The sequence below is a fragment of the Bubalus kerabau genome, chromosome 21 (genome assembly GCF_029407905.1).
Source record: "Bubalus kerabau isolate K-KA32 ecotype Philippines breed swamp buffalo chromosome 21, PCC_UOA_SB_1v2, whole genome shotgun sequence".
In the NCBI taxonomy this organism is placed as follows: Eukaryota; Metazoa; Chordata; class Mammalia; order Artiodactyla; family Bovidae; genus Bubalus; species Bubalus kerabau.
In genome coordinates, this window is record NC_073644.1 from 37394939 (window position 1) to 37467027 (window position 72089).

The 72089-nt window shown below is 45.1% G+C and overlaps 1 long non-coding RNA gene across 1 annotated transcript; it reads left to right on the forward strand.

Annotated features, from left to right (window-relative positions):
- The first annotated feature begins 4532 nt into the window (after positions 1–4532).
- LOC129636094 (uncharacterized) lies at positions 4533–39865 on the forward strand. Its single transcript, XR_008706639.1, has 3 exons — positions 4533–4620; positions 38981–39172; positions 39430–39865. It is a non-coding gene; the product is annotated as an uncharacterized LOC129636094 (long non-coding RNA).
- Positions 39866–72089: the final 32224 nt, after the last annotated feature.

Genomic DNA, 72089 nt, shown 5'->3' on the forward strand with positions numbered 1-72089 from the left:
CCCCGCCAAACTAGAGAGCTTGCAATGTCTAAGCAGGGTGCTGGGCCTTGCTGGGCTGGGAGGTAGGCTCTGAGGGAGAAAGATGTGAATGCTTGAAAGGATACTTTTTAGGTCACTGGGGAAGACACTGACTTCTCCAATGTCCTACATCGCTGTTGATGAAGAGGATCAGGAAAGAGCTGTGTCAGACTCCTGGGTTTGCTGAAAGAAAGTCCTGTAAGAATGTAGCAGGGAGCACCTCTTAGGGCAGAGCCTCAGGGTGAGCCCAGTTCCTGGAAGAAAGTGGGAGGGGATTAAGAGTGACTCAGCTATTGAGCCCTTCGAGGGCACTGGCCTGGGGTCTTCTCTGACCTGGGGCTCTACCTCTGATCTAGCTTCTCTTTACTCATTTTATAAGCCCTTTAGCCAGGTCAAAGGGCCTGAAATGCCCACAGCGTTTCTGGAGGGGGAAAACTAAAACTTCAGCAAAACAACTGCTGGAGTTTTCCAGCATGAGACAACATTGCTATGATTAAAGTGACTTTGGAGAAAGGTGGGTTTCAGGCTCATAGATCTGGCTCTCAGAGACATTTTGAAGGAACTCCTGAAACCATCCCCCCACCACCCCATTTCCCAGGGACTTGGCTCTGAGAAACTCTGCTCATCACAACTCATCACAAGAAAACCATAGGCTTCTCAATGAATCTGATGACTGAATTTTTCTCTCTGCCCCCCAGACCTAGTCAGAAACTTGTTTTCAGAGGCCCAGGAATGAGCTCACCCACCAGGGATGTAACTCGGTATCACCCCAACCAAGGAGACTCACAGGACAGCCACAAGCCTCTCGGCCGGGTGCTCCCCACACACCCAAGAGACTAACAGAGACCAGCATTGCCACGCCCTCCCCCAGGACGATCAGCGGGAGCCAGTGGCGTAAACAGACCCTCCTCTGCTCCGCTGAGCCACACAGGAGCATCTAAAGGAACGTGAACAAGGATCCTTTGTGAACCTGCTGGCTGGGCGCCACCCAGCTTCTCACTCCCCAGAGGCGGTGCGAGAACCTCACCACCCCTTGGGGAGGAGGCGTCCATGAGCTGTTTAAGCAGTTAGTTTGGGGCTGCAGGTTCACCCCAGGCCAAGGCCAGAGCCCCATATTGTAGCCTGAGTGTCCTCTCTCTCCCTTACAGCGTCTCCTTTTTTTTTTTTTTTTTTTCTGTTTTCATACACTGTCCTTTAGTAGTATTGTGTCACCTCTTGAGTGCATGTGTGCTCAATCGTGTCCGACTCTTTGCCTGGTCCGACTGAATCCCACCAGGCTCCTCAGTCCATGGGATTTCCCAGGCAAGAATACTGGAGTGGGTTGCCATTTTCTCCTCCAAGGGTCTACTTTTTAATGCAAGTGAACTTGTGTCTGATCTGATGTGAATGAAAGGAAGCAAAAATGTTAGAGTGCAGGCAGGAAGCCTGGGGGGCGGCCTCCCATGTCCCCTTCCACCTACCAGCCTTGGGCCTGACACAAAGCCCCTCCTGTAGGCAGCCAGCCTGTGCCAAGCGGGCTCTGTTTTCACACCTCTCTCTAGAGATAAGAGGCAGTGCTTGGGAATCACATAACCGAGTTGCGAAATGAAGCTGATCAGCTAAAACTGACCATTTTAGGTGCCAAAGCGGGAGCTGGCTTGGTAGGTCCTCAATGGGGCCACTGTTTTCTTTCCTTCTCACCCTCAAGGAAGCCTCCGGTTGGCCGGCCCCACTGGCTACGGCTGAGAGCAGACAGGGACTTGTTCTCGGTCAAGTGCACTGATGCTCACCCACTGCCTTCCAGGAAGCGCTGGGGGCAGCTGACACACCAGGAAGCCCGCCCTCAGCCTTCCAGCAGTGCAGGCAAGTGCTCTGTTGGCAGGCAACACCTATCAAAAGCTTGATCACCTAGACCTGGGGGATTTTAGGAGACAAAGGCAAGATGGTGAAGGGCCCTGGGATCTCGAGCCTCCTGAGTACTGTCCGCTAGGATGCCCAAAACACAGAAAAGCATTATGTGTAAGAATTTTGTGCTCAAGACCCACTCCCAACCCTTACTTGGTCCACTTCTTGAAATAGGATGGGTGGGAGCCCAAATCTGGGTATATAAGCAGAAGCTGTGGGGAGCTACACCTCTGGGAAAGACCACTATCTCAGGCAGGCCTACTCTGCCCATGACTCTTTAAACCTGATTATCCAGCCATCCCTCAGCAGCATAGTTGTCTGCCCGCCCCAGTCAGGCCCCTCTCCTCCTAGCCAATCAGGGTTAGGAAGCTTGGTGGCTCAGATGGTAAAGCGTTTGCCTACAATGCGGGAGACCTGGGTTCGATCCCTGGGTTGGGAAGATTCCCTGGAGAAGGAAATGGCAGCCCACTCCAGTACCCTTGCCTGGAAAAGCCCATGGATGGAGGAGCCTGGTAGGCTACAGTGCATGGGGTCACAAAGAGTGACTAACTACACGACTGAGTGACTTCACCTTTTCACTTTCAACCCCCGGGAGGAACACTGGTTAATTGCAGTTTGTCACTGCGGTTGCTCCAGTGTCAAGTTCCATCATCCCGTCACTGCCACTGAGCTGGTAATGCAATGCTTAGGGCATCTTCCACTTCTCATACCTTGGGCTCAGAAATGAAGGACCCCAGACCCCACAATACCTCGCACAAAGACATTTGTTGAATGACTGGATAAAATGGATGGATGAAGTCTTATCATCAAACTTCAAAGTTGAATGAGAGAGACTTCCCTGGTGGTCCAGTGGTTAAGAATCCGCCTTCCAATGCAGGGGGCATGAGTTGATCCCTGGTCAGAGAACTAAGATCCCATGTGCCTTGGGGCAACTGAGACCACGAACCACAACTAGAGAAGACCGGGCGCTGCAACGAACCAGCACAGCCAAAAAAAAAGAGAGAATAAGTATCAAATCTTGATCAGAGATAATCTGAACATGGCTGTTCTGGTCTGAGAGTGCTGTGGGAGCAGGATGGGGCAGGAGGTCTAGGCTGAGGAGTTTGTACTTGCAAACATGTGCATCGAGTGGGCAGGTTCCAACTGACACCAAATATAGAAGTGGAAGCCTGATGGAGACTCAGCACTCTTCCTAAGGTTGGTTACACATGGTGACCTCCACTCAAAGACAATCAGAAGTGTGGCAGGACACCTCTACCTTGCCTTCTTCTCTCCCAGATGCAGTGGTCTTGACTGCAACTCTTCCCTGGATAGAAGGCTCTCTGCCAGGCTTCTGCCTCTCTCCAGTGTCTTCATCCCCCATTGCTTAGCAGAACTGGATTCTCCTTCAATTATTCAACAGACTTTTTATTTTTTAATATGTATGTCTTATTAATGGTCAAAGGATGGATCCTTTTAGAGAAACAAATTGTGAATCTAGAGCATTCTCATTATAAACAGCTTTTTTTTTAAATTTTTTATTTTTTGTCTGCAACATGCGGGATCTTCACTCCCTGTCTAAGGATCGAACCAATGCTCCCTGCACTGGAATCACAGAGTCTTTACCACTGGACCACCAGAGAAGTCCCTCAATAAACTTTTAAAAATAAGGGATCCCAATCTTTGTTCAGCCACTACCTTTTACTATTATTATTATTCCATGGACTCCATGTACTAAAATCCTGCATACCAAACAAACTGCATTTACTAAGAAATACTTCTTTGCAATCAGCATAGATGGCCAGTGCCACCACCCTGGGTAGATACAGTCCCTTCTCCAGGTTATCTTCCCGACCCAGGGATTGAACCTGTGTCTCCATCTAGCCCAAAGCAAGAAGGACCTGAGCTTCTTTATAATAAGCATCATATCCCGGCTCAGAGCATTCATTTTTATGCAAATTTTGTTGCAACAAAATTTTGAGAACTTTATATTCTGCCATTTGTAATATTGAAATGATTTGGGGAATCCCCTCTCCCACCATACCCACCCAACCAGGATGGTAAGTTAAAACTGAAGACATGAAGTTAAGGTTCTTTTTAAGGACCGAAGGTTGTAGAGCTTACAAAATGGGAAAAATTCTTTTCTTCCAGTTTTCTGGAATCAAAAAAGCTAGTGGGCTGAGACAGATCTTGTCTCAACAAGCTTCTCAAGTCCCCAGCCTCAGGGTTGACCAGACCAAATTCTTTCATCTATCTGACTCTCTCCTGCTCATCCAACAAGGGCTGAGAGCTGAAAGGGGTCCCTCAGAGGTAGGCTCCTTCCACTCCTGTGTGCCCTTAAAGGGCCCTCTTTGCCCACTTCCTGTAGGAAGAATTTGTGCCTCGGGTGGGGTTAGTTACAGTAGCAGGGATGTTAGCAACATCTAAGGCCCTCTTATCTGGCCCTAACCTACCTTCCCAGGGAGCTTATCTCTCCCCCGCCCACACTACTTATTTTGCAATCAATGGTCTAGGGTTAGACAGTGGTAGGGAGGGGAGATTCTGAATTTCCGGGGAAGGGTGGGTGAAACTTGAAAAGCATAGTTTGTATGATAATTTTATGTAAGGGTGGGGTCAGGAGGAATGAAAACAAATGCCTCCACCCTTGTCCCAATAATAATTACAGAAAGAAAAACCGATAACATCTGGGTGAATGGAGATCCACAGAAGATAGCTAGGAGCCAGCCCCAATTCAGAGAGGTAAATGAACGTCTTCAGGACTGGTGTGTGGGGGTAGGGAGGGTATGAAAGTCTTCTGTTTATCCAAAGGGGGCAGAGTTGAACAAGATCACTTTCTCTAGCCATGGGGTCTCCCCCCAGTCCCTGGTCAGACCTTATGTTCTCATCCCTCCAATGTTTATTCTGTTTATTTCATCCACACTTCCCTCCAGCCCTCCAACCCTCCTACCAGCCTCAGTCTAGTTCAGTTAAGTCGCTCAGTCATCTCTGACTCTTTGCAACCTCATGGACTGCAGCACGCCAGGCTTCCCTGTCCATCACCAACTCCCAGAGCTTGCTCAAACTCATGTCCATCAAGTCGATGATCCTACCAGCCTACAGGCTACTTTCTGAGGCCCCTCCCTCCCCTGACCCTTGTATTGGTGCCCCAGCTGGACCTCAACATTCACTGGCCTACTAGTACCATGGCTTCCACAAGCCATGAGAAGGTTGGACTCTGTTACCTAGGTCTTCACGGTTGTTTTCTTCAATTTGGCATCTAAGTTTTTCAATATCTTAATCATCTCTGAAGTCCTATCAGTGAGACCCCATGATGAGTCCTGAACTTTTCAAACGAACTGGTAGCACTTTTGATACCTTTGTTGCACTAATTTTGATAATTCAACTTTTTGGTACACTGATTTGTCTAAAGTTATCTCTTCCATCCGACTGCAGGGACTTTGTTTCAATCACCAGTATATCAGAGTTAACAGTTACTGTTTACTATTAGTTAGCGTCAGTCACTCAGTCATGTCCAACTCTTTTCAACTGCCAGGGTCCTCTGTCCATGGGATTCTTAGGTCAAGAATATTAGAGTGGCTAGCCATTCCCTCATCCAGGACATCTTCCCCACCCGGAGATCAAACCCAGGTCTCCTGTATTGCAGGCAGATTCTTCACTATCTAAGCCACCAGGGAAGCCCCACTGTTTAACTATGGGCTTTCTATATAGGCTCTGGATCAAGAAATGCATGCAAGGAGCTTTGCATACATTCTTCACACACAATCCTACTAAATTAATTAGATGTCACTTAACAATTTGTAAATTAGGAAATTTAGTCCTTAGAGGGTTAACCAAAGCCCCCCAGCAAATTTGTGTGGAAGCAGGACCAGTCCCCTGGCCCCAAAGTCTTTGCACTCCCCACCCCACCCCTGCCACTGTCTCTCAACTTCTTGGCTGTGTATAATGAGTTAGGTGACTGAGTGAATGAACGAAAGAATGAGTGCTATGACGTTTAACAACTTACCATCCACATTCCCAGTGTGGACCGTGTCACTTTCAGATTGTTTCTCTTCTCTTTTTATTATTATTTTTTTAAGAATCTGATTCCAAATCCTTTCCCCTTCTTAAACCTCTAAGGATACATGTCTTTGTAAAATACATTGTGGTGTTTTGTGTACACATTTTCTTCCTAATTGTTTTTATTTTTTTGGCTGCACCATTGGTTTGTGGGATCTTGGTTATCAGACTAGGGATCAAACCCATGCCCCCACCAGTGGAAGCGCAGATGCTCACCACTGGGCCCCCAGGGAAATCCCCATATTTTTCATCTATTTTAATTAATGATGGAGGTCTCAGAGACTTTGTTCTACTTCTTACTGTTTCAACTGACAGTATGCTTTTTAAATACATGCTGGTGTATCTATACCAAATTTCTCTCTTCCGAAAGCCAGACAGAATTCCATAATATATCCACCAGTGTTGACTTACCTTGGGCTTCCCTGGTGGCTCAGATGATAAAGAATCCACCTTCTATCCCGGGTCTAGGGGACCCGGGTTTGATTCCTGGGTGGGGAAGATCCCCTGGAGAAGGGAATGACAACCTACTCCAGTATTCTTGCCTGGAGAATCCCATGGATAGAGGAGCCTGCCAGATCCATGATGTCGCAAAATGTCAGACACGACTGAGCAACTAACACTCTCTAACTTACCTTGTCCCCTAGCTTTTGACACCTTGGTTGCCTCCTATCCCCACCACCGCAGACAACACACCAGCATACTTTCAACCCTATAGGAGGCAGGCTCTGTTTTTCTGTGAGCGTGTCTAGTGGGTTGCATCTGGGGATGTGAGGCTGGGGACCAGGCTGCCCTCTGCCCTCTGACATCTTGGACTGTGACAAGCAACATAAGAAATGGCCTATCGGGGAGGGAGGTGGAAGGGGGGTTCAGGACGGAGAACACATGTACACCCATGGCTGATTCGTGTCAGTGTACGGCAAAAACCACTACGATATTGTAAAGTTATTAGTCTCCAATTTAAATTAATTAAAAAGAAAAAAGAAGTGGCCTATCAATTCCTTTTGGCTTTGAACTCAGAATCTGAGTCTCCAAGGACAACTTCGTGAAGAATTTTCCACTACATGGTTTGATTTTTTTTACCTGTCTTATGAATACAAACCTGGCCTATATACTACTAAAAAGCACTATAACTTAGTAGTTATGTGGGCAGATTCTGGAAACACATGACCTGGGTTCAAATTCCAATTTTACTGCTTACCAACTGTACTCCATTTCTTTCTTTCTTTCTTTCTTTTCCTTTTGGCCACGCTGCCCAGCAGGTGGGATCTTATTTCTCTAACCAGGGGTCAAACTTTCGCCCCCTGCATTGGTGGTGAGGAATTTTAACCACTGGACGGACAGGGAACTGAACTGTACTCAACTCCTATGTCTCATTTTTCTCATCTATAAAGTGGACACAGCAATAATAATGGTACACCACCCAGGCTATTACATTTACAATAGTCTTGGCAGGAGTAAGTGCTTAATAAATAAATGTTGGCCCTCACTATTTAAAATACACACAGGATCTGAACCTATAAATCTGTCTACATAATTTCTGATACTGTTAGCATAGAAAATCTGGGATTTAAAAAAATAAAGAAAATAAAGAGAAGCAGGGGATGTATCTGGCTACACCAAAGTGATTCTCCTTGTAATCTCTAACAGCCAGAGCTTTACAGGCTCATTTTGGTCTTCTAAGACCAAACAGCTGTAAACAACAGAATCCACCCCCTCCACCCACCAGAAATCTGTTTCTTTCTCTCAGTCTAGCTCTGAAGGGTTTACAACCAACAAGTTCTGGCTCCAGGGTGACCCTGTTCCCCCCAGTGAATAAGACCTTCTTGGTTACCATCGATTTTCTACTTCTTTGTCACTTTCCAATGCTGGAACCCTTAAGCATCGAAGCTGGAGATGGAAGAGACAGGCTCAGCCGCCGGGAGCTGCAGAGCTGCCACTGGCTGTAGAGAGGAGTTTCCCTTTCATGTCGTTTGACTGCAGAGTGACTCAGTCCTGACAGCCTTGATTTGGGCCATATTTAGGAGCCAGCTCTGGTGGGGCTCAAGCCTGAAATTTATGGCTTGTTTGTCCTGGACCCATGCAATATTTTTTCCTGCCTTGAAGATGAAAGGGTTACTATTCTCCACACTTCCCCATCTCCTGCCTTTTGTGGGACGTGGGCTTCTGTAGTGTCTCTCTTATTTATCTGCAGAATTAACTTCTAAAGGATATGCTCATCTCCCTCACCAGCCAGAGCTGAGGGCCTTGATATATATGACCCTAAATGGACAATTAGGCTTCCCAGGTGGCTCAGTGGCAAAGAATCCGCTGCTAATGCAGGAGCCTTAGGATACAAGGGTTCAATCCCTGGGTCAGGAAGATCCCCTGGAGGAGGAAACGGCACCCACTCCAGTATTCTTACCTGGTGAATTCCATGGACAGAGGAGCCTAGCAGGCTGTAGTCCATGGGGTCTCAGAGCTGGACATGACTGAGCGGCTGAGGATGCACACAAAAAAGTTATTTACAAAAGAAGTGTGCTCACAGGACCTATCTTGGAGAAGTGAAAACAGGATGGTCATGCCTTGAAGGTGCTCCAACACTTGAAGAGCTACACAAATATCTGTACTATTTTAAATCAATTAACTTCCTATCTTCTCCAAAAGCCAAAAGTAAAAAACTGGACACCATCCCCTTCAAAGTGCCTTATTTTTGTACAGGACAATGTGATCCAGAGTCTGGCTAAATGTCAGGGCAAATGTTAGTCACTCAGTCGTTTTCCACTCATTGCGACCCCATCGACTGTAGCCCGGCAGGCTCCTCTGTCCATGGAATTCTCCAGACAAGAATACTGGAGTGGGTAGCCAGGGAGGTGATTTTGACGAGATGGACATTAGATACATCAACAGCAGCCCTGGTTCATATATTTAATCTCCATAGTCCATGATGACAAAAGTCATGTGAATCATGATGGAAGGGATGAGCGTCTTAAAAGTAGGTCAGATACTAGGCAGCCAGGAATAGAGAAAATTAAATACAGGTGCAGAAGTCAGTGAATTTTTTGTGCTCTCCAACCTATTCAGTTAAAAAACAGTAAAGGAGGGAGGGAAGTGAAATCAAATGGGCTTACTAACATGCCCCCAGTCTTCTCCATTTCCTAATCCTTTTATAAATTCCACTGAGATGGGATTTGCTTTTAGACTGGTTACGTGGCTTAAAAATCAGCATAATTACAAGATATTTGTTGAAAGGAAATTCCTCATCTCGGCTGTTTGGTTTCCTTTCCAGGTCTGAGAAGTGTATGACCTGGTTGGAACTAGTTTCATCTGGGACTTCCCCAAGCATCTCAGAGGTAGAGAGGACCTTCATGATAACCTCACAATTTTTAAATAAGGAAACCAGGGCTCAAAAGAAGGCAGATGGTTTTCCCAGCCACTCACTGGCAAACCCAAGAATAGGGCTTTTTTCATTTGGTAGCTTAGTCACTCAGTGGTGTCCAACTCTTTTGAGACCCCATTGACTGAAGCCCGCCCGGCTCCTCTGTCCATGGGCTTCTCCAGGCAAGAATACTGGAGTGGGTTGCCATTTCCTTCTCCAGGGGATCTTGCCAACCCAGGGGTTGAGCCCGGATCTCCTGCATTGCAGGCAGATTCTTTACCATCTGAGTCACTTAGGAAGCCCTTAACATTATTGTTCATGTAAAGGTAGAAAATAAGATCTTGAAAAAACTAAGTTTAAATATAATATCACAGAGCCCGTATTTCAACAGTAACATGAGTCAGGTAATAAATCACCCCTTTTGATCAAGAATGGGGCTCTTAACCAAAGAATTTTTTTGGAAATGAAAAGCACAGGCTTCCTTCATATTTCCACTTCCTTTTGGCCTCAGAATGGATCTTCTGGGATGTTCCAGGCCAGAATTTTTCTTGTTCTGCCTTTGGCCCTCCAAAAAAGTTCCAGAATTTCTGGTATCAATCATCATTATATTATCAACAACCACCACTTGCTGATTATCATAAGTGACCTTTGTAGGAATGAGATAAAGTAACCACTTTCACAGAGCTTGAGTCTGGAAAGAATGATCTGAGATTAGGGCAAACATTTATAATAATAATAATAATAATAGATTTTATTAAGCCAACTATTAAAACAGTTACTTGTTTGTCTCTTCTAATGCTTTCATTAAACTCCCATCCATTTTACAGATGAGCAAACTGAGGCCAGCTCAAAAGTTAACAGAGTGTGAGTGGTACATGTATATCTCACTCCGAAGCTCTTACCCACTTAAACGTTAATGATTAGGACTTTCCTGGCAGCCCAGTGACTGAGACTCTTAGCCTCTGCTGCAGGGGATGTGGGTTCGACCCCTGGTGGGGGAACTAAGATTTCCACATGCTGCACCATGTGGCCAAAAAAAGAAAGAAAAAATGAAAACAAAACATTAATGATTATCCACAGGAGAGTGGAATACTTAAGGAAATGGAATAATATGTCCTTTTTCCTCAAGGAGAGTCCTAAAGTATTATGTATTATACATACTATTTTATAGTCATTATAATAATTATACCATCTCGTCTTATACCCCAGAAAACAGGAGTTTTTCTCGGCAGGGACACTTATTGGAAACAAAGCCTTTCTTCACAACACCCCTTCACATTGATCAGATATTTTATTTATTTTTTATTTTTGTGTATGTGTGAAATTTTGTTGCTTATATATATAATTTTGTGCAATGTGAGTGGGAATGAGTTCTAAGTTGTATTCTAGGCCTTTTGAGACAACAATCCTTATTTGGAAAATGATACATTTGTGAAGTTTGGCTTATTCATGATGTCAACTTTTCAGGGAAATTTAACACTGTACTAGAACAGCCCATGGACGGAGGAGCCTGGTAGGCTGCAGTCCATGGGGTCGCTAGGAGTCGGACACGACTGAGTGACTTCACGTTCACTTTTCACTTTCATGCATTGGAGAAGGCAATGGCACCCACTCCAGTACTCTTGCCTGGAAAATCCCATGGACGGAGGAGCCTGGTAGGCTGCAGTCCATGGGGTCGCGAAGAGTCGGACATGACTGAGTGACTTCACTTTCACTTTTCACTTTCATGCACTGGAGAAGGAAATGGCAACCCACTCCAGTGTTCTTGCCTGGAGAATCCCAGGGACGGGGGAACCTGGTGGGCTGCCGTCTCTGGAGTCGCACAGAGTCGGACGCGACTGAAGCGACTTAGCAGCAGCAATAGCAGAAAAACGAAATTCTTTTTTTTTTTTTTGCTCCAAAGTGAATGTTTTTATTCTGGATTTGAAGATGTCAGTGGACCTGGCATTAACATTAGGGTCAGCTTTAGATATATACACAAAAAATGTGGGGAGACCTACAAGACACAAGCACCGCCAACCCCACCAATCTGCGTAAAGGAGCTTGACAATCTATCCGCCTCCCCAGATATTCACTTCTTTGAGTTTTGTAACTCTCTGGTTTTGAATATCTTTTTTTTTTTTCACTTTCAACTTACTTTTTTTAATATAAATTTATTTATTTTAATTGGAGGTTAATTACTTTACAATATTGTATTGGTTTTGCCATATATCAACATGAATCTGCCATGGGTGTACACATGTTCCCCATCCCAAACCCCCTTCCCTCCTCCCTCCCCATACCATCCCTCTGGGTCGTCCCAGTGCACCAGCCCTAAGCATCCTGTATCCTGCATCGAACCTGGACTGGCGATTTGTTTTATATATGTTATTGTACTGTTGGTGGGAATGCAAACTAGTACAGCCACTATGGACACTGATTATAATAGCCAGGACATGGAAGCAACCTAGATGTCCATCAGCAGATGAATGGATAAGAAAGCTGTGGTACATACACACAATGGAGTATTATTCAGCTGTTAAAAAGAATACATTTGAATCAGTTCTAATGAGGTGGATGAAACTGGAGCCTATTATACAGAGTGAAGTAAGCCAGAAAGAAAACCACCAATATAGTATAATAACGCATATATATGGAATTTAGAAAGATGGTAACGATAACCCTGTATGTGAGACAGCAAAAGAGACACACATGTATAGAACAGTCTTTTGATAGGATATTTTAATGTATTCATGTTCCCTTTGGATGCATAGATTCATCAAAGAGATGTTTAAAATTTCCTCTCATTCTGAAATAATTTATTGAATACATACAACATTTCTGAGGACCAGGCAAGCTTCAAATCACATCAGCCTCACAATTACAGTCAGGGAGGTACTATTCTTACGGCTATTGTACAGATGAAGAAACTGAGAGGTGGAGAGGTGGGACAACTTGTCCAAAGTTACACAGCTTCACTGTGATCCCAGATTCAAAGCCAGGCACTCAGGCTCCTGAGTCCAGATTTGAACTATGATGCCCTGACACCTCATCCATATGGTACAACTGCCTGAGAAAGATTAAGAAGCTAATTCAAGTTGATGGGGGACATGTCCCAGGTTTTACAGAGTTGACTTCCCTGGTGGCTCAGACAGTAAAGCATCTACATATAATGCGGGAGACCTGGGTTCAATCCCTGTGTCGGGAAGATCTCCTGGAGAAGGAAATGGCAACCCACTCCAGTATTCTTGCCTGGAAAATCCCATGGACGGAGGAGCCTGGTAGGCTACAGTCCAAGGGGTCGCAAAGAGTTGGACACGACTAAGTGACTTCACTTCACTTTACAGAGTTGTGTAGAGTTGTGAGAGATGCTTGTAAAAGTGCACAAGGGCTGGGCTTCCCTGGTGGCCCAGTGGTGGTGGTGGTTGTTCAGTCGCTAAGTCATGTCCAACTCTTTGCAACCCCATGGACTGAAGCACATCAGGCTTCCGTGTCCTTCACTGTTTCCTGGGGTTTGCTCAAATGTATGTCCATTGAGTCGGTGATGTCCAACCATCTCGTCCTCTGACGTCCCCTTCTCCTCCTGCCCTCAATCTTTCTCAGCATCAGGGTCTTTTCCAGTGAGCTGGCTCTTCACATCAGGTGGCCAAAGTATTGGAGCTTCAGCTTCAGCATCAGTCCTTCCAATGAATATTCAGGGTTGATTTCCTTTAGGATTGATTGGTTTGATCCCCTTGCTGTCCAAGGGACTCTCAGAATCTTTTCCAGCACCACAATTCAAAAGCATCAACTCTTTGGCATTCAGCCTTCTTTATGGTCCAACTCTCACATCCATACATGACTACTGGAAAAACCATAGATTTGACTGTACAGACCTTTGTCGGCAAAGTGAAGTCTCTGCTTTTAATATGCTGTCTAGGTTTGTCATAGCTTTTCTTTCAAGGATGAAGTCACCATCCACAGTGATTTTGGAACCCAAGAAAATGTCACTATTTCCACTTGTCCCCCATCTATTTGCCAGAAGTGATGGAACCAGATGCCATGATATTAGTTTTTTGGATGTTGAGTTTCAAGCCAGCTTTTTCACTCTCTTCTTTCACACTCATCAAGAGGCTCTTTAGTTCCTCTTTGCTTTTTGCCATGAGTGTGGCCCAGTAATGAAGACCCTGCTTCCACTGCACAGGGCATGGATTCATCTGAGGTCCCTCATGCCACACAGTGAGGCAAAAAAATTTTTTTTTAATTTTTTTAATAAAATATATTTTTTAAAGTGTACAAGAGCTATTGTTCTCACTCTTGTGGCCTCCCCCAAACTCCTTCAGAGTTTGGGTGTCTGGTTGGTTCTTAAGTAGCTGAGCTGAATGTGCCAAAATGTTGTGAAGGTCAGTGTTGAAAGAGGTGCCCTTGAGTGTTTCCTTTTACATGTTTCTTCTGGAAGTAAACAGATTTTCGGGTCACAAAAATCAGCTGGGAATGTGGACCAAGGACAGTCAGGGTTCAGAGAAAAACTCAGAAATGTTGAGGCTGTTTTGGGTGGAAAGCCTTTGGGGGTTTTCTTCCTTTTTTGGAGGAAAATTGCAAAATAACTTAATATACAAATGGGCCTTTTTCATTTTTCCCTTGTAATGCTCCAAATTTCCCAGTTGATTTCTGGTCACTTCTAAAGGTTTGAAATAATTTCATCTTTATGGAAGAGGACTTTCTTATACATATTTTTAATCATCGCAACTAATGTATTTTTACACCTTAAGAAAACAACTTCACAGCTTCTAACAATTGGTAGACTGAAAAACTTTAAGATGATCAGAATATCCATGAACTGTTGAAGCAACATTTGAATACAATATTTTATGCACATTCTAACTCAAGTAGGAGAGGCCATGGGGACTTGGGAATGGCTAGTTTTCTTTCCATCTAAGCCAGAGACTGGGAGGAATGTGAGAGAGAGTCATTTTCACCTATCCCCCCAACTTTATTCTCAGGACTCTTGGAAGTGACTAAGACATCAGAAAGTAAAATATACTACCTGGGAAGTTAAACAGTGACTTGTGTGTGTGGACTCTTACGAAAAATAGACAGGAGCACCCGAGGGGGAATTTGCTACTGCCCTGCCTCACCTTTTTATTGGCTTTTCAAGAGAAAGGTGTGGAATAGGGAGCGACGCAGAGGAGTTCCAGCTTTAAGTGGATGCCTGACCATTTTCTCCCAGGGGAGAGTTGAGTGGTGGAAGCAGCTCAGGACATGATGTACAGGTTAACAAATATGGGGAGGGATGATTTTTTTTTATGTGATATATAGAATTGGGAGGGGAAAGAGAAACACTATGTTGAAGACTAAGGTTGGGATAGGTTTTGGCAAAAATGGCTGAGATAATTCCCCCATCACCATCTTACACGCCTTTGCTTGGTTTGTATTTTCGTTGTTTGTTTTGACTGCACTGGGTATTCATTACAGCTCGAAGTCTTCTCTAGTTGTGACTCTCTGGCTTAGTTGCCCCAGGCATGTGGGATCTTAGTTCCCTGACCAGGGATCAAACCCATGTCCCCTGCATTGGAAGGCAGATTCTTAGCCACTGGATCATCAGGGAAGTCCCAAGAAGTGTTTTCTCTGGAAGAGGGATGTACTTGACTATGGCCAAAGTTGGAGTTTGGTATATAAATCATAGGCCAAAAGTGGGCACAATAATTTCTCCCCCTCCTGCATGCACATCCCTTCTCAGAGGGGCTTGGCTGTGTTTCAGCATCAAGAGTTAAAGCCTGTTTACCTAGAGTCTGAATCTGATTCAGTTGGTTGTGGCAGAAGGGCAATGTTCCAGTCTAGGCTTCAAAATGTATTGCAGCTTCTTCTATTGCCTTCTGATAATGCTGCCTCCTTGGGAAGAGCCTGAGCTTGCCTTCTAGAGGGTGACAGACCACAGGAAGACAGCCCTCACCCCACTGACCCATCAGCAGACCCAGACAAGACCAGGAGAACTGTCCAGCTGAGCCCAACCCAAATTACTGACCCACAGAGTCATGAGTAAATAAAAATGGTTATTGTTTGAGGCCATTTGGAATTGACTTGTTACACAGTAATAGATAACTGATACAAGGGAAGTGTCTATCTCAACACTAAAAGAAAACATTTTTTGGTAATTGAATTTTTAAAGCTAATTCTCTATTTATTTTTTGGCCACACCACCCAGCATGCGGGACCTCAGTTCACCAACCAGGAATTAAACCCCTACCCCCCTGGAGTGGACGTGTAAAGTCTTAACCACTGGACCACCAGGGAAGTTCCAAAAAACTTTTTTTTTTAAGTCTCCCCTCAACATAGTTTTTGGCTCACCATGAAGAGGGCAAAACCAGCCTGGGCTCCAGCTTGGGGTGGAGCTTGGATTCCTCTGACTCTCCCTGAAGGAGGGAGGAAGAGTAAGTCCTCTTGAGACCCAGGACTTCCTCAATAGTGGGTAATAATAATGATTACAATCTGAGCACCTATTATGGTCAGATGCAGCACCCAGCATTTACTTCGGATCATCTACTTTAACAACAGGCCCTATTGTACCTATTTGTGGTCGAGGTAAGTGAGCCTTGGAGAGGTTATCTTGCTGGAATTCAGACCTAGTCTCAGCCTTGAGCCCTGACTACTGTGCTGAAGCCCAGACTTTGCTGGCAGGAGAACATGAATGTAGAGACAAATAGGAAATAGCAACTAGGGGTTAGGAGCTGCTGAACACTGAAAATGGAAAATGCTTTCAGACAGTCCTTAGCTTAGATCATCTCTGTTCTCCAGACTCCCATACCCGCAGCTTGATTATTTTACCAGTTTTATGCAACTGTGACATCTTACTTTGCACAAATTACTTTTAAAGCTTCCCTTCACATTCGTAAAACTCTGGGGATCCCCACTGTAACCATCAGGTAAAGAGAATTCAAATCAGCCTGAACTGGCTCCAACACAACTTTCTCACCAAATCCATATCACCCACTTGGCACTTTTGCTCCTATCCAGCTCACCACCTGCTAGAAAGATTGGCCATCATGCAAGCCTGCAAAGTTGCTTCAGTCATATCCAACTCTGTTCAATCGCACTGACTGTAGCCCACGAGGCTCCTCTGTCCACAGGATTCTCCAAGCAAGAATACTGGAGCAGGTTGCCACTCTACTCCAGGGGATCTTCCTGACCCAGGACCTCTCCAGCATTGGCAGGCAAGTTTTTTATCACTAGTGCCACCTGGGAAGCCCAGATAGAAAGTTAGAAAAAGATAGCCACCTCCATTTAATGAGCAGCTCTTAAAATCACGAGGTCAGCTCAGAATTTAGAACACAAGTGGAGCCTGGGCACTCCACCAATCTCTCATGGTGGCAGTCTTTATTTTAGAGAAACATGATATCAGTATAACTGATGCTTCTGGCTCTGCTCTAGGTAAAGATCAAGTTCTTCAACTTCCAGCTTCCAGGGAGAGTAGAAAGAGACAAAAAGATAAGAAGGAGCAAGAAAGTGTACTAGTAGGATGAAGAGAAATAGGGGGAAAATAAAAAAGTAAAAAATAGAGAAGAAGGAGATGATGATAAGAAAATTAAAGAAGATGGGAGCAGAAAGGAGCCATTTAGAGAAAATAGTGAAATGAAGAAATGAGAGAAAATGTGGAACACTGGAAGGTGCGGGAAGGGAGCAGAAAGAAAACTTGTATTTAGGTAATATGATAACTTAAAAAAAAATTTTAATGAGTCATGGAGATGTAATGTACACTGTGGTTATTATAATCAATAATAGTACTGATTATACTGAATATACTCAGTATTGATTATAATCAATAATAGTCAATACTCAGTAGTATATTTGACAGATGCTGTGAAGGCAGATCTTAAAAGTTCTTATCACAAGAAAAACAGATTTGTAGCTATGTGTGGTGATGGACGTAGTGATCATTTCCCAATACACACAAATATCAAATCATTATGTTGTACACCTCATATTAATATAATGTTATATGTCACTTATATCTCAATAAAAATATTTTTATTCTATTTATTTAAATTTTGGCCACACCATACAGCATGCAGGCTCTTAGTTTCCCAACCTGGGATTGAACCTGTGCCTCCCGCATTAGGAGAGCAGAGTCTTAACCACTGGATTGCCAGGGAAGTCTCCAAATAATATTTTTTAAAATTCTGTTGTCCACATGTCTCCCGTCCTACCACAAGGCACAAGGCTCGATGAAAATATCGATCTCTACAGAATCAGCATCTTCCACTATCAACACCCACACACACTACAAACACTCTACCCCACCCACCCACCCGCCCACACTGGTGCAGTGACAGGAAGCCGCCAGGAGCCAGATTCCGCAGGCGCGTTTTGTGGTCTGTCCTTGCCTGAATTCTCTCCAAGAGACCTATCGCCTCCCAGGTCTGCTTAGCAAAGGGCAGACACACTGGCCTCTGCTGAGCCTCTTCCCCAAACATCTTCATAAGATAGCAAGCAAGGGACTAGTGTGTTCAAAGGGAGGATTTAGTTTATTTACAGATTTGTATCAGTGGGTGGCCAACTGAGTTTGAATCTTGTAAAGGGACAGGAAAACAAGAAAGCCAGCTTGCCTAATCAAAGGTTTCCAAATATCCATTTGGAAAATATGGAGAGTTTTGAGGAAAATCCCAAACCTATTTTCAGCCGAGTCTGCCCCTCCGCAGTAAATTCCACGTGACCCGCAATCCACCCCATGTCTCCTTCAGATTTGACTTTTCTGAGGCTTAGAACAAGTGAGAGAAGATTTTGCAACAGTTATGAAGGACATTTTAACAATTATTTTTTGGTAATTTAAGGAACCATTTTTGCCCTTTGTCCTTAAAAAAAAAATATTTTCCAAAAAAGAAATATAAGGACTTCCCTGACAGTCCAGTGGTTAAGACTCCTCACTTCCAGTGAAGGGTGTGTGGGTTCAATCCCTGTTGGGAGAACAAAGATCCCACCTGCCTCAAGGTGTGGCCAAAAAATAAAACAATCAAAAAAAAAAAAAAAGAAGAAATACAAAGATTTACATACTAAATTACAGAGCTAAATACCAGCACCATCTTCTGACTTTTACCATTGGCTAAGTTTAGACACTTTTCATCAAAGAACAAGCTGTCAGATACCCCACTTACATTTTTTCTTTTTTAAACTTTCCAAAAGTCTTGAGGGGCCTCCCAGGTGGCGCTAGTGGTAAAGAATCTGCCTGCCAATGTAGGAGATGTAAGAGACCTGGGTTTGATCCCTGGGTTGGGAAGATCTCCTGGAGGAGGAAATAGCAACCCACTCCAGTATTCTTGCCTGAAAAAAATCCCATGGACAGAGGAGGCTGGCGGGCTACAGTCCATGGGGTTGCTAAGAGTCAGACACAAATGAGCACACACACAGGCCCGGGAAACACAGCAAACAAAATAAGAAACACTAACAAAAGAGCAATAAACAGTCTAGATGTCTTTATTCCACTGGCTTCCTCCCCCTGCCTCCATCCCCATCCAGGCTTCCCAGTAACAGACAGAGCAGGTCTGGCTGCTGAGAGGCTGCCTTTATAATGCAGCCAACAGGGAAGCGCTTCCACCATCGGATTCTACCCAGCGTGGTAACTCTGCTGCTTGCGTCATGTCCGGGTTCCCACTGGCCTTCAGCAAACCCCCTTGCTCATTCGAGCAAAGGCAGCAGAACTAGGTCTTCCTTTGCACAGGTGGAAAAACAAAACAAAACCATCAGGGTTAAAGGTCACACACGCAATTGGAGCCCAAACTAGCGGCAGTGGCACCGAGAGCTCTGGGGCCGGAACCCGGGGGTCCCTGGCGCTGAAATGACCACTGTCTAGCGGCACTGAGCTCTCCTGCTGCCTTACAATCCACACCCTGTGCCTCACTGCCAGCTCCGTTTCCACAGTCTCAGGGCGGTGCAACTTCAGAGCGTCTGGTAACTGAAAAGTAGGAGCAGAAAGAAAGGGAGGGAGGGAGGCGCTGGCATCCCTCTGCAAGGCTTTTACATTTTCCCATGCCATATGAAACAAACGTTTTGTGTAATTTTCCAGTGGCCTTGATTAAAGATGTTATGTAACTCACTATAACTAAAGCTTGAAGAAACGAAAGGCCATGCCAGGCTTATCATTTGTTTGGACCCGGCCAGAGATCCAGATACATTAAGCCCTCCAAACGTGGCCAGCTTATTTCTGTGGAATCTCGTCCTTCAGGAACTCGCCTCCTTTGCCTGGTACTCAAGGCCTTTTATAATCTATCCCAGATCTCCCTTCTGCCCTGTCCCAGCCCCTGCCAACCCACACATGCCCTTCTCTCCAGCCAGGAGGCTGCCACGAACACCCAACAAGGGTCCTATGCAGCCTTCCCACTGCATTTCCTCCTCTTTCTCATGCTCCCCACTGATCTGAATCTGGTTCCTTCTGGGGAATCCATCCACTCTTTCTGGGAGAAGACTTCCTTCACCACCCCATCCTCTGAACTCCAAACGCTTGCACTGACCCACGTCAGTCTCTTGGTGAGTGCATGCATGCTAAGTAAGTCACTTCAGCCACTTCTCAATCTTTGAGACCCCATGGACTGTAGCCCCACCAGGCTCCTCTGTCCATGGGATTCTCCAGGCAAGAATACTGGAGTGGGTTGCCTTGCCCTCCTCCAGGGGATCCTCCCATCCCAGGGATCAAACTCACATCTATAAGGTCTCCTGCATTGGCAGGTGGGTTCTTTACCACTAGTGCCACCCGGGAAGTCCCCAGTCCCTTGGTTAGGGAGTAGATTCAGGCAGTGCCCCCTACCAACCCAGAACTTGGGCGTGACCTTGACCTCTCTGACCCACTTGTTCCTTAACATGAGCAACATGAGATTCTCCTGCAGGAAGTATCGTGTGAAGATGATGTGAGACTGTTCACTTAAAGGGCCTAGCACAGCGCCTGGGATGTTGGGGGGGCCCCTATGAACATGTTTTCCTGTCCCCCATGCTCACCACGGCACCAGGCACAGGAAGACAGCAGCTGTCTGTGTCTGACGTTACAAAAGCAAGTTTTCCATCTCCCTGTGCCTCACTTTCCTTAAAATCTTAAAAACGGGGCTATTGGGACTTGCCTGGCTGTCCAGTGGTTAGGACTCCGTGCTTCTACTGCCAGCGACACAGATTCCATCTCTGGTCCAGGAACTATTACTAAGATCCTGCAAGCCTCATGGCACAGCCGGAAAAAAAAAAGGCAGGGGGCAGGGGGGCAGCTGTTGATGTATCTCCATTATAGTCTGTATTATAAGCTTAGAGGAGTTAATACCTAGAAAGGGCAAAGGTGCCTGGATGACAGTAAATGCTCAGTAAGTCTTAGCGATAATGCAGACGTGGGCAGAGGGGACCTCGTGGTGAACAAGACAGATGTGGTTTCTGTTTTCATGAAGTGAGTGGAAGATAAGACACAAGTTCATTTGTCTACAATACAACTCTTCTGGCATTTGACATATGTTATCTTGAGTTGTTGGTTATCTATTTACATGTATGTCTTGTCCCCTATCAAGATGGTAAATTTATTGAGGGAGGAGGGCCTGGATCAATTCTGCCACGTCCCCTGCACTGCCCAGCATGTCATATATATAGCAGACATTCAATAATATTTATTGCTAATCACTGAAGAGGTGGTTCATTCCTCTGCCATAAAAATGTTATTATGGAGCTCCTATTCATCCATGAGGCTCTATAGCTCTTTCTCAGTGGTTCAAAGCAACGCATGAAAAATTAACATATAAACACCATTCCCTGAGTACAAGTGCCTCCTAGTTTCTTCCACCTGGAAATTCAGCATCATTTTGGTTCACACACCTGGAGCACAGCCACTATCACTCTACACCTAAGTTGACCATTCATGCCCCAAACAAATCGTGCATTTTTCCAAGCAGTAGCAATCCCATGTGATCTCATTTCTCCCTGGCAACTATGAGGCAGGGACAAGTACCATCCACATTTTATAGGTGGGAAAACAGGCTTAGGGAGCTGAAGTTACCTGCTCAAGGCCACAAGTGAATGTTGGAGTTGAGACTTGAACCCAGACTGCCTGGCATGAGGCGGGGAGTGGGCAACCCTAAGCCAGACTGCCTGGTGCCTAGCTGGACCACCTCTAACCGGAAGGCGATGGCATAGACAAGCCAGCAACAGGGCACAGCCCTCTCTGCAAGCCTCTGAAGGAAGATCTTTATGGCAGAGACATCTTTGCTCAGAGTCACGTGAGAAAGACAACCCGTGGGGCAGGTGACCATTTTCTCATGGAGCCCGTGACAACTGGGCTGAGTCAGCTCACCTGGAGAACACCGGTCAGCCTCTCGCCCCAGGCATTCCAAGGGACACCACCCCCAACTCTTCACCAAGGGGCTACCCACAACCCCCAATAGCCCCCATCCATGGCCCCCTTCCAGAGGCCTCCTACGCAAAGCCACCCACCCAAGACTCTCACTCAGGCCCCACCATGGCCCCCCTCTACAGCCCTTCTATCCAAAGTCCCCCTAGCCAGGGCCCTCACGAGCAAAGACACTGACCCACTTCTTCCCTCCTTCCTCTTACGCTGCCTTTTGTCGGTGATTTTTTTTTTAATTTATGATTTTCAGGCCAGCCGGTTGTTAGCCTGCTGTGTTTGGAAATGGTAGATGATTAAACCTCCTGGCCAGGTGTAAATGCAACCTTTGTCATCTGGAGGCTGGGAGAATCACCTCACTGGGCCACAGCCTGCCTCTGGCTCCGAACTTTCTGCTCCAAGCGGACCCTCTTCCAGGCCAAGGTCAGCAGGCCTCAGCCCTCCCCACTGATTTCCTTGCTCGGAGCCCAGCCCAGAAGCCAGAGGTTTCAGAGGGACAAAGACGGCCACAAAAGCACTAGACAGAGCCTTAAATTCAGGGGAAGCATCAAACCTCCTGTCCGTCTCTCTCTCTCTCTCTCTTTTTTTTTAAGGGAATTTTTACCAGGTAAATAATAAAAACATGTAATCATTGACTAGGTCTTTCAATGTGAACCGAAGATATGTGTTCATTTCTGTTGCCAGGGTTTCCCTGGTGGCTCAATGGTAAAGACTCTGTTTGCTAATGCAGGAGACATGGGTTCAATCCCTGGGGCAGGAAGATTCCCTGCAGGAGGAAATGGCAACCCATGCCAGTATTCTTGTCTGGGAAATCCCATGGACAGAGGAGCCTGGGGATGCTACAGTCCATGGGGTCACAAAGAGTCAGACACGACTGAGCACTATTGCCAGTCAATTCTCCCATGACCCTTCCTTTGCCTCAGTACCACCCCCTGGCCCTCAGCATCCACTGTCCACATATCCACTCAGATGTGGCTTCTGGTTTGAGCATCCAAGGAGCTTCAGCCAGGTGGGGAGGGGCAGCAGTTGGAGGAGCCACTTCTAGAAACAGGTTCCCAAGCCGCCTCCCTCAAGGAAGCCCCAACCACAGGCCCATGAGAAGGGGAAGCCGAGCCAGGATTCCCTTTGCAATTACTAAACGGAGGACAGGAAGTCCCGGATGTGCGTTATGGGCATCAGTAGCCTGACGCTCCTGGGGAAGCAGCCAGAAGCCGTCTGTTGACTTTTTCAGGCCGAGTTCTCACCAACAGACATGTGCTTCAGGAGGGTTATTGCTGAGCAAACAGCACGTGGCAAGTGCACTTTCCACACCACACGTCCCAGCCCTTGCAGCCGGGAGCAGCTCGAGGGGAGCTGGAGGCAGCCAGACCTGCTCTCCATCCGGCTGCTTCTGTTTGCCCAAGTTCCCTTTCAGGCAGGCACTGGAGATTTCAGTGCAGTTTGGGCAGAGAAGTAAGAGTCTACTTGGGAGTTCTCTGCAGGCAGTAAATAAATGTTTGTTGAAGGCAGAATGAAGAAATCAATAAATCAATTAAGATGTGTTTAGTGAGTGGTCCCCTGAGCCCCGCCCCGAGTCACACTCCGCCCCAAGTCACACTCTGTGGGAGATCTGACGCCCCTCCGGCAGCTGCAGACAGATGGGGAGGACAAAACTAACAACCGTGGGATCACGTGAAACAAATCTGACGCTAAACTACCATCCCTGCCCTTAGAAATCTGGCTTTAGTTCGCTCCATTTGGGTCTTTACAATTGATGTTACAGACCACAAGGCTCTGTGAATTTTGCAAAGGCTTTTGGTTGAAAGTGATGTTCTAACCAGTAGTAGGATGGTCACAGTCCACAGCTGGGGTAGGCATGTTCCATGTGCAAGCAAAGCAGGAGATGAGAAGATGTGCTGGAGAGGATGGTCCGTGGATGGTAGGTAGGATGCAGGCAGGAGGACAGGAGAAAGGACCATCTCAGGTAGTGGAGGGGGTGGCTACATGCGACATGAACCCTCTGGAAGCTGCAGTGAAGGGTTTCTTTCAGGGGAGTGAGAACCCAGTGTGCAGAGTGGTAAGGAAGCACATCCCTGTCCCTCCCTCCCCTGCCCCCCGCTGGCGTGGGCTGACATTTCTTTAACCCAGGATGGGGCACCATTAGAGGGGTGTATTTGGAGGATTGCTGGTGATTAGAGGCAGAACCGATGCAGAGGAGCAAGATCAGCCTCAGTGATGGAAAGAGATGGGATGGAAAAGAAACGGCTAATCTTAGAGACTTTTTTTAAAACAGGTGAGGCAGAGGTTAATGACTCCAGCACTGTGGGTGGCCCCATGTTCTCTCTGCCTTCCCTCTTTTTTCTGGCCTTTGGCATATGGGCTCTTATTTCCCAGACTGGGGATCCAACCCGTGCCCCCCTGCAGTGGCAAACCAGTCTCAACCACTGAACCACCAAGGAAGTCCCTTAGAGACATTTGGAAGAAGTAAGACAGAATGGTGACAGACGGGTGACAGGCAGTATGTGGAAGGTAGTGGCAAGGGGGAAGGGGGTGGTGCTGACCCCCTGAGAGATGGGCTGGGGGTGAACAAGATCAGGAGGGACGGGAAGGTCACCAGCGATCTGCTGAAATCTCCGACCCCTGGGTTCCTCTGAGAGACTCCCATTCCTGTCTCCTCAGGATTTCTTTTTCTCCAGGTCCTCAAATTAGCCTCTTTTTGCTGCAGATTTCCCTCCTACTCAGTCTTTCTCGCTCCTCAAATGACGGGTTGTTCATTTTTGAGAAAGAGATGAAACTGTTGGGGAAAAAAAAAGATGTGCCTATGAAACCATTCTCCACATGGAAACCTGACCCTTGGACACGGTGGGGAGGTTTGTCTGTGGAAGTTTCAGTGGTCTGTTTCTGGAAGGCCAGACTTCAGAGCACATTGGGATTTTATACAGGGGAGTTCCTAAAGGAGAGAGAGGGTATTCTTTCTTAAAAAGACATAATTTAATTTATTTATGGCTATGCTGGGCCTCCATTGGTGCTCGAGGGCTTTCTCTAGTTTGGGAGAGTGGGGGCTGCTCTATGTCATGGACCCTATAGAGCACGCAGATTTCAGTAGTTGTGGGACATGGGCTTAGTTGCTCCATAGCATGTGGAATCTTCCCGGACCAGGGATCGAACCCATGTCCTCTGAGTTGGCAGGTGGATTCTTACCCACTGCGCCACCTGGGAAGTCCGAGAGAGTTTATTCTAAAGAAGGAAGGAAGAGGAAGGAAACAACCCAAGGAGGTGTTCAGGAAGGAAGTCAGGCATTGATGGCAAGCAAGGCAGTGAGCTAAGACTTTACACTTGGCCCAGCCCCCAAGGATGGCTTCTGTCTGCGAAGTCCCTGTACTGGGTGGGAGACATTAGAAAAAACAGAGACCAGCCTTATAGCAAATGAATGAATGGAGGGAGGGAGGGGGCAGCTTTAAACTGTGCTGCATGGGAGCATCTACCCAGAAAAAGAAGACAAAGAGACTTCCCTGATGCTCCATTGGTTGAGAATCCACCTCCAAGTGCAGAGCACAAAGGTCCAACCCACGGTCCAGGAACTTAGATCCCACGTGCCAAGGGGGCAGCTAAGCTAGCGTGCCACACCTACTGGGCTTGATTGCCACAACTAGAGAAGACCAAGCACTGCAATGAAGATTTGTGCACGTGTGTGCAATAAGTTGCTTCATTTGTGTCAGACTCTGTGTGACTCTGTGAACTGTAGCCTGCCAGACTCCTTTATCCATGGGATTCTCAAGGCAAGAATACTGGAGTAGATTGCCTATTCCTTCTCTAGGGGATCTTTCTGACTCAAGGATCAGAAAGATCCTTGTCTCCTGTCCTGTGTCTCCTGCATTGCAGGTGGATTCTTCTACCACTGAGCCACTGTGGTAAGCCTATGGGGTGGAGAGATGGTGGCAAAATAAAGAATTCTGTTTGGAACAGACCTGTCTTTCATCACCAGCACTTCATCCTCCTCCCAAAGCAGCCTGAAAGACCCCCAAAGCCTTGTTGCTTGATTTATCATATTTTCCACACAGAAAAATGATCAACTAAGCACAAAACAGGATTATTCTCACTGATAGCATTTTCATTGACAACCATTCTTCACTGCAGAAAATAACTCCAAGGTAGTCAGGATTCAGACCATCCTAAAACTCAGCTCTCCTGATCTTCAGTTTAAAATTATTAAGAGGCAAAGGGACAACAGGACATCCTAATATTGCTATAAATCTGACATGTGATGGTGGACATTAAACAAGTGTTTATCGAGTGGATGACTGGACCGCAGTGAGCTCATGCCAGATCCTGGGCAATGTTCTTCTATAGGGAAAATACAGGCCCTGCCCTCAAGCATGTCGCAGTCTAGCAAGGAAGACTGAGATTGCTGTCAGACAGGAAAAGAAGCAGACATACAATACAAGCCTTTTATTGTTAAAGTACAAGGGGCGACGGGGTGTGTAGCCCAAGCCTGTGTCAGAACCAAGTGCCAAGCTAGAATTGTTGCTGTTTACTCACTCAGTCGTGTCCGACTCTTTGCAACCCTATGGACTCTAGCCCACCAGCCACCTCTGTCCATGGAATTTTCCAGGCAAGAATACTGGAGTGAGTAGCCATTCCCTTCTCCAGGGAATCTTCCAGACCCAGGGATTGAACCAGGGATCTTCATTGCAGGCAGATGCTTTATTGTCTGAGCCTGCCAAGCTAGAGAGTCTGATCTTTATCAAGGAGATGACACAGAGCCACAAGCGTTTGAAGCTGAGAAGGGATGTTATCAAGACTGCAAGCTGGAAAGATCAATTGGCGATGGTGCAGGCGATAGAGGGGAGACTGGGGAGAAGGGGAGCCACCTGGAAGGACATGTCCAATGTCCAGATGCCAGATGGTGTCTTTTTGAACCAAGGGTGTACCGGGAGGGGGTGAAAAGGAAGACATACCATTAAGAGGGGCTGGGAAGGAGGATGCAGTTCAGCTTTGTGCTAAGCTGGTGTGGGAGGAAAGGGAGGGCATGTCTAGGGGCTTCCTGGTTTCTTGTTTGGGCAGCTGGGTGGTTGGTTGTTATTCAGTTGCTAAGTCGTGTCCAACTCTTCGTGACCCGGTAAACTGCAACACACTAGGCTTCCCTGTCCTTCACTATCTCCTGGAGTTTGCTCAACTTTATGTCCATTGAGTCCTGATTCTATCTAACCATCTCATCCTCTACCACCCTCTTCTCCTTCTGCCTTCAGTTTTTCCCAGCTCTTCACTGGGTGGTTGGTAAAGCATTACTAACAGAAGATTCGAGATGGAGAGCATTTGGGGACTTCCCTGGCAGTCTGGTGGTTAAAACTCCATCTTCCAATGCAGGGGGTGCAGGTTCGATCCCTGGCTGGGGAACTAAGGTCCCATGTGCCATGGAGTGTGGCCAAAAATTAAAAGAAACCAAAGAGCTAGAAGGGGTAGGGGGAAGTGAAGGGTGGGAGGGAGAAGAAGGAATTCTGACTTGGACACAGTGACTTTGAGAAGCTAAGAGTCCCGTCAGTGGACAATTTGGGAGGCAACTGGATATTCAATCAGCAAAACACAGAATCAGGGTCTGTGGGACTCACTGGCCACATGACCGTGAAGAAGTACCTTGGCCTCTCTCAATCTTGGAGTCTCCATCTGAACAAGGAAGGAGCAGAGTCATCTGTGATTCTGGGGGCACAGAAATGCATCCATGGCGTGCCAAGGGTGACTGCAAACAGGCTTTCCTCACCTCCCACACGGGCCTCCAGAACGCCTTCAATCTCAGGTGACATCTTTTTTGTTGTTTTTTAATCTTTTAAATTATTATTTTTTTAAATTTTGGAGCCATGCTGCATGGCATGTGGGATCTTAGTTACCTGACCAGGGATCGAACGCACACCCCTGTATTGGGAGCTCAGCGTCTTAACCACTGAACCACCAGGGAAGTCCCTCAGGTACCACCTTTACTGAGCCCCTGAAAGGTGTTCCAGGTGGGAATCCTCCTTCTCAGCATCCTTCACTTCACATCTGAAGGTTGAGCAGGAGGAAGGAGGTTAGGCTCAGCATGACTTCCACAGAACTAGAGACTTCCAGCAGCTGCCTCCAGGTCTCATTCCTGCTGCTCTCCAGCAGAAATAATTCACATTCCTTACTGATTTATTACGTATCAGAAATCATAAGACGCCCATGCTTCAACAAATAGAGCTGAAATCACTGAATATTCATAAGCGCCCCCCCAAAAAAGAATTTCAACCTATTCCTTGCATCATATACAAAAATTAACTCTAAACAGACCACAACCCTAAAGCTAAAACTATAAAATTTCTAAAAGGAAACAGGAGAAAATATTTATGGCCTTGGGTTAAGCAAAATTTTGTAGGTAGGACACAAAAGCACAAACTGTTATTTTTTTTTAAGTTCACAAACTGGACTTTATCAAAGTTTTAATGTCTTCTCTTCTAAAGATATAGTTGAGAAAATTTAAAAAACAAGTCACAAACTGAGAGAAAAAGACAGAGCCGATAGAGGATTGGTATCCAAAATGTGTGAATAACTCTCACAACTCAATAATAAGAAAACAAACAACCTAATTGAAAAATGGGCAAAACATCTGAACATATACTTCACCAAAGAAGACATGCGAATGGCAAATGAACACCTTGAAAGATATTCACTGCTGGTGGGAATGTAAATTGGTGCTGCCTGTGTGGAAAATAGTATGGAGGTTCCTTTTAAGGAACTAAAAATAAGAACTACCATATGACCCAGCAGTCCCACTCCTAGTCATATACAGAGAAAACTGCAATTCGAAAAGGCACATCACAGCAGTATTTACAATAGCCAGGACAGGGAAGCAACCAAAATGCCCATTAACAGAGGACTGGATAAAGTATATGTACATATATACAATGGAATATTACTCAGCCATAAAAGAAAGAATGCCATTTGCAACAGACCTAGAGATTATCATACTAAGTGAAGTAAGTCAAAAAGAGAAAGACAAATAGTATATGCCATCACTTACATGTATAATCTAAAAATCAGATCAGATCAGATCAGTCACTCAGTTGTGTCTGACTCTTTGCAACCCCATGAATCGCAGCACGCCAGGCCTCCCTGTCCATCACCAACTCCCAGAGTTCACTCAGACTCACATCCATCGAGTCAGTGATGCCATCCAGCCATCTCACCCTCTGTCGTCCCCTTCTCCTCCTGCCCCCAATCCCTCCCAGCATCAGAGTCTTTTCCAAAGAGTCAACTCTTCGCATGAGCTGGCCAAAGTATTGGAGTTTCAGCCTCAGCATCATTCCTTCCAAAGAAATCCCAGGGCTGATCTCCTTCAGAATGGACTCGTTGGATCTCCTTGCAGTCCAAGGGACGCTCAAGAGTCTTCTCCAACACCACAGTTCAAAAGCATCAATTCTTTGGCGCTCAGCCTTCTTCACAGTCCAACTCTCACATCCATACATGACCACAGGAAAAACCATAGCCTTGACTAGATGAACCTTTGTTGGCAAAGTAATGTCTCTGCTTTTGAATATGCTATCTAGGTTGGTCATAACTTTCTTTCCAAGGAGTAAGCGTCTTTTAATTTCATGGCTGCAGTCACCATCTGTAGTGATTTTGGAGCCCAGAGAAACAAAGTCTGACACTGTTTCCACTGTTTGCCCATCTATTTCCCATGAAGTGGTGGGACTGGATACCATGATCTTCGTTTTCTGAATGTTGAATAATGGTACAAATGAACTTATTTACAAACCAGAAATACCTATTCAAATGGCTAAACCAAAAAGAAAGGGGTAGGGGAGTGAGAGAAAGAAAGGAAAGGAAATTTGCCCATGTCAAGTTCTGATGAGAAAGCAAAGAAACTGGAATTCTCACACATGGGGGATGGGAATGCAAGATGACACAGTCACTTCAGAAAGGAGTTTGGCAGTTTCTTATAAATTAAGCATACTCTTACCACATGCCTTAGCAATTCCACTTCTAGGTATACACCCAAGATTAATGAAAACACGTTCACACAAAAACATGTGCAGGAATGTTTACAGCGGCTTTTATTCACAATAGTAAAAAGCTGGAAAGTATCTGCTCAGCTGGTGGATGGATAAAATAAATAACCTGTGGTATATCCAGGCTTACTGCCATGCTACTCCATCCACACTGCCCAGTGGTAAGAGGATGCACACAGCAAGGCGGTGAATCTCAGGTGCTTTGAGCTAAGCGAAAAAATGTGCCCAGTCATGTCTGACTCTGCGACCCTATAGACTATAACCAGCCAGGCTCCCCTGTCCTTGGAATTCTCCAGGCAAGAATACTGAAGTGGGTTGTCATTTCCTCCTCCAGGGGATCTTCCTGACCCAGGGATCGAACCTGAGTCTCCTGTGTCTCCTGAATTGGCAGGCAGGTCCTTTACCACTAGAGCTACTTGGGAAGTCCAAGTGAAGTGAAAGAAACCAGATTTCAAAGGCCACACAGTGTAAGATCCCACTTATGAAACATCCCAGAAAAGGCAAATCCATGAGACAGAGCACAGATCAGTAGTTGCCAGGGAATGGGGATGGAGCTTCATGACAGAAGAGCACAAAAGAACTTGGTTTTTTTGGCTGTGCCACAGAGCCCTAAGGGCACCGAACCCTTAGTTCCCCAACCGGGGATCAAACCCACGTCCCCTGCCCTGGAAGCGCAGAGTCTTAACCTCTGGACCACCAAGGAAGTCCCCACAAAGAAACTTTTGATAGAAATGTCCTATGTCTTGATGTGGCAGTAGTTATACGACTGCATGTATGTATCAAAATTCAGAGAACCATATCTAAAACTGTGGCTTGGCCTCTCAGCTTCTGAGATGGCCCACACTCTGCAGAGTGTGTTTCACTCTAAATAAATCCACCTCTCATCTATCACTTTGTCTCTCACTTATTGTTTCTGCAATGAGACATCAAGAACCTGAGCGTCACCTGAAGCGGCCACAACATTGTTCGTTAATTGGCTACACTCCAATATAGTAAAAAAAAAAAAAAAAAAAAGGAAGTTAAAAAAATAAATAAATTGAAACAGGTGAATTTTACTGTCTGTAAAATGTACCTCAATAAACCCTACTTAAGTGGAAAAAATACACCAAAAATCTTTTCTATGGGATTTCTCTTTTCACTTCCAAGATAAAATTTATGTTGCACATCATTCATCAAACTGCCCACTTCATTTGTAACTGTTTTGTATTCTTCTTTGCACAACAGGATGGACAAACTAAGAATGAAGATCTAAGAGACGAACTTCACAGAGCCTGATCATGGCTCGTTTTTCCTAGGTCTGCGCCTGTCTTCAGTTTTATGAAGGCTCAGATGTGAATGCACACAGACACATGATCCCGCACCAGTGATTTGGACCCAACCACCAAGAGTTGTCTTGCAGCCCCTCTCATACACTGCCATTGGAAATGTAAATGGAACTCATGTTGCGGGAGGCAATTTTGTGTTTAAAGTACTAAAGTGCTAGGGACCTCCCTGATGGTCCAGTGTCTAAGACTCTGCATTCCCAGTGCAAGGGGCCCAAGTTAGATCCCTGGTCAGGGAGGGAACTAGATTCCTTATGCTGGATTCTTAAGAATTCACATGCCACAGTAAAAATAGCTTGCATGCTGCAACTACTATTTATTGGAGCAGTCAATAAATGAATAAAATATATATTTTTTAAATGTTTAAAATACTCATACATGTTCACCCTGAAATGTTATCCTAAGGAATCAATTAAGTATAGAGGAAATAATAGTAGAGTTGTAACTTACAAGGTTAATTACAACGGTATCAAAATGCCTAAAAGCACAGACTCAAGCTGAACTGGCTGGTTTGAATGCAACTCCATTGCTTATTAGCTGTGTGACCTTGAGGTTAGTTCCTGAACCTCTCTGTGCCACGGTGTCACCATCTGTGAAATGGAGTTAGTAATAGTACCTACATCTTAGGGTTATTAAGGGATTAAATGAGGTGACTTATGTGAAGTGCTCAGCACAGTTCCTGGCCCATGGGAAGCCTTCTAAAAATGGGCGGAGGATGTCCCTCACAATTTGCATATTGAAGTCCTAACCTTCAGTATCTCAGAATGTGACTGTATTTGGAGACAGGGCTTGTTTTTTTTTAACTTTTTATTTTGTATTGGAGTATAGCCAATTGACAATGCTGTGGTAGTTTCAGGTGAACAGTGAAGGGACTCAGCCATACATACACATGTTTCCATTCTCCCCCAAACCCACTCCCATCCAAGCTGCCAAATAACACCAAGTAAGTTCCCTGTGCAATAGAGTAGGTCCTTCTTGGTTATCCATTTTAAATACAGCAGTGTACATGACCATCCCAAACTCCCTAACTATCCCTTGCCCCTGTCAGCCATAAGTTCCTTTTCTAAGTCTATGAGTCTCTTTCTGTTTTATAAGTAAGTTCATTTGTGTCATTTCTTTTTAGGTTCCACATATAAAGGATGTCATATGATATTTCTCCTTTTCTGACTTACTTCACTCAGGATGATACTCTCTAGGGCCATCCATGCTGCTGCCAATGACATTATTTCATTCTTTTTAACAGCTGAGTAATAGTCCATTGTATATATGCACCACATCTACTTTATCCATTCCTGTCGATGGACATTTAGGTTGCCTGCATGTCTTGGCTTTTGTAAATAGTGCTGCAATGAACGTTGGGGTACAAGTATCCTTTTGAATTATGTTTTCCTCCAGATATATGCCCACAAGTGGGATTGCAGGGTCATATGGTAGCTCTATTTTTAGTTTTTTAAGGAACCTCCATTCTGTTCTCCCTAGTAGCTGTACCAACAGCATAGGAGTGCTCCATCCTGGAGACAGGGGTTTTTAAGGAAGTAGTCAAGTTACAGCAAGGTCATTAGGGTGGGAGCTCATCCAGTATGACTGGTGTCCCTATAAGAAGAGGAGATTAGGACACAGACAAGACAGAGGGAAGACAGTGGGAAGACACGAGTTAAAGGCAGCCATCCACAGGCCGAGAGCAGCAGCCTCAGAAGAAACCAGCCCTGCTGACACTGTCTTCTGGGTCTTCCAGCCTCCAGCACTCAGAGGAAACAAATTCCTGTTGTTAAGCCACCCAGTCTATGGTACTATGTTAAATCAGCCCTAGCAAATGACTATAGCCATTAAATCACCAAATAGAGGAACTGGTTAAATGTATTTTGATACAGCCATTCAGGTGGCGCTAGTGGTAAAGAATCCGTCTGCCAATGCAAGAGACGTAGGTTCTATCTCTGGGTTGGAAAGATTCCCTGGAGAAGGAAATGGCGACCCATGCCAGTATTCTTGCCTGGGAAATTCCATGGGCAGAGGAGGCTGGCAGGCTACACTCCATGGGGCTGCAAAGAGTCAGACACAAATGAGCAACTGAGCACACATTCAGTTAAAATCTATACAGCACTTATTTATTTATTTATCTATTGGCAGTGCCAGGCAGCTTGCAGGATCTTAGCTCCCCAACCAGGGATGGAACCCAGGCCCATGGCCGTGAAAGCAGGGAGTCCTAACCATTGGGCTGCCAGGGAATTCCTTTTAAAAGCAGTGGTCTTGGTATATATTTACTGGTCTATAATAAAATACTGTTAAAGTGAGGGAACAGGCTATAAAATAATATGCACAGAATCATACTTTTTTGATTATATATCTCTGTGTATGCATAAATAAGTAAAATGTAGCAAGCATGATTATCTTTGAGAGAACCATATAGGATTTCTTTTCTATTTCTTTTTTTTTTTTGCTTGTTTGCAGTTTCTAACTTTTCTGTCATGAACTAATATTGCTTGCACATTACAAAAAAAAAAAGTAAGTGCTTTTGAAGTCGGTTCTGGTAGCTCAGTCGGTAAAGAATCTGCCTATAGTGCAGGAGACCCAGGTTCGATCCCTGGGTTGGGAAGATCCCCTGAGGAAGAAAATGGCAAGCCACTCCAGTAAACTTGCCTGGAAAAAATCCCATGGACAGAGGAGCCTGGTGGTCTACAGTCAATGGGGTCGCAAAGAGTTGGACACGACTGAGCAACTAAACGTCCACCACCCCACCCTGATGTGGCAAGAGCTGAGGTCAGTCGCCAGGGATCTCCAGACTGAGCCAGAGCCAGACAGATGGGGTGAGTCAAGGGGTCAGTGCCTGACTTCTGGGCAAAGCTGTGGGCAGGTCATCGACATCTGAAAAAGCCAAATCCATCCATGCATCCCAGAGAATTCATTTCTGACCAGAGAGTCCAGCAGACTCAAACTAGATCTACTCCTTATTGTCTTTTCAGCTGCCACCAGCCCCTCCCTACCCACGTCTCTTTCTGGGAAGCTCATGGGTTATAAACACACAGTGTGCCAGGCTCCAGGGACCAGGAGCAACCCCAAAGACATTTAGATTTGCCCCTGGGATTAATGACTTCAAGAAGCATTTGCCAGGAACTCTTCAAAGCTGGAAACAGAAGCCCTGGAGCATTAAATATAAATAAATACTTAGTCGATTGGTTTCTCCTTTGCTTTTCAAAGAGCAGTTTACTTCCTGGATTATCATTACAGTAGCCTGCTCTCCGGAAGCCAAGATTATTCAAGTGCACAGCTCAGGGTTGGGGCAAAACGGGAAAAAAAAAAAAAATGTAAAGATCCCCTTGTCATAGATCTGCTCTCTGTTTCCTGGTTGTCTGCCTCTGGAAGCGCAGAAGGACAAACATTATTATGCTATGCACCCCTGCCTAAGTCCTGTCGCTTTCTTTCTTTTTAAAAAAAAAAAAAATTATTTATGTACTTATTTATTAATTTTTTGGCTTTGTTGCTGCACGAGGGCTTTCTGTAGTGAGGGCTTCTCATTGCAGTGGCTTCTCGTCAAGGAGCATGTACCCTGGAGTGCGGGCTTGGTAGTTGTGGTACTCAGGTGTAGTTGCTTCATGCCACGTGGGATCTTAGCTCCCAGGCCTGGGATCGAACCCATGTCCCCTGCTTAGGCAGGTGGATTCTTAACTACTGGACCTCTAGGGGAGTCCAGCCCTGTTGTTTTCTACTGCAAACCTTTTCTCCCTTTGAGGTATATAGATTCCATTTGAGAGGGAAAAAAGTCCAGTTTCTCTGTTAACGAGAAAGCAGTTGTCGGGATTTCCTTAGTGGTCAAGTGCTGCACTAAAGATGAAAAATATAATCCTAAGTGGAACAGAATAAGGATTATTTGGAATAATAGTTATTTCTGAAAAACAAGTACCCTAAGGATTTCTTTCTTTTCTTTTTTTTTTTCAAACTTTAAACTTTTTATTTCATATTGGGGTATAGCTGCGGTGATGCTGTGGTAGTTTCGGGTGAACAGCGAAGGGACTCAGCCCTACATACACATGTATCCATTCTCTCCAAACCTCCCTCCCATCCAGGCTTCCACGTAACACTGAGCAGAGTTCCCTGGGCTGCACAGTGGGGCCTTGTTGGTCATCCATTTTGAAAATAGCCATATGTACACAACCCTCCCAAACTCCCTAACTATCCCTTCCCACCATCCTTTCCCACCCAACCCCCGAAACCATAAGTCTGTTTTCTAAGTCTGTGAACCCCTTCCCAGGGGTTTCTGATGACGGTAAATTCATCTGTGACAACAGCATGATGTCACCATCCGCAAGACTACAACCGCTCTGCCCTGCCCTGTGGATGACACACCTTAAATGGAATGCTGGCATCTTGGCGTTTTCCCAGCAGAGGGTGGCTAGGCTCAGAGAGTCTGCAGACCTGGCCAGTTAGGGAAATTTTGAATTCCATTCAATCATTTGAAATGTCTTTTACCATTATGTGTCTTTTACCATTATGTGCTTTAAGTCACAAAAATACATCATGAAATGAGCATCAGGGTCACACCTGGACTCTAGAATCCCTCATCTCCCTTCTACCTTTTCCCCGTTTTCCACGGCACTTATTTCCTTTTGACACACTATATAATTTCCTTATTTGTTATGTTTATTGATGTCAGTCTCCCCTTGCTAGCTTATCACCTCCATGAAGGCAGGGATCTTGGTTGGTTTCATTTACTGATGGAATCCGAGTACCTGCAACAGTATCTGGCATATTGTAAGGTAATCCATATATAAACGGTAGAGATAACATGTAAACACATATGTCATATCTATATCATTTATATACAGATATACAACTATATCGGAGAAGGCAATGGCAACCCACTCCAGTACCCTTGCCTGGAAAATCCCATGGACAGAGGAGCCTGGTGGGCCCCTAGGAGTTGGACACAACTGAGTGACTTCACTTTCACTTTCATGCATTGGAGAAGGAAATGGCAACCCACTCCAGTACTCTTGCCTGGAGAATCCCAGGGACAGGGGAGCCTGGTGGACTGCTGTCTATGGGGTCGCACAGAGTCGGACATGACTGAAGCGACTTAACAGCAGCAGCAGCAGCAGCATACAACCATATGGGCTTCTCAGGTGGCGCTAGTGGTAAAGAATCTGCCTGCCAATGCAGGAAACAACAGATGAGGGTTCTATCTCTGGGTCGGTGAGATCCCCTAGCGGAGGGGTTGGCAACCCACCCCAGTGGTCTTGCCTGAAGAATCCCATGGACAGAGGAGGCTGGCTACAGTCCATGAGGCTGCAAAGAGTCGGACAGAGCTGAGCACGCACACACCTAACGCAAACACTATGACCAGAATGAAGAGAAGAATGGTCAAGTCCATTAATACGATGCCCACCAATTATACTATCTCCCCATTTCACAAAATTGAAAAGTGTGCCCTTCTATATTTTTACCTAAGTTGCTAGTTACGCTCTTGGAAAGTGTAGGACTAGAGGTATATTGAGGCACATGCTCCAAGAAAGATGTTCAAGGCTCTTCATGGTCACAAGGTAGAATGTAGCAAAAGATTTTATGCACTTGCCAATGGATAGAGGTTCCTGTAATAGGTTCATGAGTCTCATGCAGTTGTGTTTTACAAAGAATGAGACAGATCTATAGGTACTGATTTCACATCATCTCCAAGATATATCGTGAGATTAAAAAATGAATTTTCTTCTTTTTATGCCTGATTAAATCCTGCCTTTTGCAGCAACATGGATGGACCCTAAGGGCATTAGGCTAAGTTGAGTCAGAAGTTAAGTCAGACAGAAAAAGGCAAATACTGAATGATCTCACTTATATGTGGAATCAAAAAGCCAAACACATAGAAACAGAGAGTAGGGAGGTGGTTACCAGGGGCTGGGATGGGGGAAATGGGGAGACACTGGCCAAAGGGGACAAACTTCCAGTTGAGTAAGTTTTGGAGACCTAATCATGGCATGGTGACTACAGTTTATGACACTGTGTTATATACTTTAAAGTTGCTAAGAGAGTAGCTCTTAAATATTCTCACCACACACACACATATACATGTATGCACACACATATATGTATGCACACACACATACATGTAGGCACACACAAAAGTGATTCTATGAGGTGATGGGTGCATTAACAGTATTGTGATCATTATTTCACAACATATACATCATGAGAAACGCTGGGCTGGAAGAAGCACAAGCTGGAATCAAGATTGCCAGGAGAATAACCTCAGATATGCCAATGACACCACCCTTACTGCAGAAAGTGAAGAACTAAAGAGCCTCTTGATGAAAGTGAAAAAGGAGAGTGAAAAAGTTGGCTTAAAGCTCAACATTCAGAAAATGAAGATCATGGCATCTGGTCCCATCACTTTATGGCAAATAGATGGGGAAACAGTGGAAACAGTGGCTGACTTTATTTTTCTGGGCTCCAAAATCACTGCAGATGGTGATTGCAGCCATGAAATTAAAAGACGCTTGCTCCTTGGAAGGAAAGTTACGACCAACCTAGACGACGTATTAAAAAGCAGACATTACTTTGCCAACAAAGGTCCATCTAGTTAAGGCTATGGTTTTTCCAGTGGTCATGTATGGATGTGAGAGTTGGACTATAAAGAAAGCTGAGCACAGAAGAACTAATGCTTTTGAACTATGGTGTTGGAGAAGACTCTTGAGAGTCCCTTGGACTGCAAGGAGATCCAACCAGTCAATCCTAAAGGAGATCAGTCTTGGGTGTTCATTGGAAGGACTGATGTTGAAGCCGAAACTCCAATACTTTGGCCACTTGATGTGAAGAGCTGACTCATTGGAAAAGACCCTGATGCTGGGCAAGATTGAGGGCACAAACAGAAGGTGACGACAGAGGATGAGATGGTTGGATGGCATCACTGACTCAATGAACATGGGTTTGGGTGGACTCTGGGAATTGGTGATGGACAGGGAGGCCTGGCGTGCTGTGGTTCACGGGATCACAAAGAGTCAGACAGGACTGAGCGACTGAATTGAACTGAACTGATACGTCTGAACTGAACGTCATCAGTTCATCACGTTGTACACCTCCAATTTACACAATGTTGTATTTCGATTATATCTCAGTAAAGCTATAGGGAAATGGAAAGTGCATAATAGCATTCATCATGCTTCCATGTGTTTTAAAAATCGGAAGGAAATTCTACATCAGCCTCACCCCTGCTTTAACTTTTTGTTTTGGTAGTTGCATTAATATTTATCTAACAGGCTTGTTTAGCAATCATTGAGCCACCAAACATTACTTGAGAACCACAATATTCCAAGCAGATGCTAGAACCTTCATATACACTTAAATCTTAGGACATAGTGGTCACTGTTCCTATTTCACCACTGGAGAAATTGAGACCCGACGACTTGCCCAGGGTCATACAACTCCTGGATGAACTTGCCCTCCCATCCCAGCCCCTCTATCAAGGGCAGAGTTTGCCCACACATTTCTCCACGTCTCCTCTGGGTACACAGATCACAGCCTTCAAGGCGCTCTGGCTTCCTAGCTTCAGGGAGCCTGGCCCACTTACCCCCTGTCCCCTGCAGAGGTGTGGAATGGCGAGGTATTGTCCCAGGCCTATCAGAAAGCGGGAGCTCTGTCTCTCACCTGCCCAGGAAACAGAGCCTTGCAGACAGGCTTGTCTGACTGCCCAGGAGGGAAAACTGTCACCAGCCCTGCGACTGGTGCAGGAGGGAGCCTGTCCCTGTGCAGTTCGCCCCCAACCTCCTCGCCCTCGGCTGGGTTTCCTCTCCGCCTTCAGGGCTTCAGGGAGGAGAGGAGCCACATGCCCATCAGGAGGGCAGCCTCGGTATCAAGACAAGCTCTGTTATGTCTAAGGCAGAAGGCCGGAATTTAGTTCATTTTATCATTGAGGTGATTCAACTGTTTTAATGAAGGGACCTTGGGGCTGGTGGCGTCACAGATAAGGAGTGTGGACCGCGTCCGCAGATGGGTGACCTTGTTCCGCTTGTAACTGCTTTCCTTCCCCTCCCTCCTTCCCACCCCCTCCCTTGATTTCATTTTCTAGCCCAAGGTTTTAGCACCAGGAGGGGAAGGAATCATTAGCACAGCCAAGCATCGGGGAAAAAAATGCGGCTTCAGGCAATCCACAAGAGAACATCTGGCTCCTGTAGCCATGTTGGCCAGGCCCTTCATCCCCAGGAGAGGAAGGCAGCAGCCCGGCTCCCCCAGGAGGCAGGACAAGGCCGTCTGCAGGGAGGTACTAGCCCAGGTGGCCCAGGAAGTGAGGCGGTGCGGCGAATTCTCAGAACTGCTAATTCAATCCCATTTGACACGTTTACTGAGAGCCTGTCAGGGACCAAATTCTCTGTTAGAGGCTCAGATTTGAAGAGACTGGGATGCGTCCCTGCCAGCCACAAAAGACCCCAACAGGGGCCCTGACTGGGGTCAGAGGGAATTGTTTTTCCTCTTTATTTTTTAAAATTGAATTGTTGTTGATTTACAATGTTGTGTTAGTTTCAGGTATACAGCAAAGTGATTCAGTTATATGTGTGTATATGCATCTTCCCAGATGGCACAACGGTTAAAGAATCCACCTACCAATGCAGGAGACACAAGAGACGCAGTTTCAATCCCTGGATCGGGAAGATCCCCCAAAGTATGAAATGGCAACCCACTGCAGTATTCTTGCCTGGGAAATCCCATGGACAGAGGAGCCCACAGGGTTGCCGAGAGTCGGACACAACTGAGTGTATATATACATTCTTTTTCAGATTTTTTCCATTATAGGTTATTAAACGATATTGAGTATAGTTCTCAGAACGGAATTATTGGAATAAATGAAGAGCAAGAAATGAGCCCAAAAGCCCAAGTTGGAGAGACCAGGTGGCCCTTGGAAATCCAAGATTTGTCCAGATAATGGGAAAAACCCACAACAGGCAAGGACGTGATTCAGGAAGTTCTATAGTATAAATATTCTATTCCACTGCCCCCTTCGGGATATCTATACTTCTCATCTGATAGATCCTAATTTGTGGTTTGATAATAATGTTTTCCTGAGATAAGTGTTACGTGACAGTGTGTGTGTGCATGTGTGTGAGCGTGTGTGTGTGGTGTGTTGTTAATATATTTGAAAACTGATGTCTCTAACCAGTTCTGTCTTTGACTTACACCCTGAGAAGTTCATTTACCACCCACTGCAATTAATTCTATCTATCTCATGGGAAACTGTGCAAAGTTTTAAGGTTCTGTACCCAACATGTTTAAACCATGAGACGACTTCATTGGCTTATATGTAACGAGATTGTGATGTACCCTAAACATATTTAGCCAAAAACAATCATATCCCATGTGTAAATAATTTTTTAAGTCATCATTGGGGTAAACCGCTGGAACTTTTCAAACAAGGGAGTTTCGTTTATCTGGCATTATTAGTTTATAATGTGCTTCATACAAGTACCTGCACAAAAACTTTGCTTCAGCTAAAATACACCTTTTAACACCTTTCTTGCCTGAACATTATTACCTCAGTGATTTGGGGTATTATTAATTATATAATGATTATTCAACATAATGCCTCCAAGTGCTATGGAAGTGCACTGAGCTATTTTCCTTTACACTGACATGATTTTATTATTTTTAAATTTTATGCTTTTTTAAAAAATAATTTTTCCCTCTTTCTCTTAATGTTAGGCTGTAACTTTTAAAATTTGCTTTCAGCAGGGCAAGGGGGACATAAATCAGGAGATCAGGATTAACATATATACACTACTATATATAAAATGGGCTTCCCAGGTGGTGGGTAAAGAACCCACCCACCAATGCAGGAGACTTAGGAGGCAAAGGTTCGATTCTTGGGTCAAAAAGATCCCCTGGAGAAGATGGCAATCCACTCCAGTATTCTTTCCTGGAGATCCCACAGATAGAGGAGCCTGATGGGCTACAGTCCATAGGGTTGCAAAGAGGCAGACACAACTGAAGTGACTTAGCACACACGCATATATAAAATAGATAACTAATAAGAACCTGCTATATAGCACAGGAAACTCTAGTGAATAGTCTGTAATGACCGATATGGGAAAAGAATCTTAAAAAAGTAGATATATGCATATGTGTAACTGATTCGTTTTGCTGTACACCTGAAACTAATACAATATTCTAAATCAACTATTCTCCAATAAAAATTAATTTTAAAAATAAATAAATATTGCTTCTAGCATTCCAATTTATAGGATTAATTTGTTGCTGATATTATGATAATAACAATTAATGCTAATATTAATAGCTATTTATTAGGCAGGTACCACACAGCTGGAACTGTACTAAGCATTTCAGGATTAAATGAAGAAATTATTCCCCTATGAAGCAGATATTCATTATCCTCCATTTACAGATGTGGACACAGAGTCTTAGAAATCGACTTGCCCTTCTTCACACAGCTAGAGGCAGGAGGGGAAGTGATACTATTGAATGCGGAGCTCATGCTATTCAGCACTCTGCTTTACTGACTCCTGCTGTGGCCTGGTCACCAGACAATTAAGCCAGTTACCAATGTTTCTAAACTAAGAGTTTCTAGGCTCCTAATGAGGATCTGAAGCTCTTCAATTTGGGAAATCCCTGAGTATCATTGGATATCCTTTCTTTGCTGACTTCTTTGTCCTTGACATAGTTGAAATAGCTAAGATTGCTGAGAAAGTAAAGCTGACTAAGGTGGTTGGTTTTCCCCTGGAATAGCACCTTGTTTTTATACAGCATCAACCCTAAAATTTGTTCAGATATATACACGCTTAAAAGTGAGGTTTCTCTAGTGGCTCAGCAGTAAAAAAAAAACGCCTGAAAATGCAGAAGACACAGGTTTGATCCTTACGTTGGGAAGATCTCCTGGAGAAGGGCATGGCAACCCACTCCAGTATTCTTGCCTTGAGAATCCCATGGACAGAGGAGCCTGTTTGGCTACAGTCCATTGGGTCACAAAGAGTCGTACACGACTGAGCGACTAATACACAAACACACATAAGTGAGCACCTTATTTATCTTTATATCTCTGTGATAAGCTCTTGTTAGCAGGCATTATTGTAACAGCTTCACAATTTTTTTAATGAGTTGGAGACAGCAAACACTGAAACAAGAATCCATAAGGATTCTGTATGCTCATACCAGCCTCACCATTTCCTTGACCCATCGTCCCAAACTCTAGGGCCCTTGGCCCTCAGAAGCCCAAGATCTGCTCACATACCATTAAGCAAATATTTGCTCTCCTTTTCTGTTCTTTTTCACCTTTTTCCATTGCTTCCACAGTGCTTGCTGACCACACTTGAGGCCCCATGCCAGGCATCAAAGATGCTTTCTTCCCTCCATCACTTTGTGATTTGTAGCTGCTGTGGAGTCAGAAGAGGATGCAGACATGGCCCAGGAGATGGTTTTCTATCTTTGCATTCTCAGCACAATGGCTACTCCATCCGGTTAGATGTTCAGGCCAAGCTCTTGAGGTCATTCCTGCCTCCTCTCTTTCTCTTCTACACCACCTCCAATCCATGAGACAGCTCTGCCAGCCCCCCTCCTCACAATAGACCCAGAGTCTGATCCTGTCTTACCACTCCATGGTCACCCCTGGTCCAAGCCATCACCACCCTCCTATGTTATGGCAATGGCCTCCCAGCTGGCTCCCCTCCCCCATCAGGACCCCTCAGTCTATCCTCCAACAACAGCCAGAGCAGTTCTTTTATTTTTTTGTTTTTGTTTTTGTTTTGTGAGCAGTTCTTTTAAAACATAAGTTAGGCGGTGTCACGCCTCTGCTTAAAACCTTCCCATGGCCCCCAGCTCATGCAGAACAAGAGCCAAAGACCTTTCGCAAGGTCTCCATCACCCTTAAGCTTGGCTCTCCCACCCAGTCCGGCTCCAGCCACACAGGCCTCCTCTAGGACACTCACTGATGACAGTTGTGTATGTATCCTTCTGGAGTCCAGGGTTTTGGTTTTTTGGATTTTTTTTTAAATCTCAAGCTTCTGGCCTAAAACCAAACGGGTCTTGGAGAGTGCCTGGCCTGCCTCATGGACCCAGCAGGGTGCCCGGCCTGGGTGCCCATCCTGGGCACTGGGGAGTCCCCTCCATCAAGCAGCTGAGCCTGCCCCTCCCCTGCAGGCCACAGCAAGCATGGATGACAGCAGAAAGGACACGCTTTCTTTTGCAATTCGCAGGAGGTGGCAGAATTCGCCAGGACTGGCCCAGCACCGGCATTTTGGGGAGAAATTGCAGACTGAAGAGGCACCTAGAGAAAAAGGAGGCATAGAAACCCCTGCAGGTGTCAACACCTGCCGGTTGAAAGAGGCTGGGAACAGGGGAGGTTAACGGGAAGCTTGAACCAATCAGAAACAAGGAGCTGTGCATTCTTCACAGGCCAGCCCCCACTGGGGGTCAATGTCTGGGTAGCTTTTTGCCTGACAAGACCTCCTCCTCAGTGTCCAGGGTAGCAAAGGGACAGTCAGCAGCAGACCAGGGCTCCTCTGGTCTCCTATCTCACACATCACACAGCACGGGCACATAGTAGGTGCTGGCACACAGTAGGTGTTCCACACCTGCCTTCTTCTGGCAGATGTGAGTTAAAGCTGGTTCTGCTTACCGCTTCCCCATCCGATCCCTTTTGTGTGATTAGGAACCCCGAGGCCCCACCTCTTCTGTGTTCTCCAGGCCCACTTCTCCAGCTATGCAAACAACCACTTCCCCTTCTCACCTTTTGGGGGATACTCAGGGGCTCTGCTCCCAGGAACCATGTCTCCTGGAGTCAGGAGAATTCCTGGAACGGGCAGGGACCTTGCTAAAAACATAGAAAGGAGAGCTCTAGGTGAAGGCGGAGGCGAACAAAGGTAGTTCAAAGAGGGCCTGGATGGGGTCAGGGTAGGAGTGCTGGCAGGGAGACAAATGAGGCTGCTGGAGGGGTCAGCCGGGGGCCAGGCTGCCCAAGCACAGAGGCCGCGACAGCGCAGGAGCCCCTCGGAGGAGACCGGTCAATGCAGAGACAATAGATGGAAAAGATAACGGAAGGTGTAAATTAATGGAGAAAAGGACTGGCCAGATAAGAGGATCTCCCTGTAATTAAAAACGTACAGGCTTGCCATCGCCAAGGTTTGGGGGGATGGGAGGGAAGTCCCAGACTGTCCTGTGTCTGAGCTGGGGTAGGAGCTAAGGCCCGGGAGGCGCCAAAGTCAGGCCAGTTAATGATTAGCTCCCAGCTGAAGGTTTCAAAGCTGACTCACCCTCATCGCTGGGCAGGGGGAGAGGGGAGCCCAAGATGAGGGGAGTGACCAGCTTGGCAAGAACCAGTGGGAACCCTGGGCTTTGACAGCGATCTACTTCTGAGGCCAGGATAGACCCCTTTCCAATGTTTTAGGCTTTTGCTGTCTGATTGTTGGTGGTGTTGATTATTTTTAATTTGGCTCTAAAATTATCAGTTCTGTCTCAAATATTGATGGAATTTGAACTTGATTTTACCAGTTCCACCCCCAAATGAGGTTCTGGATGGCAATTTCGGTGAAGATCCGTCTACCTATAGTCACAGAGCTAATCAAATAGTAGAATGGGAGAGACAATGAACTCTAGAGCCAGGCTGTCTGTCACATCTACCTAATCCACCTGCTACCTTGAGACTTAGGACAACATCCTTCCCTCCTCGTAGGGTGTGATGTGTTCCTGGCATGTAGTAAGCACTCAACCAGTGCTAGCCATCATCGTCATTATTGCCATTGTCATCATTTTAATTATTACCATCCTTCCCCCACAACCTGGGAGCGATGCTCTGAAGTAAATGTGGACCTTTTTTCAAACCGCCTCCCCATTTCCTAAGTGTTACAGAGCCTCTCAGTCCCTCAGCAGAGATGCACATGGACATATCCTAGGAGGGCCAATACAAGGAAATCAACATGCAATCAGATGCAATCTCGGGGGTTAGGGGAGGTAAGTACAGCTCCCCCCAGTGGGTCCTGTATCCTTCTCCTTCACCCCCTCACACCCAGTCCCGCACAAATCCTGTCTAGTCTAGCTCCCAAATAAATGCCAACCCCATCCACTTCTTTCCAGCTCCACTACCGCTCCCTCCAGTCAAAGTCACCCACATCAGGCTTCCCTGCTGGCTCAGTGATAAAGAATTGTCCTGCCAATACAGGAAACATAGGTTCAATCCCTGGTCTAGGAAGATTCCACATGCCTTGGAAGAACTAAGCCCTTCTGCCATAACTACTGAGCCCACATTCAGCAACTACCAAAGCGTGTGCCCTACAGCCCATGCTCTGCAACAAGAGAAACCACATCAGTGAGAAGCCTGAACACTGCAACTAGGGAGTAGCCCTAGTTTATATATATATAATATATTAAATATATATTTTATATTAACATATATAGAATTTAATAATTTTAAATGATAACATATGTTAAATATATTAAAATATATTTATATTATACACATTTTTATATATTAACATATATATATAAGTTAATAATTTTTAAAAGCCACCCACATCCGCCACCTGAACTGCTCCACTAGCCCCAGCTGTCCTCCTACCTTGACTCCTACCTGCACCCCTTAGTCTGTTTTACACGAAGCATGCACAGTGTTATTTCACAGTGCTATATTCAGCAGGCACAGTGATATTTTCCAAGGCAGGACTACAGACACTATGTCACTCTCCCCCAACCCCGACTCCCAGTGGCTTTCTATGCACTTCAGATAAAATGTCAAGATCTGCACTGCCTTAAAAGACCCTGCAGGACTGGCCACGCCTGCCCGTGCAGTCTCATCTGGAGCCTGGCTCCTGCTTGTCCACCTCACTCCAGCATCAATGTCTTCCTTTCAGTTCTCCAAACACCCTTGCCTCCCCTTCAAAGCCCAACTCCATTTCAAATCATGATGTCAAGTTCTTCAGAGACGCCTTCCCTGACCACCCTCTCTAAATTCCTCCCCAGCCACCCCCAACCCATTACTCTCTTCCTAGCACCATGTTCGTTTCCTCCATCATGTTTATTTCTATAACTAGATATTTATTTGTTTGTTCATCTTTTCTCCTTTTTTTGTCTCTGTTACCATGCCACACCAATATGAAAGAAGTGGACTTGCACAAACAAGGAAGAGCTGAGGAGGATAAATAATTAGATTTCCAATATTACTGGACTTTAATAAAGATAGGTCATAGGCCTACCTGGTGGCTAAGACGGTGAAGAATCTGCCTGAAATGTAGGAGATCTGGGTTCAATCGCTGGGTCGGAAAGATCCTCTGAAGAAGGGAATGGCCACCCACTCCAGTATTCATGCTTAGAGAATTCCATGGACAGAGGAGTCTGGCGGGCTATAGCCCATGGGGTCGCAAAGAGTCAGACAGAATTGAGCAACTAAGCACAGCATAGCACAGTTAAGTGATTTCTGTAAGACTATCGTCTTCATGGAGAAAGCAATGGCACCCCACTCCAGTACTCTTGCCTGGAGAATCCCATGGACGGAGAGCCTAGAAGGCTGTAGTCCATGGGGTCGCTGAGGGTTGGACACGACTGAGCGACTTAGCTTTCACTTTTCACTTTCATGCATTGGAGAAGGCAATGGCAACCCACTCCAGTGTTCTTGCCTGGAGAATCCCAGGGATGGCGGATCCTGGTGGGCTGCCGTCTCTGGGGTTGCACAGAGTCGGACACGACTGAAGCGACTTAGCAGCAGCAGCAGCACTGTCTTCACATCTGATGCCAGAGTTTGAGATCTGCAGGAAGCTGGATGCAAAGTGGGGGAGATCAAGGAACCCACAAGAATGTGCTAGAACCCATGAGGATGGATTGAAACATGTCGATTCTTGCCGCCTCTAAGGCTGGAGTCCTGCAGGAGAAGCTGGAGCCCTCATCACACAGCTGAACATAGGATTCAGATTGGCTCAGAAGTCAGAAAGGCTGAAAAAGGATCCCAAAGGAAAGTGATTCACTGAGAGCAAGGCTGCAGCCCCACGCCTACGAGGGCAGCCAGCAGATAAGCAACAATATATTGAACTACCAAACAGCTTCTGCTTCACGGCCACCCTCCAAAGCTCACACAGTAATCTCTTTGGGGACCTACTGAATTGGAACGTAGAGGAAAACAAATTCTGAGAAATGTCATTCTGCCTAGCCAAGTTGACCCACTGCAGGGTTGCCAACCCTACGAAAAGGTACACAGTGAAAAATGGCTCTCTTGCGTGCTAAGTCACTTCAGTCATGTCTGATTCTTTGTGACCCTATGGACTGTAGTCTGCCGGGCTCCTACAGCCTAGTCTTTCAATGTCCCTCCCCCAGCAACTGGTTATCAGGATCAGTCTCGTGTTTTCTTCCTGAATTATCCCATGCACATACAAGCAGACACAAATATCTATTTTTGTTTTACACAAAAGATCACATACTATACCCATTGGTTAACATCTTGCTTTTTAAAATTATCATTTAATTAATGAATTTTTGGCTGTCCTGGGTCTCCGTTACTATGTGAGGGCTTTCTCTAGTTGCAGTGAGCAGGGGCTACTCTTCACTGAGGTGCAGGGGCTTCTCTTGTGGAGCACAGGCTCTAGGCATGCAGGCTTCAGTAGCTGGAGCTCACAGACATGTCAAATCTTCCCAGGTCGGGGATTGAACCCATGTCCCCTGCATTGGCAGGAGGATTCTCAACCACTGGACGATAAGTCCTTACTTTTTTATTTTTAATTAAACAATATGACTTGGAAATTTTTCCACATCAATATATGAAGATTTGAACTTTTTAAAATAGTTGCATACTATTCTACTATGTAGACGTACTATGCTCTATTTACCTGATCCTTATTGATAGACATTGAGATTATTTTGAAATTTTGCTACTTTAAATCCTACAAAGAATAGCCTTGCACACGCATGACTGTCCTTATAATTAATGCTCATTGTCCATCTGCTGTGTGTGCTCAGTTTCTTTAGTCGTGTCCAACCCTGCAACCTCGCGGACTGCAGCCCACCAGGCTCCTCTGTCCATTGGATTCTCCAGGTAAGAATACTGGAGTAGGGTGCTATGCCCTCCTCCAGAGGATCTTCCCAACCCAGGGATCGAACCCGTGTTTCCTGCATCTCTTGCATGGCAGGCAGTTTCTTTACCGCTGAGCCACCTGGGGAGCCCGTCAATCTGCTGTGCTGCTGCTGCTGCTGCTAATTTGCTTCAGTCGTGTCTGTGCAACCCCATAGATGGCCTCCCACCAGGCTCCCCCGTTCCTGGGATTCTCCAGGCAAGAACAGTGGAGTGGGTTGCCATTTCCGTCTCCAATGCATGAAACTGAAAAGTGAAAGTGAAGTCACCCAGTCGTGTTCGACTCTTAGCGACCTCATGGACTGCAGCCTACCAGGCTTCTCCATCTGTGGGATTTTCCAGGCAAGAGTACTGGAGTGGGGTGCCATTGCCTTCTCCTCAATCTGCTGTAGTATCAGCTAAAACTGAGGCCAGAACTGGAGACTAACGGTGCCAATCAGTGCACACAGGCTGCAGTTGCTGTGCAATTTCTTTCAGATACGCAATCCACTTTAATGTCCACCATTTGTAAATTCATTTTACAGCTGTTGTGCATCTTTGCCTTTTTCTGTCCATGCCCTAGGTCATGGGCTACATCTGAGACTGTTCCGTGAAGTTTCAATAAAGTAAGCTAACCAGTAATTCAATATTTATAGGATAACCCTCTAAAATGCTCATCCGTAAATGCTCATGTTCTTAATAATATAGATGCAGTTTTCAAAAGCAGAATAATGTGAAAATTCATTGACAGATAAAACAAATGGTTGACAAAGCTGAAAAGCCATTTACTGTTCTGCCATTTTAATGTTACATTTTCCAATAGCAGACCTTGCAAATATCAGAGACAAGACAACCTGTTTGAGCAAAGAAATTTGAGACCTACAAAGAAAGACAGATTGGCCAGGTTCTTTTCCTAAGGACGTTTTCATTGATTTTTCCATTATTGAGTGTTTGCTTAAAGGCCCTTTCACCCTTCATTCCAAAGAGTTTTATAAATATCACCTTCACTTCATTCATGCTTTAAAGACTTAGCCCTCTCCAGAGAGGAAATAGTTTTGTTTCAGAAGTCATTTGTTTCAAACTATAAGCATAGAATGTCTTGACTCATAGCACAATAGGGGTGAAGTGAATAAGACGCATAACAAAAGAAGAAAACACAGAGTCACTTGAATGGGTGCCTGTGTGCTAAGTGGCTTCAGTCCCTCCGACTCTGTGAGACCCTACGGACTGTAGCGCGCCAGTCTCCTCTGTCCGCAGGATTCTCCAGGCAAGAATACTGGAGTGTGTTGCCATGCCCTCCTCCAGGGGATCTTCCAGACTCAGGGATCGAACCCTCAACTCTTAACATCTCCTGCTTTGGCAGACAGGCTCTTTACCACTAGCGCTACCTTAGCACACCCCAAAGTAACTTGCTGTGTTGTCTGAAGAAAAACTCTCAAAGAGCAGCAAGAGATCTGAGGAGGGTACCCTTATTGTCCCAGAACATTCCACCCTGTCTCCTTGAAGCTTCTCTGATCCTCCAGGTTCCTTCGGTTTCCAACAGCCTGTGATTCTGGGAGGCATTTCTGGAGAGTTTGCACAGATTCCAGAGAGTCAAGATTTTGAGCCAGAAAGAGCAATGTCAAACAAAAGAGCAGTGGCACTATTTACAAGAACCAAGACATGGAAGCAACCTAAATGGCCATCAACAGAAGAATGGATAAAGAAGATGTAGTACATATATACAGTGGAATATTACTCAGCCATAAAAAATAACAAAATAATGCCACTTGCAGCAACATGGATGGGCCTAGAGATTGTCATACTGAGTGAAGTAAGTCAGAGGAAGGCAAATATCGTATGATACTGATTGTATGTGGAATCTTTAAAAAGGGGGGGATACAATGAACTTATTTTAAAAACAGAAGCAGAGTCATGGATGTAGAAAACAAACTTATAGTCACTAGGAGAGAAAATGTGGGAGGACTAAATTGGGAGATTGGTATTGACATACACTGCTATATATAAAATAGATAATTAATAATAACCTACAGTATAGCACAAGGAACTCTACTCAATACTCTGTAATGGCCTATATGGGAAAAGAATCTAAAAAGAGAGAGAGAGCAGATATATGTACATAAGTGATTCACCTTGCTGTACCCCTGAAACTAACACAACATTTTAAATCAACGAGACTCCAATTAAAAAAAAAATTCTTTTTAAAGACACACACACACAAAGAAATAGAGTGAAGTTCCTTAAAGACAGAACAAAATAGGGAAGCATGAAAATAGGAAGAATTAGGTTGGAGTCAGATGGGAGAGACCTTGAAATGCCAGATTTATAAGAAGAAAGTGAAGTTATTCCACACAAGCATAGTCCCCAAAGAGTGGCTGGATAGGAAAATACCTGATTAGGGACTTTGGGAAGGGACTCATTTTCATAACTGTTTTATAAATGGATACACTCACGTCTGGATGAGGAATATTACAATCAGACCTTGAGAGTGGCTGATTTCCAGCTCTGTGCTTAAGCCATCTAGTAAGCTGGGCTACTTACAGAGCTCAAAAGATTTACAAACACATTAGGAAGGCTCAGCAGAGCCAAAAGCCAGCCATGCTCCCCACCCCAGGCTCGGGCTCCTTCACGGAAAGACTGCAGCAAAACTGAACCATTGGACCCTGGCCACGCCATGAATCAACTCGAGTGAGAACGCTTCATGAGCCAGGTCCAAACAAGCTCCCATTGGGGCCCCCAGACCAGCTCCTAATTAATAGATTCTTGGCCTACAAGTACGAGAAAAAATGTTTGCAACGATAAAGGGAAGACAGTGATCACAATGGGGGAGGGGGTTAACGAAGCAAGCAGAAGGGAAAATTATGATGGGAAGATGGATCCAGGGCTAAAGTTAGCTGGCAAAGCAATAACTCAGACCCTTATTTATTTGTTCAAGTCAGATGTGAGCAACTACATAAATTTGATTCCTGGTTTTGAAATCCAGTCTGCATGACAGGATATGAGAAAATGACAATGTTAAGAGGATTCAAAAATATAGACAAATCTCCATCTTTTCATATTTTGTGAGTGTCCAAAGATTAATTGCTGTACTATTGGTACAGTGACTGGGAGAATCCACACAATGGCCATAAATCGTAATTATTATTTTTTACTTTTATTTATTTATTTTTATTTTTTGGCTGTGCTGGGTCTTCGTTGCTGCACAAGCTTTTCTCTAGTTGCGGTGAGCAGGTCTACTCTGGAGGTGCAGTGTTTGGGCTTCTCATGGCAGCGGCTTCTCTTGTTGCGGTTCTAGGGCATAGGGGCTCAGTAATTGCGGCTTCTGGGCTCTAGAGCACAGGCTCAATAGTTGTAGCAAATGGGCTTAGCTGCTCCAAGGCATGCAGGATCTTTAGGGACCAGGAATCAAACCCACGTCTCCTACATTGGCAGGCAGATTTTTTACTCCTGAACCACCAAGGGAAGCCCTATAATTATTTTTATTTTTAATCAAAGTTATATAAATGTAGGATGATCATCTTTAAAGTCTCACCAAGCCAAATATAAACAAAGCACAGGAAATAAATTCATTTGTTAAAAGTTCTGACATAACTCTTACATGTTAAATGGAATCCTAGGAAGAATTCGGAGAAGGCAATGGCACCCCACTCCAGTACTCTTGCCTGGAAAATCCCATGGACGGAGGAGCCTGGAAGGCTGCAGTCCATGGGGTCGCCGAGGGTTGGACACGACTGAGCGACTTCACTTTCACTTTTCACTTTCATGCATTCGAGAAGGAAATGGCAACCCACTCCAGTACTCTTGCCTGGAGAATCCCAGGGACGGGGGAGCCTGGTGGGCTGCTGTCTATGGGGTCACACAGAGTCGGACACGACTGAAGTGACTTAGCAGCAGCAGCAGCAGGAAGAATTATTGCAATAATTAAAGTAATGTTAGTAACAAAGTAATATTAAAGGTAACAAAATGGATGTTTGGTCTTAAATGTAAATTCAAAAGTAGAGTGTCTGATAACAGGTCAAAGGGAAGTATATTTGCAATTTCTAACAGCAAAAAAATAGTTTGTAAATACCGTATTCTTCAGTGAACTAAGGAAGAAGATCAAAAGTAAAATGTTGGATGTCTTATCAACTAGGTCACCTTTAAAGATAATTTTTCAGGATAGCAAAAATGAGCAACAATTAAGCTCTCCGCATACAACTAAACCGTTCGTTGTTACGCTAGAGCTAGTTCTTTTATTTTTGAGTTTACAAATCAAAATGTAACAAGCATCAATATCATAGGAATACCAAACATTATTTAACAACTACCACTCTTTATTTCTTCTTCTCTGATAGACTAGGCTTACCAGATAGATGGAGAAATGAGTAGTCATGCCTGACAACGGGGCTTTTTTGAGCCCCTGATACTCTACAATTTCTACACAAGGCTTCTCAGAAGTCTTTTCTTCTTCTCTTCACTATTAGAGATTGCAGGACCACAGAGGGGCTTGGGGTTGGTGTCTAAAACGCTGGAAAATTATGAGAGAGAATGCCAAGACCACAGAAGATGACAGATTAATTGAGAATAATCAGGAATAAGACTACAGAGAGTTTGGGATCTACCATCTGTTTTTACATTTGATGTGTTTTCCTGTTACTTACCTTTTAGCATAAATGATAGCACACTCCAGCCTGATAATGCCCTTGGGTACCAGAGAAATTTACAATAAGGGAAGTCAGTCTTCAGAAATAGCAGTTGAGTCAGTATAGACAGCTACACAGACTTCTAGAGGCAACCTGTCAGTGCTCTCAAAATGTGTAAGCTGGCTTTTCGGCACCTATAACACCTCTAGTAACAGAAATAGTGTTACAAATGGACTTTAAGTCCAGGCACTAGCTCACAAAGCCTATTTAATAACAAGTTCCTAAATATCCTTGTGAATCTGCGAGAAAAAATATGTAATACTGGAAATGACTTCTTGGCAAATCATGATGTTTTAACTATGGGTTACAGTTGAAGTAAAATTACAAAGGCTACCCTGGGAAATTAACTTGTTAAAGTGTTTTCAAGGCCAAAGGTGTTCTGAATTCAATCTTATAACTTGGAACTTGGGAGAAAGTTACACACACACACACCATGTGCTGCTGCAGAACTTGCTCACTCAGGGAATACTTTTTGTTCTGGGGGATTCCAGGGGGGAAAAAGCTGGTGTTTCTCATGTATAGGATGTTTCCACATCAGGGATTTTTAATTTAAGAAAGAGCCTATTTCATTTCACAAGTGAAAAAGGACATTTTCTGAACTGATAGTGGAAATTCTTTCAATTGATTTATTTTTGGCTGTGCTGGACCTTCGTGGTTGTGTGCAGGCTTTCTCTAGTTGCGGCGAGCAGGGGCTGCTCCGTGTTGCAGCGCACGGGTTTCTCATTGATGTGGCTTCTCTCATGGCAGGTCCTGGGCTCTAGGTGCACAGGCTTCTGTAGTTCTGGCATGTGGCCTCAGTAGTTACAGCTCATGGCTTAGTTGCTCCTCAGCATGTGGGGATCTTTACAGACCAGGGATCAAACCTGTCTCCTGCATTGGCATGCAGATTCCTAACCACTGGTCCACCAGAGAAGTCCTCAAGTGATAAAGGAAATTTTAAGTCAAATTCCTATCTTCCCTACATAGCCTCCTAAATTTGATATTACTGCCATAGCAGCCAGGCTGACCCCAGGTCAGAGAGCTGGGTCCTACTCCCAGCTCAGCTTCTTGCCAGCTGTGTGACTTTGATGGGCACCCTCACCTCTCTGGGCCTTAATTTACACAAATTAAAAATGAAGATGGTAACAGCCAATATAGCCACTTCACAGAGCTGTGGTCAGCACAAAATGAAATAAGAAGACAGCCTTCTTTTTGTGTAACCCTTTGGCTTTTTTAATGTGTTCACACATTTTACTCAACTTGCCAACTCTGGAGGAAAACTCTTTAAAACTAACATTCTCCAAGAGGCCAAACCAGGAAAAAAAAAAAATATGTAAGACTCCCAGGGTATTTGGCAAGTCACACAGCCAACCCCACACCTCTGCCAGCCCCCACCCTTTGTGGCTCTAACACCAGCTGGTACAAGAAAACACCCTCTTTTTTTGCTTCTTCACTCCTAATGAAAGTTCACAAAGGAGCCTAAAGTTTTGATAGTGGAGACAGTTAAGGGGAATATTAACCTCACTCAAACACTCTTACAACTGAGTTTCCCTACATTTCCAGTAACACAGGTAGTATCTAGCCCAGTTAGACTCATTCAGGGGTGTGTGTGTGTGTGTGTGTGTGTGTTTAGTCGCTCAGTCGTGTCCAACTCTTTGTGACCTCATAGACTGTAGCCCCCCAGGCTCCTGTGTCCTCGGGCTTTCCCAGTCGAGTATACTGGAGCGGGTTGCCATTTCCTTCTCCAGGGGATCGTCCCAACCCAGGAATCAAATCTGCCTCTCTTTTGTCTCTTGCATTGCAGGTAGAAGACCCATTCAGGTAGTTCCTGTTGAACGGGTCCCTCTCCCTTCACTGGGAGACAACATGCTGGACTGCCCTAACGCCCATCCCTCATTAATTTCTTGCCTGACTTTGTCTTTGGTCACTCTTGACTCACACCTCAATGGAGACACACCAACCCCACAAAGGAGGCATGACTCGAACAGCAGTCAGTGAGACCAAACTCAACAGTGTGGCCATTTAGTTAATCATAAATCATCTGTATTCTCTTCGACTCCTTCAGACCCGAGTTTGCCCTTCCCAAAGCAAGTCCACGTCCTCTCTTTGAGTAATGGGTTTGACAGTCCCAACTCAAACACAAGCCTGCCCCGTGCACAGACTTATCAGAGCTGCTTGGAATGAAGGAGGCAAGGAGCAGAGGAGAAGAACAATGGCGCCCTGACTGGAGGGCGGCGTTATCGGCCGCCATCGGAACAGGGCCGGCACCTGTTTTCCTTCCTGCGGAGTGAGCGAGCTGGTTCCAGTGTACAGTACCAGGTGGTGTCAAAGGCTGCTGCCGGGCCCCTCGGTTTGTGAGGGCTGTTGACACAAGGTGGAGTCCATGTGATGTAGGCTGGTTCCCGCCCTATTTTTCTGATAGCTGTAAATGAGAGAAGCACTGTGGGTGGACCCCTTTGCCCAAAGCTTGGGAGTTGCATCTTTTTGGAGAGGAGGCTTTGTGCCTTGTGGAAAGAGCTGTACTTGACCCTCTGGTGGAATGACACATTCGGCCAGTGAAGAGAACACATTACAAAGAAAAGAAATTTTAGTGAAACATCACATACAACTGGTACCAAAGAAGAAAGGAAGGAAGGATTTAAGGACTACTATACAACTGATGGGAAATAGATGTGGAAACAGTGGAAACAGTGTCAGACTTTATTTTTCTGGGCTCCAAAATCACTGCAGATGGTGACTGCAGCCATGAAATTAAAAGACGCTTACTTCTTGGAAGGAAAGTTATGACCAACCTAGACAGCATATTCAAAAGCAGAGACATTACTTTGCCAACAAAGGTTCGTCTAGTCAAGGCTATGGTTTTTCCTGTGGTCATGTATGGATGTGAGAGTTGGACTGTGAAGAAGGCTGAGTGCTGAAGAATTGATGCTTTTGAACTGTGGTGTTGGAGAAGACTCTTGAGAGTCCCTTGGACTGCAAGGAGATCCAACCAGTCCATTCTGAAGGAGATCAGCCCTGGGATTTCTTTGGAAGGAATGATGCTAAAGCTGAAACTCCAGTACTTTGGCCACCTCATGTGAAGAGTTGACTCATTGGAAAAGACTCTGATGCTGGGAGGGATTGGGGGCAGGAGGAGAAGGGGACGACAGAGGATGAGATGGCTGGATGGCATCACTGACTCGATGGACATGAGTCTGAGTGAACTCTGGGAGTTGGTGATGGACAGGGAGGCCTGGCGTGCTGCAATTCATGGGGTCGCAAAGAGTCGGACACGACTGAGCGACTGATCTGATCTGATCTGATACAACTGGTAGGCTGCAGTCCATGGGGCCGCAAAGAGTTGGACACAACTGAGCGACTTCACTTTCACTTTTCACTTTCATGCATTGGAGAAGGAAATGGCAACCCACTCCAGTGTTCTTGCCTGGAGAATCCTAGGGACGGGGGAGCCTGGTGGGCTGCTGTCTATGGGGTCGCACAGAGTCGGATACAACTGAAGCGACTTAGCAGCACCAGCAGCAGCATACAACTTGAAGGCTTCTCTGGTAGCTCAGCTGGTAGAGAATCCGCCTACCATGCAGGAGACCCTGATTTGATTCCTGGGTTGAGAAGATCCTCTGGAGGAGGGCATGACAACCCACTCCAATATTCTTGTCTGGAGAATTCCCCTGGACAGAGGAGCCTGGTGGGCTACAGTCCATGGGGTTGCAAAGAGTCGGACACAACTGAGCACGGGCAACTAAGCACTGCACGACATGCATCTTAAGGCTTATGGCTCTTCAGCCAAACCCTCATCTTCAGACCTACCAGACAAGAGAAGGGCCTGAAATCCACCCCAGACTTTGGTTTGAAAGCCAGAATGTGCCTTGAAATAGCCCCCATTTCCTATAGTAATTCACATGATCCATGGATTTGTGAGGAATCCCCCTGGAAGCTACTTGGATTTTTCTGCTTTTAGTCCCTCTGGGAGTAATAAATATTCCATTTTAATTAAAGATGCCTCAGACCATTTCACCAGATTCAGGGCCCTTTCTTGGCCTAAACTTCTTTTTCCTACCTTTGTTTCCCATTGTTTTATAGTTCAGCTGATTTTATGTAAGCTACTTGAAATTCTTATTAGAAAGGGATGAACCACAAGTCAAGAATAAACTATTTCTAGAAAGGATTTTTTTGTGTGTGGGTACCCTTCCAGGATAAGATTTCAGACAATTCTAGGGGAAGTTTCTTCAAATTATTTATAGATTTTTTTTAAAGTTCGTTGGGTTTATTTTAATTTCATTTCTTTATTTTTGGCTGCACTGGGTCTTTGTTGCTGTGCATGGGCTTTGTCTAGCTGTTGTGAGCGGGGACTACTGTTCATTGCGGTACAAGGTCTTTTTACTGCGGTGGCTTCTCTTGTTGCGGAGCATAGCCTCTAGGGCACGCAGGCTTCAGTAGTTGCGGCTCACAGACTCAGTAATCGTTGCTTATAGGCTCTGGAGCACAGGCTTGTCGTTGTGGGGCACAAGCTTAGTTGCTACATAGCATGTGGAATCTTCCCAGACCAGGGATTGAACACACGTACGCTGCATTGGCAGGCGGATTCTTATCCACTGTGCCACCAAGGAAGTCCCTATTTGTAGATTTTGTGATGGAGGATTTGGGGAGTGGAACCAGGGCTTAGGGACTTTAGGAAATTGGGAGGGGTGTAATTTTCCTTTAGGAACAAATATAAGTCATGAATTTAGGCCTTTTCTGAGCTTGCTTAGGCTTTGGTCTCAGGCTAAAATCCCAGCTCCTTCACTTAGTAACTATAAAGCTGAACAAGTGGCTGAACTCCTCTATACCTTAGTTGCGCTGTGCCCCCTGAATACACTGGTCACATCCATGGAGGACCATAAACATTAATGAGATCATGCACAGGCCCAGCACACAGAGGGTTAACAAACGTTCCTCCCCTCCTCCTCTCAGACTTAAAGCAACTCTCTCCTCTTTATCTGCACCAGGGCTTTTTCTTTGAAATATCCTAGAGAATCAGGCCAGAAAACAAACAGCACGTACATATGTTGCCACCCAATGGAAAGAACATTCTGTTCGTTGGTTTTTGAGCATGGAGCTAATGCAGAGTTTAAGAGAACAGTTTACAGAGCACTTGGTCTGGATTCAAATTCCAACTCCATTTATAATCTTTGGGCTGAGGGCCAATTACTGAACTCTCTAGGCCTCAGTTTCTTCATCTATAAACTGGGGATAGTACTAGCAACAACATATATGGTTGTAGAATCAAAGGAGATAATCCAAGTAAAGTGCTTTATTTAGTGCTTGGCATATAGTAAACTCTCAATGTTGGCTGCGAGTGTTATTTATGACATCATATTATTGTTGTGATTACTGTTGATTTGTTATAATAATCATCACCATTACCCAGATTGATAGTAACAAGAAATTTATTCAATTCCTAAAGTCTTAAACTTGGTGTTTTTTCTTTTTAAAATTTTATTGAAGTATAGTTGCTTTACAATGTTGTGTTACTTTCTGCTGTACAGCAAAATGAATCAGCTACACATAAACACATAGCCCCTCTTTTTTGGATTTTTTTTCCCCATTTAGGTCATCACAGAACATTTAAACTTACTGTCTTAAGCTTTATTAATACTACTAGTAGTACTGATGATGATTTTCCCCTCTTTACCTCCTGTAGGTCATTGGCTGTGATAAAACTACGTGCTATTTAATTGGGAGCAGGCCTGTGCTAGGTACCAACCAAACATTGAATCTGCATAACAACCTTCGAATTCACGGATTTTTATTTTCTCATTTCTACAGCCCAGAGAAAAGGTTTAATGATCACACTGCATGTGGCAGATGTGAAAAGTCTTAAAACTATTAGGCTTCAGGGGCCAAAAGCCTCAGACCAAAAATGATCCCTAAAATTCCCTTCCAACACCTGTGATTCTCAACTGATCATAGTTTGGCTTTATTACCATCTCATGTATATGTGAAAATATCATACTGGATTGAGTTTAATGTATAAGCTATTGTGACTTTCATAAACATTTTGCTCTAGCAAATTCTGTGTAAGTAGGCTCATTTCTATCTGTGTGTCTCCTCCCTTTGCTCCCAAAGCTTCCAGAAAACTCTTCCTCCAGCTCATGTACCTCCCCTTTCTCACACCCTTCCTGTCTTTCCAACTTCTCCTTCCACCAACAGTCCACACGACCTCCATACCTACTCCCAGACCTGTCTGAGAATCTATCTGCCACCAAGGCTAAGTCTCTGAACCTTGAAAACTGAAGTGAAAATGTTAAAGTGATAGTCGCTCAGTCGTGTCCGAATCTTTGTGATGCCATGGGCTGTAGCCTGCCAGGGTCCTCTGTCCATGGCATTCTCTAGGGAGGAATACTGGAGAATTCCCTTCTCCAGGAGGTCTTCCCAACCCAGGGATCGAACCTGTGTCTCCTGCATTGCAGGCAGATTCTTTACCATCTGAGCCACGAGGGAAGCTCTCTCTGAGCCTCAAGACCCAAGTCTAACCAACACCGCTCTGAATCCAAAGACACCTCAGAAGGGCTGAAAAGAACTCTTCTTCTCCCTACATAGATCCATATCCTGATTTTTACTTCCTTGAGAACAGGGATTCTTTTGAATTATCTGGGAATCTTGATGAATGCAAATTCTATGAAATGCAGATTCTGATTGCAGTTCTGGAGTGGGACCTGAGAGTCTGCATTTCTACAAGCTTCCCGGAGATGCTGCTGGGCCCTGACCACACACCTTATGTCAATCATGCCTCTCAACATCCCTTCAAGGAAAGCATACTGTCCACATTTTACAGATGAGAAATGGGAGGTGAAGAAAAGGACCCACCATCCCAGAGCAAGTGAGTAGCAGAGGAGGGATTTGAAACTAGCCAGACATTTCTGATTTCATATAACAAAAAAGAAAAGACAAGAAAAATAGATGCATATGTGTGTACATATGTGTGTATACGTGTATGTACATACATAATGATACTGAAGATATTTCATTTCAGTAACATGAACACTCATAAATGGCAGGAGAAAACTTTTGAGCCCTACACGTTGTCAACACATAATAAACATTATGCCTGTGGGTGTGAGCAGGAACATTTGAGGGCCTGTTACATGGGAGGCCTGTTGCTTCCATTAAGAGCAGATCCCAGAGAGGCTTTTCCAGAGCTGTTCCTTGGAGTTCTGCACTTTAATTATGTCACTGATTAAACTTACTGACTCTAACACCTTTTCTCCTCTGGCAACCCAGTCCCATAAAGAACCTCAGAAAAACAGGCATTTCAGAATTAATCTGAGTTATGAAAGTAGGGTTTCCCGATGGCTCAGCAGGTAAAGAATTCACTTGCAATCCAGGAGACACATGTTCAATTCCTGGGTTGGGAAGATCCCCTGGTGAAGGAAATGGCTACCCACTCCAGCATTCTTGCCTGAAGAATCCCATGGACAGAGGAGCCTGGCAGGCTACAGTCCATGGGGTCACAAAAGAGTCGGACGTGACTTAGCAACTGAGTGGGCATGAAAGCAAAGGTATGAATAATGGGGATCGTGAATGGTGAGTCACCGACGTCTCACAGAGCGGGAGCAGGATGTCAGAGAGTCAGCGAGAAAGGGACGCAGCCTTTGCAGCTCTAAGGAGGAGAACATTTTAGCTGCCATAACTTAGTCCGGTGCTGGAGGCCTTTGGGGACCCGATGACCTAGCTGGAATATGTGTGTAGGTTGGAAGGGAAGAACAGGAAGACACAATTAAACAGAATACTCAGAAGATAAAGCAATGAATACAGCAAAAGATTACCAATGGGCAGCTGTCTAGAGGCTGCAAGAGCCCACGGGAGCAGGAATAATGAGGTTTGGAGGGAATGGTGTCCCAGACAAAGGCCCAGGGAATGGGGGAGTGAACATAGGATGTTCTCAGTGGGGAAAGGAGAGAGCAGGGGGATCCCCTGCCCAAGAGACAGAGCAGAGAAATGAGGTTGGTTGCCTTGCCAGGCAGAGAGCTGGTTACCTCGGGGTCTTTGCAAGCTAGGCCAAGAGTGTGGTCGCCATACAGTAGCAGGGAGGCTTAGGGAAGGCGGCAGGCAGGGTGATGAGTAGTAAACGGGGCATCTACAGTCAGGAAAAGTAGTTTTGGGTCCTGGCTTCACCATTTGGGAGCTCAAATCTGATGCTCTGTGACAGCCTAGAGGGGTAGGATGGGGTAGGAGGTGGGAGGAAGGTTCAAGAGGGAGGGGACATATGTATGCCTATGGCTGATTTGTGCTGATATATGGCAGAAACCAACAGAATATTGTAAAGCAATTATCCTTCAATTAAAAATAAATATATATATATTTTTTTTAATGGAAAGAATCACACCTCTGTGAACCTTAGACACTTTTTTTTTTGGCAGCACCGCTCTTCTGTCTTCTGCATTGGCAGGCAGGTTCTTAATCACTAGGGCCACCTGGGAAGCCCATCTTTCTGTTGGCCTTGGTTAAAAATGTTGCTGTTGTTCAGTTGCCCAGTCATGTCCAACTCTTTGTGACCCCATGGACTGCAGCGCGTCAGGCTTCCCTGTTCTTCGCCATCTCCTGAAGTTTGCCCAAGTTCATGTCCATTGCATCAGTGATGCCATCCAGCCATCTCATCCTCTGATGCCCTCTTCTCCTTCTGCCGTCAATCTTTCCCAGCATCAGGGACTTTTCCAATGAGTCAGCTGTTTGCATCAAATGACCAAAATGCTGAAGCTTTAGCTTCAGCATCAGTCGTTCCGAGTATACAGGGTTGACTTCTCTTAAGATTGACTGATTTGATCTCTTTGCTCTCCAGGGGACTTTTAGGAGTCTTCTCCAGCACCACAGTTCAAAGGCATTATTAAAAATAATAATGGCTGAAAGAACTAAGTGAAGGGGATGTTAAAGGTACAGAGGAGGGTGGGGCGACAGACACCTGGCCTCCTGCCTGCTAAGACCACAGGTCATTTTCAAAGTGGTGACTCACATCCTGCTCCCAGAGCTGGGCTGGAGACCCTCGGTTAGGGTCCCCAGGTCCAGTATACTCTCCCAAGGGTGAGGGTGGGGAGAGGAGGCAGCAAGCTCTCCAGCGACAAGATCGGCCCAGGGCCTTCCTGGGTCCCATCTGCCCCAGAGAGGAAGTAACCAAGTCCATAGAGGCCTGAAGAACTAGAGACATCAGACCCCTCTCCCCAAACCCCTGCCCCGGGTCTTCCAGAGCGGCCAGAGAGGAGCAAGGTCAGGCAGAGCGAACAGCCACTGCAGGAAGGACACGTCTTTTCTTTGTGGGACCTGAGCCAGGGGTTCAAGTGAAGGATATCCAGCTGTCTTTTTTGCTAATGGATTAGATGAACAAATATCACAGGCCTCTCAGAACAACAGGCCTAAGAAAGGGCCCAGCCAGCAGAGACGGGAGTTTGTGGTTCCTGCTCCTAAAATACAAGGCCGAAAGGCCACCTGGGTGGAAGTTCTGTGGCCAGGCTGGGAGTGACCTACTCCTTCCGGGTGGATTTCAAAGGTTGCTCTGGTCTCCAGGCTCAGAGCGCTGTGAACCTTCAATGATTCATTATTCAGTACAAGGCAGATCCTATTTAGAAAACAAACATTTCCTGCATATCCATCCAAGCGGTTTGCATAATTACACTACCTACCATCACAATGACCCTGTCATTTAGATATTTTTAATCCCCATTTTTACAAATGATGACATTAGGGATCAGGGAATTTGCTCCATATGCCAGGATTCTTCCCCAATCTCTCCGTAGCCCAGCCCACCATTTTTTTTCCCAAGACACCACAGTCAAAGCTTTCTTCCTTCCCATTTTTTTCATTGCCACAGGCAACGTTTGGGAACTGGCTCTGTGTTCTCTCCTGCCGGGTTTGCCCGTCAGAACACACAGAACCTCTTTAGACTGTCCCCTGAGTTATTCCCAAGGAGAACTATTACGACTTTTACCGCAACTAGTACGAAACATGGCTTTTATTCACTGAGCATGTACTATGAGTTCAGCACATGAGTTTATATATATATAATCTTATTTATTTCTACATTGTTGTTGTTTTGTTATTTCAACTAAGTCGGTCCAACCCCGTTGCGACCTCACAGACTGTAGCCCACCGGGCTTCTCTGTCCATGGGATTTCCCAGGCAAGAATAATGGAATGGGCTGCCATTTCTTTCTCCAGGGGATCTTCCCAACCCAAGAATTGAACCCACATCTCCTGCTTGGCAGGCAGATTCTTTACCACTGAGCCACCTGGGAAGCCCCATTTATTTCAATAATTATACTTGTTTTATATGTTAGAATACTGAAGCACAGAAAGATAAATCCATTTGCTCAACATCACAGGGGTAGTAGGTGGTGAAAGTGGGCTTTGAACTTTGAATCCAGAGTACACAATTTTCAGCACTGGACTTGAAATACACACATACATACCCCAATCTGTTCTCCCTATTTCCTTAATCATTTTGCAAATACTCACTAATAAAAGAAGCCTGACATTTTGGAAGCAATCAAAACAGGGAGGAAACACATGACAAACTTTTCCCAGGACCCTTCTATGGGAAATGGTGTCACCATCTACCCAGTTGCTCCAGCCACATATCCGAGTCCTCCATATTCAGTGTATTTTCATATATCCGTATATATTCTGATCATTAAGAAGCAGGGTCTTATTGAAACTAATTGGCAATTATTCTGTGCAACAGAATTTGAGTCCATTAAAATGGTGATTATTCTTCCTGAGCTGTGAACTATCGACGTTAGTCCCTATTCAGTTTTCAGCCATGAAACTCATTATATACATCACGAGAAATCTTAACTGTCTGCTGACAAGGGCCATCCCTCCTCTGAACAAGTGAGCTACCCAGCCTAAAATAAATAGAAACTTTTATGACTGGCCACATTGTTTTCACTTCTAAACAAACCTCCAGGAAAGAACGCCCATTACTGACATGTTTGTCCATTGTAAAGGGCCATCATTAAAACTAACAAAGTTTAAACCTTTCCAGTGTTTGGAGTTCAGAATTCGGGGACCTAGGCTGGGGGTTGAAGGAGGAGGTGGCATCCTTTAAAACAGTAACTTTTAAGTTTAAAGGTGAAACTTCCCTGGTGGTCCAGTGGCTAAGACTCCACACTCCCAATGCATGGGGCCTGGGTTCTATTCCTGTTTGGGGAAGACCACACATGCCATGGGGCAACTAAGCCCATTCGCCACAACTACTGAGCCCACACTCTAGAGCCCATGCTCCGAACCAAGAGAAGCCCCCATCAATGAGAAGCCCATGCACTACAACTAAAGAGTAGCCCCCACTCGCCGCAACTCGAGAGAGCCCTCTTGCAGCAATGAAGATCCAGCTCATCCAAATACATAAACGAAAATGAATTTGCCAAGAAAAAAAAAAAATTAAAGAGTATGAAAGGAAACTCCATCTAATCTAAGAAAACTTTCCTAACCTTTTAAGGATCCATGTTCGCCTTACTGGGAACAGTAGAATGCAAAAAAAAAAAAAAAAAAATCACTATTATCCTAAAATTTACCAGCATGACATTTTCACACAATGAGAACAGATGGAAAATCTGGCTCACCCCATCACAATTCAGACCCCCAGCTTGGCCAATGGGAGGTGCATTCCTGGGGTCCATGTGGTCTCCGTGGTGCAGATGGAGGCCAGCAGTGTCCACCCAAGAGCAGCACTCACTCCACGGCCCCTCTGAAATCCCCAAGACTCACCCTCCACATCCTTTACAAACTGCAGAGCTTAATAAAAAAGGACACTGTCTGACTCTCTAGTACCCTACTGCCAGCCCCACCGTGTTTACTTTTATCCATATTGTAAATATTCCCTTGACTTAGCCGAGTCCTTTCATTTTTAAGTGTTTGGAGCCAGGCAGCCTTCCGGTGTCAAAGACCTGAAGTGCTGGAAGAAGCTCCCAGCTTCCACTGAAACAAGCATGGTCACGGTCTGATTTTGAAAAGCTCTTTGGCTCATAGCTCAAGAAGCCCTCAGAGCCTAGGAGAATAGAGTTGCCAAAGGGGATGAGAACAGTAGCTGTTCTGTGCTCTGCGACGCCGCTGTTTGCTCTGTGGTTCGCTGTGCCTATGAAATGATCCTGGCCACCCAGAGTAACAAGAGTGGCTGGCCTTCATGTGTGCACAAACCGGGGCTGCTCAGGAAGTATAGAAAGCCTTTTTCTCTGCAAGCAATGTCTTAAAGTATTCATCAAAAGACCACTATGAGTTCTTTAAACTTCACAAAGCTGTTTTCACCTTAAGGAGATGTTCATGCAAATAGGGAAAGAGATGTTGTTCTATTAAATCTGTTACAAAATACTTGACTCTAACTTTTTTAAGCAAGTAAGTATAAGGGGCATCTCAAAGACACATGGCCAGGACTTCCCTGGTGGTTAGGTGGTTAAGACTTCACCTTCCAATGCAGGGAGTACGGGCTCAATCCTTCCTGGGGTTACCTCAATCCTACATGCCTCACGGCCAAAAGACCAAAACATAAAACAGAAGTAATATTGTAATAAGTTCAATAAAGGCTTTAAAAATGGTCCACATTTTTTTTTTAATGTTTAAAAAAAAGAAAAAAAACAATAGCCATCTTTAAGAGGTGACAAGCTCTCTAACTACAAATAATCAAAAGATCAGCAGGTTTTCCAGACATTAACATTTCTATCCTTTTCTTAATGCTTGTTTTTTTTAGCTCAAGGTCTCTGTGTGTGATGTTCTATTAGCATATCAAAACAGAGTCCTTTGTTTTCCAACTTGCAGTGATGAATTCTGCATTTTCATTCTTTTTGTAAGGGAGATATTTTGAGGATGGTGCAGGGGAAAGAGGAAGGGTTTTCCAAACAGAAGGATGTTAACTCTCTTTCACGTTTGACCATTTCATTCTTTGTTGCCTGGGCAAGTTGATTTCACCCCTCCGAGTCCTTGTTGTTCAGTGGTTAAGTCGGCCGACTCTCTGACACCCCCTGGACTGTAGCCCGCCAGGCTTCTCTGTCCTCCGCGATCTCCCACTGTCTGTTCTTCTACAAACTGAAGTCCCAGGTTTGCACTGGTAGCAAAACAAAACGTAGCAGGGGCTGCCATGCAATAGGAGCCCCGACACTTTTCTAAACCTTTCCCGTGGTAAGCATCTCTAATAAGGAGTCACACCTAGTTTCCAGTCTCCCCCAAACCCACGTGCCTCTGACAGGCGAACCTGGTTCACGTGAGGCCCGATGACTCAGGGAGGTGCTGGCCAGGCCCCTGCATTGCAGACATGCCTTCTATTATTCCTAAATTCTTCTCATTTTTTAACGCCTTCTGTCCTTTCCCCTAGGTCAAAGGAAAGGGTATGATGAGTACAATAAAAAACAGACATTTTGATTGGCTGGCCGATGGAATACTCCCGGATGGTCTGCATCCTGAGAAATGACGTAAGCTCTGGTAAGAAATTCCTCCGCCAGCATTCTTACCTTTCCTGGCTGAGACTTGGGTTGGTCATTACAATTAATGACCCAACTTTTATGGGATTGTAAAGTATAAGATCTGAAAACAAACAAACTTCCCTGTGTTCGTGCTGCCTTTAAATTGTCATGATTAAAAAGAGATCATCGGTTTTAAGTTAAATCTTCCTTGCATCCTATCCAGTCCTCTAGGGTTAGCATTCATATTTTGTAGACTTTGAGGTCCGACCTATTGACCCAGGTCCTGCAGTGCCCACGTCAAGCCGGAAAGGCCACCCTTCCCCCTGGCTTTGCAATCAGGAGGCTGACAGCCACCCAGCCAGCCACCCGTCAAAGTCCCCGCTGGCGACTCTCTCTCTCAGCAAGCAGCCTCCCTTCCCCCACTTTCCCAAACATCTTGGGCATCCCAAACAATCACAATTACACTCAGGTTGTTTAAACAAACAGCAGTCAGCAGCTCAATTCCCCAGCCCAGGGCCCCAGCGGAGGGATTCCCTTGGGTCCACTCTCACCGCCTTCTCCCCAACCCCAAGCCACTTTCAGGCAAGACAATGGCTGTGAGTTTACAGTGGGTAGTTTTGCGCATCTAAATGTTTGCAGACACTTGGTTAAGTGTCCCTGGGCCAAGTTTTCAAAGGACAATACGCCCACGTTGAGTTTGTTTAAGCAGCAGATAATCCCAGCTAAGAGGCGGTTGCCTTCCCTCTTCAAAAGCCAAGAATGCAAGACAGAGGCTAGGAGGCATGCTGCGGAAGGTTTGGGGCAAATTCCACTGGAACGGGGAGTATCTGAGTCCGTCTCTTTACTCCCATTTTCTCTTCAAAGCCTGGACCTACGCTACAGAGAACGTGAAATTAGGGAGTTGGTAGGATTTTTAAAGTATTTCCCAAATAAGACAACTGAAACTGGGAAGGGGGCATTTTTTTTTTTCCCACACCACATGGCATGTGGGATTTTAGGTCCCCTGACCAGGGATCGAACTCACATCCCCTGCACTGAACTGCCAAGGAATTCCGGGAAGTGTTCAATTTTCAATTCTGCAGCTGGGCTGGACCTAGGAGATCCACAGGTCCCTGTAGAAAGACTTACTATACCTCCCCACTGTGCAGCCTAGGATTTCTCGTGAAATCCTAGTCAATGTCCAATGCCTTGCGTTTCTTGTTGACAGGTAACCTCCAAGTCTCTCCGGGACATTTATACAAGGGCTGCCCCAAACCTGTAAGGACCAACTGACAGCTTGATGGGTACCATCGATAATTCATTTACTTACCCAACTAATATTTCTAGATTGTCTACTTAGACCGAATCCAGAATAGTATGGGGTAGGCAACAAAGGTGAAGCCTAGACTCTCACATGTGATAAAAGTGATATCTTAAGAGAGGAGCAAACAAGGACACTGGGAGTTTATAGAAGAGATCACTTCTGGCTGAGTGGAGGTAAATGGATCAGAGAAATTTCAGGAAGGAGCCCTTTGGGTCAGTCTTTGAAGGCTTTGATCTACTAATAAGGACAGTTTTATTTTTGTCTTTTTAATCTGTATGCCTTTTATTTCCTTCTCTTGCTTTATTGCACTGGGTAGATATTCCAGCATGAATGAGTAGTCACAGCAGAAATCCTTACCTTGTTTCTGATTTTAGGGGGAAAATATTCATTCTTTCAGTGTCAAATATGGACTTCCCTTGTGGCTCAGCTGGTAAAGAATCCGCCTGCAATGTGGGAGACCCGGGTTCAATCCCTGGGTTGGGAAGATCTCCTGGAGAAGGGAAAGGCTACTCACTCCAGTATTCTGGCCTAGAGAATTCCATGGACTGTATAGTCCATGGGGTTGCAAAGAGTCAGACACGACTGAGTGACTTTCATTTTCACTGTCAAATATAATGTCAGCTGGAGAGGTGTTTATAGATATTCTTTTCAAGGTAAGGAGATTCTCCTCTGTTGCTGGTTTGCTGAACAATTTTTATCAAGAATGAATGCACAGGGACTTACCTGGTGGTCCAATGGCTAAAACTTGGTGCTCCCAAAGCAAGGGTCCCAGGTTCAATCCCTGGTCAGGGAACTAGATCCCACATGCCGCCACTGAGAGTTCACACGCTGCAACCAAGACCCAGCACAGCCAAATAAATGAATAAATAATTTTGTTTAAAAAAAGAATGAATGTAGAACTTTGCCAAATATGTTCGTTAATATAATTGATTAATACAATTACATGATTTATCTTCTCTAGTCTATTAATATTGTGGATTCCACTGATTAATTATCTATTCTATACCAGATGAGTTGTGGTGGTCTGTATTTTTTGAGGAATTGGCATTTCATCTAACTTGTCATAGATATAAATTTATGGGTGTAGAATTGTCTATAGTATTCCTATCATCCTTTTGATAGGTTCTTTTTCTTTTCAGCCTGCCAACAGAATGTAATGGCAGTGCCTGTTTTACTCCTAGTATTGATCATTTGCATGTTATCTCTTCTTTGTCTCTCTTATTAGAGGTTTGTCAATTTTATTGACTTTTTAAAGAGTCAACTCTTTGACTTTCTCTACTGTTTTTCTATTTTCAATTTCATCACTTTCTGCTCACTTCCTTCCTCCCTTAGTTGTGAGTCTATTGGCCCTTCTTTTTTTTAGTGTTTAGAAGTGGGAGCTTAGATTATTAATTTGAGACTTTTCCTTTTTTCTTTTCTTTTTTTTTTTCATTTATTTTTGGCAGCACTGGGGCTTTCCTAGTTGCAGCAAGCGGGGGCTACTCTCCAGTCATGGGGTGTGGTCTTCTCACCACAGTGGTATCTTGTTGCAGAGCACACGTTCTAGGGCTTGTGAGCTTCAGTAGTTGTGGCCCACAGACTTAGTTTCCCGCATCATGTGGTATTTTTCCAGAGCAGGGATTGAAACCATGCCCCCTGAATTGGCAGGCAGTTCTTAACCACTGGGCCACCCAGGGAAGTCCTCTTTTCCTTTTCCTTTTTAGGCTGTTCTACAAGGCTTGTGGGATCTTAGTTCTCCAACCAGGGATTGAACCCAGGGTTCAACCCAGGGATTGAACTTCCCTGCAGTGGAAGTTCAAATTTCTGACCACTGGACCCCTGGGAATTCCCTGTTCTTTTCTAATGTGATCATCTGATGCTATAAATTTCCCGCTCAGAACTACTTTAGCTGTATGCTTCCTAGGTGGTGCTAGTGGTAAAGAATCCACCTGCCAATGCAAGCGACATGAGACATGGGTTCAATCTCTGGTTGGAGAAGATCCCCTGGAGGAGGGCACAGCAACCCACTCCAGTATTCTTGCCTGGAGAATCTCATGGACAGAGGAGGCTGTTGGCTACAGCCTATGCGGTTGCAAAGAGTTGGACACGACTGAAGTGACTTAGCACAGCACAACACTCAGATCTTGATATAGTATATTTCCATTTTCATTCAGCTGAATATATTGGTCTTATTTGTTTTTGAGACTTCCAAAAAAGGAATTTTCTTTCTTTCTTTTTATTAAAACTTAAAAAGGATTTTTCTCTTTGTGTTTAGCTTCCAAATGTTTGGAGATTCTCCTGTCACCTTTCCGGTGTTCATTCCTCTTTTGGTTCCATTATGGTCATAGATACTCCATAAGATTTCAATTTTTTTAATTGCATCTTGATATGTATCTCTACATGTATATTTTAATGCACTTTTAATGTATTTCTATTTTGTAAATCGAGCTTACTTAAATGCTGTCTACCGATATTCCCAAGAGTTTATCTGTGAGTACTTCTAGCATTCTGTTTACTTGAAAACACTGTCCCTTTAGACATTTTTTATTAGATAAGGTTTGTTTCCAGAGAATGCACTGAATCTTAGATTTAAAAGTCTTTTTCATCTACAGTCTTGAAACAAAAATGCCATCAGCTCTAAATGTTTACCATTTGATGTCACATCTTCTTCTTGTGCCAGACTGTCCTCCAAATAAGAGAGAATTGGAAGGTGACTAAACAGAGGGGTCTGTGGGAAGGTGAAGGTCTTTGCTAAATATCAGCTAAGGAGGTCTTAATACATACCCTCACTTTCACCTCTCTATCAATCTTGAAGAGCCACGTGCAGGAAATAAAAAGTGTAGGATCATTCTTTTATAAAGCCCCCCAGTTGGTAAGGAAATATTTTCCTGGAAAATTGGTAAGATCAAGAAGAGGAATAGATAAGAAGAGGAAAAGTTTCCGATTGCTTCATTTTTTCTAGTTTTGACTACCACAATTTAGTAACAGTCAACTCTTAACTCACTCTGGGCTCTGAAAATCCCTTGAAATTCCAGCAGCTCAAGTGAGCCAGGCCCCAAATATCTGAAATCTGTATTTCCAAAAGAACTTGCTCCTTAATTCCAATAAAAAACAGAAGACTGCATCCATACCTTTTACTGGATTACTCAGAGAGGACTGGATGCTGATTCATTTCCAAAGGCTCTGATGAGCAGGCCAGGGATGTTTTTCCAGTACAGACCCATCCTTCGCCCACCCCCCAGCCCGTCCTGTTTCCCCCCTCCCAGGATAAACACAAAGCAGAGACCAAGCTCCCAGCAGGATGACCTATAAGTGACCCTTGGACTGACCTAACACTCTGGTCACTCTCACCGACAGGTTTGTTTATCTTGGAACCTCGGAGCCTCTGCACCCAAAAGCTTCGTCGCTAGACTCCAAGTCCTCCCAAGTGAGCTGTCAGTCATAGCTTAAGTGCATGAGGGACAGTTGCATGATAGCCTGAGTTTATTTACCAAAACCTGGTGTTTATGCTGTTCGGCTACAGGGAGGGGCCGCGGGATGCTGAATCTAGTGATGGGGAGACAACTAAACGTCTCCATCAGGCATTAGCCCTCGGATTATAGAATTATCAGTGGACCTGATAGTGTCTGTCCCGGGAGATTAAACGTTTCGAATTTAGCATCTCCAAAGGAGAGGTGTGTGGTCAGGCCATGCCACTAGAGTTTGTTTTAATTTTTTTGCCCATGCTGCAACGTGGGATCTTAGTTTCCCAACTAAGAATGGAACCCCCCTGCCCCCCATGCCTTGGAATTGAGGAGTCTTAACCACTGCACCACCAGTGATGTCCCTCTTAGAGCTTATTTTAAGGAGCCCACAACTGAGGCGAGAGGGAAGCTGCACACACGGTGTGGCTTGTTTGCTGGGACCAGGGGCAAGGTTACATTTGATAGTGGTATCTTGATATTTACCTGAAGGAAACACAGTGGTGTCCCTAATTTGGGCACTAGATGGAGGGATGACCAATAAATCCCCAAATAAGGATGGCTGTAAAAATTTTACTAAATTTTTTAAAATAGATTTTATTTTCCCAGATACAATCACTCAAGGAGTTCTGGCCTGACATGTAGACTTCTGTACTCCTGCCCACATTTCAGTGGTAATCCCCAGGGGATTAAGCCTATCCAGAGGACTGAATTCATTCTTTTATTATTATTATTATTATTTTTATTTGGCTTTGCCAGGTCTTAGTCGGAGCATGTGGGATCTAGTTCCCCAACCAGGGATCGAACCTGGGCCTTTTGCATTGGGAGCATGCAGTCTCAGCCACGGTACCACCAGGGATGTCCCTGAATTCATTATTGATCAGGTCCTGTCCTACAGTTTCTTTTCCAATAGTTAAACACAGCAAATATGAACTTTTAAGGTAAATGAGGCCAAATCAAGAAAGATGACAAGGTTGACCATAGACATGGGCTTTCCCTCCCCTCTCCTCCCCCTCCTGGTAGAAGATTTCAAATAGATCTGAATCTCCAAGGAATGCTTTTATTTGGTAGACCAGATGAGGAAAGCGAGACCGGTCCCTTCCAAGGGCGGTGCAGAAAGAGGACTCTCATCCCCTTTTATCCCATTAAAGCCCTGCTGCTTGGTCTGAGAAGGCCCCTCTATTATCAGCCTTGGCTTAAATAAACCTTCTGCCCCGCACCCAGCCACCTCCCTTGGTGCCGCAGGCCCCATCCATTACTGTCACCTTTGCAGAGTGGCTGCCATGACAGTTCATGATCATTAACCAGCCCTGGTGTGCTTTGT